The sequence below is a fragment of the Suricata suricatta genome, chromosome 1 (assembly GCF_006229205.1).
Source record: "Suricata suricatta isolate VVHF042 chromosome 1, meerkat_22Aug2017_6uvM2_HiC, whole genome shotgun sequence".
In the NCBI taxonomy this organism is placed as follows: domain Eukaryota; kingdom Metazoa; phylum Chordata; class Mammalia; order Carnivora; family Herpestidae; genus Suricata; species Suricata suricatta.
In genome coordinates, this window is record NC_043700.1 from 181706162 (window position 1) to 181778250 (window position 72089).

The following is a 72089-nucleotide window of genomic DNA, read 5'->3' on the forward strand; positions in this document are numbered from 1 at the left end:
AAACCTATATACAGTAAGCTCTCTGATGTCTTATAAGTTGACTTATTACATTTCATAAGTTGACCTATAACACGCTCCAGGCGTCAGCCAGGCTGCATCTCTTCTGGGGGCTCAAGTAGAGAAGAATCTGCCTCCAGATTCGCTCGTAGTGTTGGCAGAATTCATTTCTTCGTGGCTGTTGGACAGGGAGCTTCATCTTTCTTCTGGGCGTTGGTGGGAGGCCACTGGGCTCCAAGATGTCTCCTGTGGTTCTTTGCCACGTGGCCCCTGTGTGGGCAGCTCACATGTGGCTCCTGGCTTCCCCAGGGCCAGCAGGAGGGGGAGAATCCCTAAAGCAAGTCAGCGAGCAGGATGGAGGCTTACAGAAAGTACAGAGCGGTGGGAAGGACATCCCATGACCTCTGCCAATTCTCCTGGTAGAAACAAGTCCCAGGAGCTGCCATCCCCCAGAGGTCGCAGACACGGGGCGACAGGGGCATTGGGGGTCCCTTTCTGTCTGTCTGCCACACTAGATTAAGCTGCAAATAGGGGTATTGAGCCTAGGAGGGGCCTTGAAGATAAAACAGCCCAGTGCTGCCCCAGACTGAGCTAAACAAACAAAGGAAGGGGGTTCGAAAAACAAAAACAACAAAAAGGAACATCCCTGCGCCCCTCTCCAGAATCGTCGTCTCTCAGAGGTGGGGTCCAGGCCATTGTGGTTGAAAAACAAAACCAAACAATCCAGAGTGATTAAAACGTGACGCAAAAGTACTGATGTTGTCTAAATCCCACCTTTTAGAACCGAGACACTGGGGCTCAGCGTGGCACAGTGACTAACCCCAAATCACACAGGACATCAGAGCACAGCCAAGCCTAGACCTCGGGGATCCTTGATTTCAGTTTGTGCTTTTTCTGTTATACTGTGCTGCCTTCTTAATTTGGAATTGTGAACTAAACTACTTCTTCACAATCTGTGGGGGGAAGAAATCTTCAGAAACAAACTACTTACTTTCCGTGGCGGGTCAGAGCTGGCATTTGTTCCCAGCTCCTGGCCTCGGTGATGTCACAGTGGGAGCTCAAAACTGGCCGTGCTGGAAACAGTCACACCAGGGGAATTGGCAAATGAGGTGAGTCCGGCTTCCCACCACCCCCTCCTTCTTGGGGGGCAGGTCCAGCTTTACCAGCATTCCACTGGCTATTTGACTCTTAAAAGTGCCGAATATATTTTTACAATCGATGTTGTATGATTATGTCCTTTTTTGGCCAAAATGCAAATAGAGTTAAGAACATTAAAGGTATGAGTGATAATGCAGCACGTGTCTTCCGTCTTAGACTGACGCCATATTAAGGACTGTTCAGTGCAGGACGAAATGAACCGTTTTGTTCATTCTTGTCTCCAAAGTTAGTGTGCACTTTTGGCCTCGCAGTACAGTTGTTCATTGATCTTCAGAGCAGAATTCACCTTCCGTTTTTCTCCCATTTCCAGTCACGATTTCTCGCCCCACCATCTTTGTCCTACTGACTCTGTAAGATATGCCATAGATTGAATTCTAGGCGCATCTCTGCACTCCAGATTCCTGACAGAGAAGCATGTGGGGCCCTTTATCTGATCCTCTGGGCACAGTCTTTCTATGTCAGGGAGAAGAAAGCTGGGATGCTGTTTACGGAAAATAAAATCTGTGGGGTTGACAGAGTGAAGTTTTCCACCTTCTTCTGCCCTGAGGGGGCCTTGAGGAAGTGTTTCTGTCAGTTCTGTTTCACAGCTATGAAGTGTCACTTTGAGCTTTGATTTCATGGGATCTCCTGGCCTGAAGCCCCAGGACTGGGCGGAAAGCAGGACTGCGTCTGAAAACAGTTCTGAGGAATTTTCCCTTGATGTGAGAGGTTTGCTCATTCTGTGGCTTGCCGGTGCTTTTGACTCCAAATTGTGAACCACGAAGTTCGTATAGATCTTTCTCCTTCCCCTCCTACTTATTGATCTTCAGCTGCTGTGCTCTTCTCCCTTTGTCTTTGAGGGAAGTCAGTTAGGAGAAAGAGGCAGCATGGCTTAACTGAAAAAGCACAGGTTTGATGTCAGACAGAGCTGCACGGCTCCGCCACTTACCCGGGGCGTGACCCCAGGGCCAGTCTGCTCTCTGAGCCTCAGTCTTGGAAAATGGAGCCGATAATACCTGTTCTTCAAGGTGATTTCTGTTGGGAGGATAAATGAAAATTACATGTAAAAAGATGAGCTCTGGGCCGGGCACACAGCAAGAACAGTGAACGGTAGTTCCCTCTAGTGGATATGTCCTGTAATAGCAGTAGCAAATATTATTACTATTTACAATTTTTATGAATATTCACTACTCTTCAATTTACATGCATTTATTTCATTTCACCTTTGCAACAATTTTCTGTAGTTTAGGAGATTAAATTTAATGTTCTCGATGAAGCTTTTATTGATAATTTAATCTAAGATTATCCTACCTACCCATCATGACATCCCAATGCCTTAATATAGATACATATTTTTTTGCAGCACTTAACATTATACAGAATTATATCATTTTTCTGTTACATACTTCTGTCAGGGTCTATCTGTTGAAATATAAGATTAAATGAGAGAAGCAGCTTTGTTTTGATTTCAGTTGTACCTCCGGTACCTGGCATGTAACAGATAATAAATATTCCTTGAATGAATGGTGGAAGCACTATTAGTATCTTCATTTGGCCCCAGGAGGAAATACAAACTTAGATATGTTCAATGAGTGGTCCTACGTTAGGGAGCGAGTAACAAATGGAAGAAACCTGTGTTGGAATCCATTTTGTTGGGCTCTAGAATCTGTGCACTTGATTATCACCCGACCCGGGCTTGTGTCCCATGGGTGAAGTGTTTAGAGAGAGCCCATGTGTTTCTTGAAGACTTTACTAAGCTGCATTATATACTCAGCACTGTCTTAGGGAATATGAGATAAAAAAAAAAAGAAGCCTAATTCCAAGATCTTTGTTTTGAAAGAGCACCTCACATTCTGGGAAAATAAAGTGTGCCTCATCAAATAGAGAATAGCACAAGAATATACTTGATTAAGTGCTCAGGGGTGAAGAGGAGAGTAAGTGGCCATATGTACTCCCTCAGAGGTCAGACAATAGGCGCTCAGCCAGAGTTGTTTTTGTTTCTAAGCCCTTTTAAGTCATTTATTCATTTATTTAGCAAACATTAAATACCTACTGGTTGCCATTCACTATACATGTTATGCACTTTGAGTATACAGAGACATTAGTGATGGTCCTCCCCTCTTGAGGATCTCATGATTCATGGGAAACACAGACATATGCATCATAAGTATGCTGCAAGGTATTAGGTATAATTATAAAGATTTTCATAGGGCATTGGGTACACCCCAGGTAGAGAGAACAGACAGGGTGGCTAGTAGCCAAGGACCAGCTGATGAAGTGCCATTTTTGCAACGTTAGGGACTTTTGGCTTTGTGCTTAGGTTAGTGCTTTTTTTTTTTTTTAATGTTTATTTATTTTTGAGAGAGCGAGAGCGAGAGAGAGAGAGAGACAGAGAGAGAGAAGATGCGATCAAAGGAGGCGCAGAGAAAGAGGGAGACAGAGGATCCCAAGAGGGATCTGTGCTGACAGATCATGAATTGTGATTCATGAATTGTGAGATCATGACCTGAACTGAAGTCAGACGCTTAACTGACTGAGCCATCCAGGCACCCCGTCTAGGTTAGTGCTTCTTAGGTGGAGGCGATTTTGCACCCCTCTAGGAAACAATGTCTGGAGACGATTTTGATTGATTTAACTCAGGAGATGCTACCAGCATCTAGTAAAACAGGAATGTGGCTGAACTCCTTCATGGAAAGGACAACTGCCCACAACAGAATTTTCTGGTCCAGACATCAGTAGTTGCAGGGTTGAGAAATCCTGCCTTAGAAAGGAAGGTAGGTTGTTGCAGGGCCTTAAATGAGTGAATGGCACATTTTGTGTTAGACAAGCTGCATGGAGGGTAAATTAGAAGGTGGTAAGCCTGGAGACAAGAGGTTAGATTCCTGTAGAAGTACCATGAATGTCTGGACTAGAGTCTTTGTAGTGGGCAGGGAGAAAGGAGTTGGAAGATTTAGTGATTGGATGTGAGTGGTCAGATTTCTGCCTTGTCTGGTCCAGCCATTACCTGCAGTCAACCCAATAATAAGAATAGATATTGGTCAGAAGCAATGAGTAAGTAAGCAGACTTGAGCTACTCATGGGTTATCTAGGCAGAGACATCCATCAGGCACTGAGTACGCAAATTTGAATCTTAGGAAACATGGTTTAGGAGTCATCAGCTTAGAGTAGTGGATGAAAGCTAAAAGTGTATTAGCTCATCCAGGGAGAATGTGTAAAATGAAAACAGCAGCAGGTTCAGAATATTCCTCTCAGAAATATATGCAATAAAGGGGCAAATAGAATGAGAAGAACCCTTGAAAGAAACCAAGGGGCAATATTCTGAGAGGTAGGAGGGTTAGGGAAAGGGGTGTCATGGAAGCTTAGGGACAAGAGAGGGTTGCATGAAGAAACGAATGCTCCAGAGAGTCCAATGTTGCTGACAGTTCCTAAGTGAAGAATTAAAAGCATTTATTGAGTTTGGCAATTCAGAAAACATGGGTGACTTTGAAGAAGGCATTCCATTAATTATATGGTAGCAGAAGACAAATTACAGGGAGTTGAGTAGTGAATGAAAATCATAGAAGTGCAGATAAGAGAGAGTGCTTTCTAGAAGTTTGGCAGTATAGGGAAAGAGAGAAGTATGTAAAGTTAAAGTGCATTGCAGAGAACTTACATCAATTTGGTCATGCCTAACTCCTTGGTTCCTTTTGGTTAATAACAGTAGTCATCAGAATGTTGGTATGTGTGAGGGTGATCACTATTCTCTTACATTCTTATTGCCAGCTTATAATGAAAGCAATGGTTAGACCAGATTCTGACACACTTACAAGTATTTATTCACCAAACATATATTATCCAGCAGGCAAAACAATGCATTCAAATATTCTTAAAGACTCATCAACTCCCAACCTTCTGAACTTCTCAGTGATGACGTTCACTTTGTTGTTGTGTTTAAAATTAAAAAAAATTTAAAATATTTATTTATTTTTGAGAGACAGAGAGACAGAGCGTGAGCAGGGGAAGGGCAAAGAGAGAAGGAGACATAGAATTTGAAGCAGGCTTCAGGCTCCGAGCTGTCAGTACAGAGCCTGATGCAGGGCTCCAACTCACGAACTGCGAGATCATGACCTGAACCAAAGTTGGCCGCTTAACCAACTGAGCCGCCCAGGTGCCCCACCTTCACTTTGATAAAAGGTTCATGTGAGGCTTACTTAGCGGCATTCCAGAGGTACAATTCTTATTAGCAGGGAACCAAAAATTCTCTAACCCAGTGGGTGGACACTGTTAGGAATCAGATCTCTACACCATTTCTAAAAGTAGAGGTTTGTGAGGGTCTTTCTCTCTCTTCTTTTCTAAAAAGGTTTTTATTTATTTATTTATTTTAAGGGCCGGGGAGAGAAAGAACAAGGTGAGGGGTAGAGAGAGAGTAAGAGAGAGAGGGACAGAATCCCAAGCAGGTTCTGTGCTCAGCCCAATGCAGTGAGATGGACAGTGAGAAGCAGTCATGGACAGTGAGATCATGACCTGGGCTGAAATCAGGAGTCGGATATTCAACTGACTGAGCCACTCAGGTGCCCCTGGGAGGGTCATACCCTCTATTCAGGCATGGTTGGTGTACTGGGTTGAATAGTGTCCCCCCCAAATTCAATTCTACTCAGAACCTCAGAGTGTGACCTTATTTGGAAGTGTGCCTTTACATTTTTAAAAATGATTTGTTTATTTTTGAGAGAGAGAGAGAGAGAGAGAGAGAGAGAGAGAGAGAGAGAGAGAGAACACGAGCAAGGGAGTGTCAGAGAGAGGGAGACACAGGATCCATAGACAGGAACAGTGAGAACTGTGAGATTATGACCTGAGCCAAAGTCGGACACTTAACTGACTGAGCCACCCAGGTGCCCCGGAAATGTGCCTTTACATTTACTACTACATTGTAATTAGCTGAAGTCATCCTGGATTAGAGTACTGTGTTCCCTCAGTGACTGTTGTCTTCATAAGAAGGCCACGTGAAGATAGTGAGACACCAGGGAGAAGGATATAAGAGTGGAAGCAGAATCTGCAGTGATGCAACTATAAGACAAGAAACACCAAGGATTGCAGGGAGCCACTAGAAGCTAGGAAGAAGTAAGTAAGAATTCTTCTCTGTGGAGTTTAGAAGGAGCATGTCTCTGCTGCCATCTTGGTTTCTGATTTTTACTCTCCGTAACTGTACTTTGTGGTACTTTGTTATGGCAACCCTAGCAAAGTAATATAGTTCCGAGTGCCTCTAAAATAGTTAAGCCAATTCACATATCTTCTTAAATACCATAAATTTCACCAATGAGGGTCCATTTCTAATATCCATGATGTTAATTACCAAACCACTAATTTCCCCGGTGATAGCTCATTCCTGACCTTCATTATGTTAATTATCAAAGCATCTGGTGTTAACTGAGACAGGGTAATGGAAGTGCTCCTATAGGAGTCTCCTCCGGAGTGTGAGCTGCCTGTTAGCATGCTACTGCATTTTCGCTAAGCACACATGTTGTGCTGCATTTCCATGCTAAAGCTTTCTTTCTATAAAGTTTATTTATTTATTTTGAGAGATACAGACAGAGTGCCAGCAGAGAAAGGGGAGACCAAGACGGAAGGAGAGAATCCCAAGCAGGCTCCATATTGTCAGTGCAGAGCCTGACACGGGGCTCGAACCCATGAAATTATGAGATCAGGATCTAAGCTGAAAAGAACAGTTGGATGTTTAATGAACGGAACCACCCAGGCACGCCTATATACTGAAGCATTTTAAGTTGCAGACACCATTGGCACAGGAAGTCTGTATTCTAGAATGGGCAAGATGTGGGCTTAGAGTGGAAATTTCAGAGGTGGGAAAGACCTGCAAGGCTCAGAAGAAAGTGACAGCAGTAACTGTATTACCCTCCAACCTTTCCAATTAGTGGAATCACCAGGAGTCTCTTCATGTGTCTCTCTCTTTTTCACTTTTGCTAGAAAATCATCTTCTTTTTCCCTTTTCAGTTCAGTTATACATTCTAAAAAATCATAGTTTCAACTGATATGACATAGGGAATTCCTGTTTGCCTGGACCTTTCCCGGATTTAGCATTGGAATTCCCACATCATGGGACCCCCCCCCCCCGCCCCAGTCCCAGGCTCATAGGGACAGTTGGTCACTATTTCCATATTTGCTTGAATAGAATTCCCTGCCTCTTTTCTGTCTTACCTTCCATATTTTAAAATTAACTAATAGGATCTTGTTACTTCCCGTCTCCTGAACCAGGGCAGTTTAGTGGTGTTGGGTCCCAGGGAAGGAGGGGTGGGGAGAGGAGATACCATGTGAGGACATACTGGTAACTAGACAGCATAATTCTGTCCTGTGGCTTGCTGCCACAGATAGGTGACAGGTGACTTCTGAAACTATCCCAAAGTCATAGCAGGAGGAGGCCATTGACTGGTTTCATTAATTTGCTGAATTCCTCAATCTTAGATCTAAGTTAAAGGACACTGGTCAGACATTCTTACAATCTGTAATATAGATGGATTGATCTGTAAATGGATATGTTCCAGGTGAATATAAAAATTTTGCATGTTTTCCCTTGGTAGTTATCCTTTCTTGCCCCTGAATGTAATTTCTTTCCTTTTTAAAAAATGTTTATTTATTTTTGAGAAACAGAGAGAGAGACTGTGAGCAGGGAAGAGGCAGAGAGAGAGGGAGACACAGAATCCAAAGCAGGTTCCAGGCTCTGAGCTGTCAGCACAGAGCAAACATAGGGCTCTAACCTGTGAACTGTGAGATCACAGCCTGAGTGGAAGTTGGCTGCTTAACTGACCGAGCCACCCAGGTGCCCTGGTAATTTCTAATTTGTATTGAACTTAACTACTTGGAAAGCAATTGATGACTAGGCAGTAGGACAAAAGACTTTTGAGCAGCCAAAGAGGGGACACCAATTAAATATAGTAAATTCATGTAACTTAATTGAAGAACGCTTTAGGCCCTCACTCTTTGTCTATAGATTGTTGTTTTACACACAATTCAAAGACGTATGTTATTTTTTTTAGGCTTTCAGAGATGTGGAAGTGGGCAGTGTGGATGCTACTAGAAGGCAGTCCCGTGGGAGGTAGAGGTGCCCCCACTGCCCAAGAGCACAAAAGAGACAGAAAAATTGTTATGCACAGAATGCACAGTGGTTTGGAGGCATATAATGCTACACCACTTGAACCGATCTGAGAGCATCATGGTGGTAACAACAAGGGTGATATTGATCATACAGAAATACAGCCCTAACGAGGAGATTCTCCTTGCGAAGCAAAAGGCCAGAACCTGACAAGCTCACGCTGCGAAGTCTCACGGAGCCAGCTAACTGATCCTCCCCGATGGCACTCTGCCTTTGTGCCTCCTCCCCCGCCAAACTTCAGTGGAATCTCCAAAGGAACTGATGTGAGTATTGGAGAAGATAGGAGAAAACAGGAAAACGATGTAAAACAATCTTTTAAGTAATTTAGGTACAGACTGTGATCTGTAGCAACTAAACTGCAGAGGAGAACAAGAATGGCAGGACAATATTAATGCTTTCCAATTTGGAAAGTAATAATTTGTAGATTTTATGGCATTTGGAAGCAAGGATGCAGCTGTATCACCAAACTTATTTGGGCAGGAGCGTGTGTGACACAATTTGGCCAAGAGCCCTAGGCAAACTACAATAACAGTTTAGAGATATGGATTAAACTGAGGATCTTACTATGTGCAATAATTTTCCCAAAGCTTGATGTCTGATCTGATGGCACTCAACTGGGACTTCAGAAATCCATGGACTTGTTGAGTGGGATGGGCACAGCTCCAGGCTTTGGGGGTTCCTCACCATTTCCCAACCACTGAACCCTTTCATATCTTCATGGTTTTTCCACTTTTGATCTCTCTTCTGTGATATCTTCCTCCACTTTCCATCCGGTAAAATCTTTCTCAACATTAGGATACAGCTCCCATGTCTCTTCTAAGCCTTTCCCAAGTTGGCTTGTAATTTATCTGTTTATATATCTGTCCCTTTCACTAGATCAAGGTCCAATGTTTTTTTTTTTTTTTTTTTTTTTTCAGAAAAGGGGCAGATAGTAAATATTTTAGCCTTTTGGTTTAGCTGGTCTCTGTTGCACCTACTTCACTGTGCATAAGCAGCCGTAGGGAATACATAAATGAGTGGGTGTCATTGTTTTCCAAGAAACCTTTATTTATGGACACTGAAATTTGAGTTTCACATAATTTTCATATATCACAAAATACACTTTTAATTTTTCTTTTCATGTTTGTTTTTGAGAGGAGGGGGCAGAGAGAGGCAGATAGAATCTGAAGCAGGCTCCAGGCTCTGAGCTGTCAGCACAAAGTCAGACGCGCAACTGATTGAGCCATCCAGGCACCCCCTTTTTTAAACTTATTGTTTATTTTTTAAACCACTTAAAATTTAAAAATTATTCTTAACCTGCAGGGCATCCAAAAACAGGCAGCAGAGCAGATTTGGCCAACAGGTTCCAGTTTTCTGTGCCAGTGTTCTATTGCTGTGTAACAAGTACTATAACCTTAGCATCTGAAAACCATATACATGATTTCAATCTATGTGGGTCAGGAGGTTAGGCACGACTTAGCTGGGTCTTCTACTCAGAGTCTTAAAAGGTTACAGTCAATGTTTTGACCAGGCTATGATTTTCATGAGGGGGCTTGACTATTTCTGGGCCCATTTAGATTGTTGGCCAAGTTCATTTCCTGTGGCTGTAGGAAAGGGGTCCCCTATTTTTTCCTGATAGTCAGCTGTAGTTCCTTGCTATGTGGGCTTCTGAACATGGCTCTCCTTCCTGAAACCAGCAAGAAGAGATCTTATACAATGTAACCTAATTATAGAGAGTGACATTCCCCAACACTTTTGCCTATAGTATTGATTAGAAACAAGTCACAGGTCTTGCCTGCACTCAGGCAGGAGATTATACAAGGTTATGAATATCAGAAAGTGGGATCATGGGCAGTATCACCTTAGAGTCTAGCTATTACACCAACCCCTGCACTAGTTGATGAGTTCTGGAGATAGCAGCTGTGGAGGTGACTATGAATCATTTTGATATCCTCAGCCTTTGCCCAAGGTCCAGCACATAATGAGTGCCAGTAAATGTTTATTGAAAGAATGCATGGGTGGTTGCTTACACACAGCCAAAATGGTAGAATGGAATTCTTGTAATTCAAGGTTGTTGATAACACTAAGACGTGTTTGTGAGAAATAGAGTTTTAAGCAGAAAAGCTAAATTTGGCTGACATTCTTGGATTTGGATTTACAGTTAGATCAGTTTCATCAGGTATCAAAAGAACTTTCCATGTGGTGAGTAATTAGTTATTCAAACCACACTCCAGTCAATCAGCATAAAAACATGACCAAAATAAGAGAATTTATTTTAAAGTTCTAAACATGATGCTGGTACAGTGAAAAATTTCCAGAAGCAGTTTTCCAAGACATAACAAAGGTAGCTTCTCTGGTGTTTATTTTCTTAAATAAATGTAGCTAAAAATGAGGTGAATTTTTATTTAAATTTAGGATACATACTTTCAGCAATAATAGGAAGTATGTAAGAGAGAACTAGAATGTGAAGTCATGAGGCCAAAAGAAAAAAAAATTCTACTGTAGTAGGTGTCTATAGAGTGAACTTGACTGTGGGCAAAAGTTTCCAAGCTTCAAAACTTTCCCCAAAGCCACAGTTACTGAGAATTTTTTTAATTGGAACACATGGAATCACAATCTTAACACCTGTTTCATCTGCCAACTTTTATCAAACACCTAAGTCTATTGCCATCTATTGTGATTTCTGTTGCATTATCTAATTACCTATCTATCTCTTCAACTTCTGTTTTATGGTTCACCTGATTATTTCCTTTCCCATTTGGAGAAGGATTTGGGGTGAGAGTTCCTTTTTATGTGGTTTATTTTGCATCCTGAATGGAACAGATGGTTTCTCTAAATGCACATCTGGTCGTGGACTATAAAAGAGCTCAAACTGGGCTCTGCCAATGGAAAGCAAGACTTGGCTTCCCTTTGTCTTTTGGGGAAATATCCTCTTTTACTGTGATTAAGAAAAGTCTTCTTGGGGCACCTGGGGGGCTCAGTCAGTTGGTCGTCCAACTTTGGCTCAGGTTATGGTCTTGCGGTTCAAGAGTTCGAGCCCTCTGTCAGCACAGAGCCTGGAGCCTGCTTAAGATTCTGTGTCTCCCTCTCTCTCTGCCTCTTCCCCGCTCATTCTCTGTCTCTCTCTCCTTCAAAAATAAATAAACATTAAAAAATTAAAAAAAGAAAAATATTTTCTTGATAACTAAGTCATAAAAGTCAGAGCCTAACTGTTTAGATTCAAATAGTCCAATGACTTTTATTAGCTTTTACACGAGTTGCTTTGGGTCACAATGTTGCCAACTTTGCCCTTAGCATCACCTACACAACTCAGTGAGGGAGAATGGACAGTGCCAAGGACGGAGGGTCAGAGATTTGGGTTACAGCTTGGGTTCTGATCTTGACCACTTCATTTCTCTAGGCCTGTCCCCACATCTGTTGAGATGACTGAATAGGTCATCTTTAATGCTTCTTCAAACTCAACCTCTAGAATTCAAGGGTTATCTTCAGAATTTATACAAATATTTGCTGAGTGCCAATAATTTCTAGGTCTGTTTTTGTTCATTTTGGAAAATTAGTGGGTTATTTTTGCCTAAATAAAATGCATATACCACTAAAATTATGACTTTATTAATGCAGTTCACACAGGGAAAATCCCTTTTTTATTATATACCTCTAATTATCTATCTCCTAACCAAACACACCAAAACAGTGTGTATTTAATGAGGTTTTTGGTAAAATAATGTTGCTTGGGGATTTCATTATTATATAATAATAAACCAGATTATCCCATGCTAGGCATACAACTGTGAGTAATGGGCTCACACGGGCTCTTCCTAACTTAAATCCATCCTCCACATGGCTGTTGATGTGAATGAAACATGTAAGATGTTTCACATCACTTTGAAACTCTTCAGTATTGTCCTTGGTTTTATCTATTTACTCAACAATAAGTAATACTCAGGTATTTATTGTGTGTTTATTATATGCCAATCATTGAGATTGACACAGGGATACAAAGTGAACAAGACAGATATGGTGCTTACATTTCTAGTGGAAGCATTCAGGTAATAAATAGGCAAACAGCAAATAAACTAGATTTTTTTTTCAGGTTGCTGTAAGTGCTTGAAAGGAATAGAGCAATATGTGAGATAGTTAATCTTGGTCCAGCTTTACCAATGTGATTGGGACATCTTTTCTGGAAAAAGTGCTGTTTAAACTGACCATTGAGGGGTGCCTGGGTGGCTCAGTGGGTTAAGTGTCCAACTTTGGCTCAGGTCATGATCTCTTGGTTCATGGATTCAAGCCCACTTTGGGTTCTGTGTTGACAGCTCAGAACTTGGAGTCTGCTTCAGATTCTGTGTCTCCTCTCTCTGCCCCTCCTCTGCTCATACTCTGTCTCTCAAAAATGAAAAAACATTATAAATTTTTTTTTAGCTATGAGGCTTATCTAATCCTAATTAACCTAAATCCCCACCCCCAAATATCATCACACTGGGGGTTAGGGTTTCAACATGAATTTAGGGTGGGGGACATAGTTCAGTCCATAGCACTGCCTAACTTTCCCTCATTCAGATTCCCTGGTACTTCCTCAAAAAGACATTTTAGATTCTCCAGAAGGCCAAGGGCTCAGCTACTGTTCTTTCAGACTAAAAGCACCTGGCACACATATGGATCTGCCGATACAGAGTATTATGTTCAAGCCCCTTGTTTACAAGGGCAGGGGCTGTGTTGGATTTGTTACTATGTTTATTTATGTTATTTATTTTTAAAAATTTTTAACGTTTTTATTATTGAGAGACAGAGAGAGACAGAGCATGAGCATGGGAGGGGCAGAAAGAGGGGGAGACACAGAGTCTGAAGCAGGCTCAGGTTCTGAGCTGTCAGCACAGAGTCCAAAGTAGGGCTATGGACTCACAAACTGTGAGATAATGACCTGAGCCGAAGTCTGACGCCTAACCGACTGAGTCACCCAGGCGGCCCTATTACTATATTTCTAGTTTATAGCACACAGTAGGCTTTTAAAGTGCTGGTAGATCTCCAGAAAAAACTAGTTGAGGGCACAAAACCATGGATAGATCGTAATACAGTCTGATCAGTGCATTGGTAGGTTCAAGGTGCACAGAGGAAAGATTATTAAATCTGGCACCCAGGGAGTGGAAAGATAATTTTGGAGGGACTCTGACTGCAGAGCTGGAATTTGGAGGGTGTTTATGAATTGGTCCATAAGAACTGGTGTGCGTTAGTGTATGCGGGCGGGAGGAAGAGAGGGGATGCTGTAATGGGGACAGGAAAGCCATTTTAGTACTTCATGTGGTATTGAAACATAAGATGGGATATGTCACAATCCCTGCCATTGAGAGGTGCCTTTTAATTAGGTAGGTGGGAGTGAACTGAATCAAAAAGCAGGGCTGCTACAGCTAAGTGTGGAATTTTTGCTATTTGCTGATAAGCCAGCCAGCCAGTAATACCACCAGTGATTTGCAACAGAGAAACAAATGTATCTGCAAAATATTCATTCAGTAAAAGAACTCACTCGACGGCTCCCCCTCCCCCGCCTGCGTGAGAAGGCCAAGGAAGGCTTGGGCAGAGAGAGGGAGGATCAGCCAGAGAAGGGAGGATTAAAGAGTAGAATCTATGGGCAGGAAATGCCAATTCTTAGACTTTTTGCCCATTTGTGTCCCATCTGGTAGTAGTACTTCATTGAGAAAATACTGGTGGTAATAACATCCCTGACAAACATTGTCGTAACTGGGCTTGTGGTTTACACCACAGGCCACGCAGAGCACGTCATACATACTGTGGCACATAATCTTCAGAGCACCTAGCTGTATGTGGTGGACACCACCTAGAGAAAATCCTCTTTTCCCCTCTGAGGAATATGAGGCACAGCTAAGGCCAAGAGAATTGTAATTTTATTCACCACTGTTGCTGGCTGGCTTCTGCATCTCTTTCAGGTCTCTGCTCACACCGTGATTCCTCAGAGGAACCTATTGTCACCGCTTAGTCTTAAGTCCTCTCCCCCAGGGTTTCTAGGAACAAGCTTTGTGATAGTCCTTTGTGTTCCTTCTCTATTGTGTTGTGTAACAAACTGAGGCAAACTTGCTTAGAGCAACACCCATTAATTCTCTTCTTTCTGTAGGTCAGAATCAATTGCCCAATAGAGCCTAGTATTTAGTAGGTGCTCAGTAAGCATGTGCTGAATGAATGAATGTCTAGTTCGGGGTAACACTGCTAGTCACCAGGTAGGTCTGTCAGCAAGGCGTCCTATCTTTCCACTACAGCTGTCCCTGCCCATGAGCATAAAAGGAAAAGGATGAAATATTGTGTAGGAAGAAACCATTTTGCTGCTTGATCAAAGTCATTGGAGACTCTGTACCTACAAGATTGTTAAGTTAAAATGTGAACTACTTAGCAGAACTGTGTTACCTGGAGTGTGGGATGTTGACTTTGATATCCATCACTGATGCAATGATTTTTCTTCAGCTTCATTTTCTATTTGTAACCATCATAATTCAAAGAGCTCAAACAGTCCCTTCTAGGATTTGAAAAAAAAAACAATGGAAGGAAAATGCTGTTGTTTTCCCCCTCATATAAATTTTTAGCCTTGAATGATATGAAAGCCAGTTAGGATTTGGTAAAGAAATACCTATCGCGGTCTAGTGGAAAATGTCAGATAGAGTAGACTTGAATGCTAATTTCAACTGTAGCTCTGTGAATTTAGGGAAAGTTCTTAACTGTTCTGGACCTTAATGTGCTCATCTTAAAATTCATCCTACAAGGCAGAGTTGTCGTGAGTTTTAAGGGAGGTTATGTGGGTGAAGCTGCTGATGTTTTCTAGGCTCTAAAAAAATTTTCCTTTCCTTTCTCATTGTAGACTATGGAAGAGCAAAATAACTTAAAAATAATGAGACTGTGAAATGTGCAGAGAGGGCAGGAACTATCACTGCTAGGTCCCAGTCTTGGGGTAAGGAGAAATATGCTCTCCAGCTCTGCCTTCGGAGTGGAGAGGAAAGGATGACCTGAGAAATCCCTACCCTCCAAACTCTGGGAGTGGATTACCACCAAAAGGACAGCAGTCTTCAGTTTAGCCAAATTCTCATTGTTATTCTCCGAGGCATTCCAGAAGCAAGTAGGAAGATCACTCTAGCAGAAACAGACCACAGCAGACTGAACGCGGATGCCCCACTTTTACTACTGCTTCTCTTTTGAACAGCTTGGAGCTGGGTGCCCACATGGCATGATCAAGTTTGAAAGAGGAACTTCTGTTTTTTTCTCCTTGTTTTCTCTTTCTGTTTCAAGAAGGTAATTGAGACTTCACTTTCTCTTGCTTCCAAGGAAAAGCACTTTGAAGTTGACTGAAGGAAGCATGTTATTTTGGCTTTGTTTTCAGTGATCTCACCAGGAATCAGGGGGAGAAGTGAGCATCTTTGGGAGGAGGGAAGCCGAATCTCTAAGAGGAGAGAAGTTGATCCAGGACTAGAAAGGGACAGGGGTTGGTGGTTTTTGTAAACAGGGAGGACCCATGTCTTCACAGTCCCTGGAGGTGGCGGAACCCCCGAGGAGGGAGTCCATGAGGGGCACAAAGGTTAGGTTTGAGGTTCCAGAGCTTACGGGCCCAACCAATATCACGTTCAAATCTGGCATGAGAAGCAGATGCTTTTGGGTTCTTCCCACATCTCCAGACCACATCCCTTCCGTGTGTTCCTGTGGATTTTCAACTTCCAGTATGTACATTTCTTTGCCATAGATATTCCTTAAACGTGCCAGAGAATGAACGCCTCTGGGAGGATCCCTCTTCCAATGACTCCAGTGAGCTGAAGTATGAATGCTTCTAGTCTCTCACCATTTAGAATAACTTCAAAGAACGTATTTTGTGATGGTTTCCATACTTTCCCCATAAGATCAAGCTGCAGTTGCCCAATCATTTAACTGCTGTCTTTCCTTCCCTGCCTCACTTCCTCCCTCCCATATCAGTTGTGCCTGCAACTCCCAAACAAACTACCTGCTCCCTAGTCCTTATCAGCTTCTGGAGAACCCCTAATAAAGCATCAAGGAAACAATGGAGGGCCCCTCCGCTCATGGAACCATGACACGGTCATTGAACACACCAGCAGTGACCAGTGTAGACTGAAGACCAGACAAGTTGTCCTGAATTTTCTGTTGTGACACAGATCTCAGCACCTTCAAGTGTCTCAGGGGTGAGTAGAGCGTAGCCGAGGGAGTAAGGGTCCCACTAAGTGACTGCCAGGAGAAGCCGTGAGAGAGCAAAACGGGTGAAGATGATGGAGTGTGCGGTTGAAAGCCAGCCTTCCTTCTTATCTTTTCTTTCATTGCCTCTGACCTATTTTACAACTTACTAAGTGGCAGAAAACTGGTGCTAGGGAAAGACTGTTGTCTATAGGAATGCAAATTAGTTATGTCTGGTGGGATGCAATTGCTTACTGCTGTGTAGACAGATCTGTTTTGTGTCCATTTGCAAATTCACTTCAGTATTCCTTACGGGCCCAAGTAGGGGTAGTTCCCTGAACTCCTCTAACACGTTCCTGGTTCTCTCATTCTCCACTGTGTCATATAACATTTTTGACACATGTTCATTTTATGTTTGTATGAAAGTCATGATTGTACTTTTCAAAAAAGTGATTGTTTAACATGACTAAGCTGAAAGCTGCCCCCAGCCTGGGGTGCTGGGGGCAGAGTCAGATTTAAGGAGGTCTCTGGCAGGATGCATAGGAGCTTGGTAATACTGGTTGTTGCCGTCCAAGAGGAAAACTCCGTGATTCAGGACTGAGGTACAGGGGAAATTTTTGTTCCTTTTGAATTTGGAATTATTATGTATTCAAATGAATTAAATTGTGAAGAAAAAGCTAAATAATTAAAATGAAGTGGAATTTAAATTAAAATTAAAAAATTAAACTAATAAAAAATCTAACCGAGACCTAAAAAAAATTTATTGTCTCCAGTAGCCCCTCTGGTTCATGGGTGGAGGGAGAGTGGATAAGTCTTTACTTAAGTTGCCATTAAGGTTTCTTTTGTGGAAACTTTTTGGAAGTATTACAAGTGTTGAAAGAAAAGGAGGGGAAAAAAGAGAGAGAGATTAACCCACATATTTAGCCAAGGATAATCTCTGCTGATGTGCACGTGTGTAGCTGATTGAAATTCTCCACAAATTCAGGTGGGCCCCAAACAGTTAGTTTGGTTTTTCTAAATCATTTTTTCATGTTCATTTTTCTAAGAAGTAACACATCAAAATGGTGCCAAATTCAAAAAGCATATAAGTTATAAAGTGGAAAGGAAGGCATTTCAGTAGATAACAGTTCTTTCTTTCAACCAAAATCATGCAATTTTATTTGATTCCTAGTGCTTATTTTAGAATAACCATAATATTCGTCTCCTCACATGGCTAGAAAAAGAGCTGCTCTGGGGAGGTCCACTGGGCCCGTCTTGTATTATCACCCCTCCTGGCCCAGAGGCCTCCCTCATCGGCTGCGTGTGGTGCAGCCTCTTTGCTGAATGTTTATTATTTTACCTTTGCAGGGAACTAAGTGAAGTAGTGACAGTCATGCAGCCCTGGTGAGCTGAGTGGAAAGAAAAAAAAGTTGCTTTAATTTTATTGCAGTTGAAACAATTAACAATAATTTTTTTTTGGTCAAGGTTTAATAGTTGAATAGCTTATGCAGTGTAGGTTTACATCCACGTTCTGACGATAAAAACGAATCTAATCCTAGGTTCAACTAATTACTTGTTGAATGCTTTGGAAATGTAATGTGCTTATATAAATGCTTAACAACTATAGTGTGGTGGTGTTTTGGAGTTTGTTTTCTTATGGGTAAGGATTCCAATTTTCCTTTCGACTGAATGGATAAAATAAAGTAATAACATTGATTTTTATTATGGGATGTTAAGTACAAACTGAAAATGGCAGGACACTTAAACCAAAATGGTGCACGTAGGTTGGATTTTTCCCAATTCTTATTGACACGTAAAGGCAATTGAAGTGTTTACCAGAGTCTGGGCCTTGAGTTTTAATCTAGAATACTCATAATCTACCTTTGTTTCTAAGTTTTTGTTTCTTTTAATCGCCTCTTATAGTTCTTAACTCTGGGTAATGGCATCAGTTTTAAGTGCTTTTGAAAAATAATTTAATCATTGAAACAGCTAAAGTTATACCTGTAGTTGGACTTCATGCATGCACATATATTTATTTAATTTAGCATTTTGTATAAGTCCTCACAGATTCAGAAATCATACCAGACCTAAGTGTCTAAGTCTCCATTTATTTATCTAGAAAATTGAGATACTGGTAGGTGCCTCATAGATTAGCTGAAAGGATGAGATGACATATCTATGTAACATGCTTAGAATATTGCCTGGCAAAAAGTAAGTGCTCCATGAATGTGATTATAATAATCATTATCACTAGTGGTAGGAGTATAATTTTAACTATACTGGTTGAAAGATCAGGGCAATGGAAGACTTTTAGAAGAAGGTGATATGGAAGCTGAATTTTTAAAAAAAGTTTATCTATTTTATACAGAGAATGAGAGTGAGTGGGGAAGGTGTAGAGAGAGGAGGAAGAGAGAATCCCAAGCAGGCTCCCCACTGCCCGCTCAGAGCCTGATGTGGGATCCAAACTCAGAAATCGTGAGATCATGACCTGAGCTGAAATCAAAAGTCAAACACTTAACCAATTGAGCCACCCAGGAGCCCCAGAAGCTGAATTCTGAAGCTGGAGAAAGAGAGAGATGGGATAAATGAAGAGGAAAAAAAGGCATAGAAGGGCAAAAACCAGCAGAAAGTTCCAGTGGCATATGTGGGGAATTGGAGAATGGAAGGCGCAGAGGCAGATAAGACCAAGAATGGGCTCAGCTAATGCACCTGAAATTTATTCTAAAAATAAAAATTTATCCTGAAAACCAAGTCATTAGCAATAAACGAGATAATCAGAAGTAATAAAGCAGGTGCCCAAAGGTATGCTTTCAAGAATTTATATAAAGTACTACCAATATATCAAAACTTTAGAAGCCACCTAAATATTCAGCAATGGAGAAATTTATTAAATAGTTTGTGTCAAGGGCGCCTGGGTGGTTCAGTTGGTTGAGCTTCTGACTCTTGGTTTCTGCTCAGGTCATGATCTCACAGTTTTGTGAGTGCTACCCCACATCAGACTCTGGCCTGGCAACATGGAGTTTGCTTGGGATTCTCTCTCTCCTCTCTCTCTCTGCCCCTCTCCCACTCATGTTGTCTCTATCGCTCTCAAATAAATAAATGAACTTTAATAAAAAGCTGTGTCAACGTTATGATGATGTTTATGTGCTTTATCTGTTAACATGACAAGTTGTGCATATCCTGTTGAGTAAAAAACCACGCAGGCTTTAAAGTAGCTATAGTATTGTTTTAGAAAAATGCCTATGGATAGAAGTGTTGGTATGCTGAGAAGAATCTGGAAGGATAAACACAGAAATGTTATCACTTCGTCGTGGAATTCTGGGTGATTTAGAGTTTTCATGACTTTAATTTTTCTTATCTATTTTTCCCAGTCATTTTATAATGAATATGAATTAATGATTTGATTGAAATAGCAAAAGGGAAGGAAAGTGGTTATATTGTGCTGTACTAATGTTGTTTATAAATTAAGGACAGAACTCTTTTGTATGAGAGAGAACAATTTCATAAGTGGTTCTGGAGAAGGCAGATTGCAGGAAGTGGGAGGCGAGGAAAGAAGAGTCACATAACCGCCTGGAATTGAAGAAATGAAAGGAAACTCCGCAGCATTGAGAGGGAGCTGCGGTTAAGGGAGGATTTTGAGAAGATGAGGCAGAGCCCTGTCCTGTATACATTTATTTTTTCTGGAACCCATTCGCCTTCTCCCTTTTTTTTTATAATGTTTATTTATGTGGACACAGAGTGAGCACACGTGCAGGGGAGGGGAAGAGAAAAGAGGAAGAGAGAGAGAGAATCCCAAGTAGGCAGTAAGCTATTAGCAGGGAGCGCTACACTGGGCTTGAACCCAGGAACCATGAGATCATGACTTGAGCTGAAACAAGTCATGTGCCCAACCTGACTGAGCTACCCAGGCACTCCATCGCCTTCTCCCTTTCTTGCCAAATCTCCCTATCAAGACAGTGCTCCTCAGCTGGTCTGCTGCTGATTTTGCACTTTCTGGAATACTGCCAAATTTTGATCAAAGTGCCAATCCGTGTTTCTTCGATAACTGCATCATGGCTAGGTCAGTCAGGTAGGAGCGGCAATGACATTCTAACCTAAACAAATCCCAGTCCTGTGTTACCTCTGAATTTTTTACACTGACTGCAAACACTAGCCTTGGGTCAAGAGGATGGGTTCTGTTTGTGTCCCTTCTAAGCCTCGTTTTAATATTGGGCAAATCCTGAAACTAACAGGAGCTATGGTTTCAGTTACAGTGAAACGAGTGAGTACAAGTGAAAATGTCTATCATGGAGGGTAGTATGAGGTTTAAAAGCCACAATATATGTGAAGGTGCTGAGGAAACACCAAATCTAACAAAATTTACAGGACCCTGCTACATATTAAGTAATGTTAGGTCATGTGCTACGTGGTAAAATTGAAGTGACCCCCAGGGGCAGTGACCGTATGTGGTCCCCTGGGCCCTGGCTACTGTTGCTAGCCAGAATTTCCCCCTACCATACTATACAACAAGATTGCATGCATAGGGCTTGTGTCTATTTGTGTTTTGAAGTTTAACTCATTGACTTGTCGATACGGGTCACAATTTATAGATCGATTAGACATTGAGTTCCAGGAACTGGTTCAATGAGAGCTCGGGAGTGAATCTTACAGTGATTTTTCAAAAATAGTGAGGGCTTTTTGTATCACTAGCATGTGGTTTTTTTTCATGAGCTAAACGTTTTTTACGTTCACCCTTAAGAAGAGGGTGGTAGCGAATGATGACCTGTGAATTGGTTGTGACCGTTGAAGAGTTAATGCCCATGCAGTGCTTCATATCCTGGAAAATGCCATTCCATTACAACACACGCTTCTGGTCATCACTGTCCTCAGGAAGAGGGAGCCCTTCCTGATGCTTTGGGGAGACAGAAAGCAGGGAACACGTGCCCGACTTAGTGACAGGCAGGGGATATTTTGAAGTGCTTTGAAAGCAAACTTCTAGGCCCTTGTTAGAAAATTAAGAGAAAGCTTATGAATAAGGCTCATTCCACAGTGCACCAGGGTCTTTGGATAACAGCCTTGACTTTTCCAGTGCTTTCACATAATAGTAACTACCACTTATATAAGCACTAACTATATGGCAAATGCCATTCCAAATGCTTTACATATGTTAACCAACTTAATCTTCCCAACAGCCTTCTGACGTAGGACTTTTTGCTTTGCTCTGTTTCAAATAAGCTCACATACCAAATAGTGGACAGAGATGGGCTTGAACCCAGTCAGTCTGGCTCTTGAACCTGAACTCTTAATCATGATGCTGAGTTGTCTTTTAAATTTCATCTTCACAATGGCCCTTGAAATAGTCAAGATAGATTTCATTATTGTCATGCTTTTGGATAAGAAACTCAAGTTTTGGTGAGCCTAAGGGACTCAACTCAATTACAGTCAGTATTCCAGGGCCTGTCAAACCTACAATCAGTATTCCAGGGTCTGCCCTGGACCCTGATTAATTCTTTTGATTGCCAGGAGACAGAAGCAAGTCAGAGAGCTTTACGCATGGAGTTCTAGGCTACACTATTCAGTTATTACCTCTTGTGCGTGGGTTGTAATCTTCCCATGTCAGATGCTTCTGAGCCCCAGTGCTGCTCAATGCAAGGGTGGGGGCTGGTGACTGGGGAGGAACATCAGTGGGGTCTTGCCTGAAGCCTGAAGCCCAGCCCTTGGAGGGACTGGACCTGTGAGAGTAGGGGACATAGCTGCCTCTAAAGGTTTAAAGGTTTTCCCTAGGGGCACCAGGTGGCTCAGCTGGTTGAGTATCCGACTTTTGATTTCAGCCCACATCATGATCCCAGGGTTGGTGGATCAAGCCCTGCATTGGGGTTTGCGTTGACACCATGGAGTCTCTCTCTCTCTCTCTCTCTCTCTCTGTCCTTCTCCCCTGCTTGCACTCTCTCTCTCTAAAATGAAAAAGTAAAAGTAAAGTTTTTTCTTAATATAATAAAGTGTGAGCCTATGTTGGTGTCTGATTGAAACTTACAGGGGCGCCTGGGTGGCTCAGTTGGTTAAGCCTCCGGCTTTGGCTCAGGTCAGATCTCACATTCTTGGGTTCGAGCCCCGCATCGGGCTCTGTGCTGCCAGCTAGCTCAGAGCCTGGAGCCTGATTCCTGTTCTGTGTCTCCTTCTCTCTCTGCCCCTCCCCCTCTCATGCTCTGTCTCTCTGTATCAAAAATAAATAAAAACATTTTAAAAAATTAAAAAAAAAGAAACTTACATTTTGTCTTTCTAAGGATATATGTATGCAAGCCAGATTTCTAAGTAAAGCAGCTTTTTAGCCAGCAAATTTGCAGATGTTATTTGCTTTCCTCTCTCACTGCAGATGTGCAGCATATCTTTTAGGAGGGGACACAGGGCCCTTGGTACTCCCTGCTGTCAAGATCAACAGTACCTTTCTAGCAATTCCCTCTGGGCCTAGAAGGGAAATCACAGTGGTCTTATACCCCATTGTGGGTCTTTGGAGGGTTTTCCATAACAGTCACAAGACTAATAATTAATGGAGTCAGGACTGGTGCCCTAGGCTTCGGACCTCTTGTCTGTTACTTCCAGCACCCCATACTGCCTCTGTTGAACCTTTTTGAAATGCATTTATTTATTTATCTATATATTTATTTATTTGAAAACTTTATCGTTTCACCTTTCACATTTACTTTTTTCTTTTAAGATTTATTTATTTTTGAGAGAGAGAGAGAGAGAGAGATTGAGAGCAAGAGGGGACGGGGCAGAGAGAGAGGGGGGATAGAAGACCCTAAGCAGCTCCAGGCTCTGCATTGCCAGCAGCAACCCTGATGTGGGGCTTGACCTCACAAGCCATGAGATCATGACCTGAGCTGACGTTGGATGCTCAACTGACTGAGTCATCCAGGTGCCCCTTATTTTTGTTTAAGTGGAATGACATTTTTCAAATTGACATGCAGTACAATATTATATTAGTTTCAGGTGTACAACATAGTGATTCAACATTTTATATACATTACAAAGTGATCACCACAATAAATCTAATTTTGAGAGAGAAAACTCTCTCAAAGCCTGAGATGCAGGGGAAGGCATTTTAGATTTCTTTCTAAGTCATCATGACTGTACATTAACTTTGTTTAATCCAAAAGCCTCGTTTCTGGCCCACCGAGCAGACATCGCCACTTGCTTTGTGAATGAGCAGCCTAAAGGAAAAGCATCTTGTCCTTAAGATATCCATGACTGCTCCTACTTCCCTCTGTTCTTTGACATGAAAACTGTGCTTCCTGCTTATATGCTAATCTATGATCTTTTAAACTTTTAAAGGTTTAAAAAAGTATATAACCCTGTGAAAACTGTTCATTCTCTGGAGAACTTTCTTCTGTGTGAAATGTGCGTTTCCTGGGTGGCAGTCCTAACTTGGGTTTAGGAGAATAATACTCTTCTTCTTACTTTTAGAGATTCTAAAAGAACGCTAGTCATCATCTGTCACCATATAAAGTTGTTAAATGCAATTAACCATAGGCTGTAGATTGAATCCATGTGTTTTGTTTATTTTATAGCTGGAAATTTATACCTTTTAATCTCCTTCCCCTACATGACCCATCCTCCTACCCCTGTTTCCTCTGGCATGCTCCAGGTCGTTCTCTGTATTTATTTGTTTTGTTTTGTTTGTTCATTTGTTGTTTTTGAGATTCTATACATAAAGTGAAATCATACAGTATTTGTCTTTTTCCATCTGACCTATTTCACCTACCATAATCCCCTCTAGGTCCATCCATGTTGCTGCAAATGGCAAGATATCATTTTTCTTTATAGCTGAGTAATATTCCATTATATATATACTACCTGGAAAGAAACTGAAGTACAGTTGACCCACAATGTTATGTTAGTTTCAGGTGCACAACATAGTGAGTCAGCATACAACATACAGATCCAGACAACTCTATACATTATGCTGTGCTCACCCGAGTGCGGCTACCCTCTGTCACCATACAACGCTATTACGGTACCATAGACTGTATTCCCTGTGCCGTACCTTTCATGCCTATGACTTGTTCATTCCATAATCTCCCTTCTCCCCTTCACCCATTTTGTCCATCTCCCCATCCCCTGAGAATAATTTTAGTGTAATTGCTGACAGTTCTTCTGTGCCATAGAGTCACTTCAGGTGTTTCTTCAGCTTGTAGCTTTTTGGTGTGTGGATTTGCTACTTTCAACAATTCCTCCCCGCTTCCCCCACCGAGTTTCTTCTGTAAAATAAAACTTAGCTCATGAGGTTACTGTGAGGACTAATGAGTTATTACTTACAAAGCATAGTAAGTGCTCAGCAAATACCAGCTTTTATTATTATTGGGATGGGGAAGGGAACTGGTATCTTTTGAATATCTCCTGACATGGACTGGAGTCAGCATTTGTTATACTGCTGACTAGTCAGAACAGTCTTTTGAAGTTGGTACAACTGATGTTTTTTAATTGGAACTGAGGAATCTGAAGCTTTGTCAGATGATGGATACTTACAAAGGTCATGAAAGGAATCAGAATTTGTTACCTGAAAATATCATTTTTGGCATAAAGATTATTTTAGGATGATTATTTTTAAGAAACAGAAGACACCAGAGAAGCTCTTAAAACTGAGTAGAAGTGATCCTTTTGTAAGAGACATCTACATTTATAAGAAAAATCTCCATCTTTAAAGTGTCTTTCTCTCTGTACCAGGAAGAGAAGGACAACTAAATCTCTAGAAACTTTTATCAATGGGGAAGGCAAGGATTTATTTTTATTTTTATTTTTTAAGTTTATTTATTTTTGAGAGAGAGAAAGAGACAGAGTAAGAGCAGGAGAGGGGCAGAGAGAGAGACACACACAGAATCCAAGAAGCAAGATTCAGGCTCTGAGCTGTCAGCACAGAGCCTGATGTGGGGCTCAGTCCCACAAACCATGAGATCATGACCTGAGCCAAAGTCAGACACTTAACCCACTGAACCACCAAGGCGCCCCAGAAAGCAAGGATTTAAATCTGCCCAACAACCACCTTACCCTTGTTTGCTGTGTATTTCTTGGTAACTATGTGTCCTTCCCCACCGACCCAGAGTCTGCTCTGCCTACTAGAGTTGTGGTTTTCACTCTTCTCTGGCTTCCCTAGATGTACAAAGTTAGAAGGTGGGAACAAGAAGGGTTTTGTGGGTAAACAGATTATGATCCAGTTTTCCAAGACTTAACTTAAAAAAACTAGCTCAAGAGTTTGAAGGCAGATATTAATTCTGAAGGCATGGAAGGCGGTATACACACAATAGGCTATTCAATAAGAAAGACATTGCGCAATTTGGAAATGCTTTTTAAAGGCTCATTTCAGATGGAAAGTGTTTTGAATTATGACGTGTTGAGGTTCGACATCTGAGAAAAGCTGTTATGCGGGAGTGTGAGGGAGGTAAAGATGGTGTGAAACAAAGCAAGAGAGCGGATGGTCTGAGGGGAGATGGCTATAAAATCCCCTCACTTGGGGCTTCACTCTAGATTTTCATTTCCACACCTTCTCTCCTTTCAGGGCTGTGATCATTCTTGGCTGAGAGAGCCCTGTTCTTTGTTGTGGGTCTGTAATAGCATGTGCATGTGAACTTGGCTTGTGGGTGCTGCTCTGAGCGGCGTCCTGAGAAAGTGTTGGATCCACAGAGAAGAGAAGACTAGGTATGGCCACTTCTCCCAAAGCCAGCTCCTGCAGGGTCCATTTGCCTAGTGACCAGTGTCCTTCAGCCCTCTTCCCCACTCTCTCCAAATTAAAAAAATTTTTTTTAATGTTTATTAACTTTTGAAAGAGAGAGAGACAGAGAGAAAGAGAATGAGGGGTGGGGGAGAGGCAGAGAGAGAGGAAGACACAGAATCTGAAGCAGGCTCCAGGCTCTGAGCTGTCAGTACAGAGCCTGACACGGGGCTCAAACTCATGAACTGTGAGATCATGACCTGAGTGGAAGTCGGAGGCTTAGCTGACTGAGCCACCCAAGCGCCCCTTTCCAACTTTTTATTTAAAAAAATTTTTCATTCTCTTCCATTCACATTTTTGTCCTTCACTGTGTCATTTGGGGGAAAGTTGCAGACACTGTGACAGCTTGGGCTAATATTTGGGCAGAGGTGTCCTGAGAACAGAGACAAACAGAACATTGTTAGCATACCTGGTTTTGTTGTTGTAGTTGTTAGTGTTTTTGTCTCCTTTTGAGAGTTTATCATTTTTCAGTCTTTTCAGGATTTAAAAATCAATAAAAATAAATGAAGGTAAATAGATAAGTTTAAATTACAGCCAAATCTGAAGAGTTCCAGAGTAAATGCAAGGGAGCACGACATGCCTAAGAAACTACAAAACAATCCCCTCGTTTATGAAATGCTGTGACTTGGCGAGGAGAGGGCCGATCTGGAAATTCAGGTGCCGTTGGTGTGCTTAGAGCGCAGGTGCGTTTGCCCTCAGCGGAAGGTGAGCGGGAGGCCGAGGGTGGGGGTCAACGGGCAGGCAGTTCCGATTTTATCCCCAAGGCGATGGTAAAAGGAACGTCTTAAATAGGTCATGACATGTTTAAACACGGATTTTGGAAAGACAGTTTCCTATCTCAGACGGATGGATCTGGAGGCTGTGGGAGGGGCCGGAGGGATAGGCAGGCAGCTTCAGAAATAGCAGGAGGGAAGATAACAGAGCCGTGATCCAGGCGCGGGAACAGGCCAGGAAGGACGTTACTGTTGCGAATCAGAGGAAACCAACCATCTGCTTCACGCCCTCTGACCTTCTGGAAAATTACTGAATTGTGTCAAAATTGCAAAAATAAACCCTGGAGTTCTTAACAGTGCCTTTCCCGCATCGTGGGGAGAACTGTTAATGTCGCTTCTTGGCACGCACTTTATTTTCACAGAGACACATTCCTAATGATGAAAATCTCCTGCAGTGATCCAGGAATGTGGAATTCTTCATTTGGTTTGACTTCACTGCGTTATTTAAATCTAATTTTTAGGGGGGAGGGGAGTTTGGGGCTGGCTGAGTCAAGGAGTAAGAATATTATCTGCCAGTGCACAATGCGCTAATAAATTCTGGTGGGATTAGACACTGAGTTTGCAAACCATATATGACAAACGGTACCTCGTGGAGGCCAGCACACCTACAGATTTATTCCATTAAAGTTCAAGTTTTGATTGAATTAGTAAATATGAAAATGCTTCGAAGACCAATGGCATCGTTAAAGATAACATGTATGACAATGAGAAAGAATGATATCTGGCCATTTGTAGGAAAGTGGATGGACCCCGAGGGTGTCATGCTAAGCGAAATAAGTCAGGCGGAGAAGGACAGATACCAATGTTTGCACTCATAGGTCTAACAGGAGAACAGGAGAAACCTAATGGAGGACCAGGGGGAGGGGAAGGGGGAAAGAGAGTTGGAGAGAGAGAGGGATGCAAAACTTGAGAGACTATTGAATACGGAAAACAAACTGAGGGTTGAAGGTTGAAAAGAGGTGGTGGTGATGGAGGAGGGCCCTTGTGGGGAAGAGCACTGGGTGTTGTATGGGAACCAATTTGACAATAAACTACTAAAAAAAATAACATGTATGATTTTGAACCTGAAAATGTGTTATATGTAGGCAAGTGAAGATCCTCCTTCTTTAACGAATGCTGCTGTAAGTTAGCAATTACCACCATTATCAGTGTATTGATTGTGCATAGAAAATGTGGGAAATGTGTTTGCTCATTACATATGCACAGATTCTGTGTTCTGGAGTCTGTACTGTGTGGGGCGCACAGTCTAGAGAGTGGCAAAGTCGGGGTCCTGAGGGGTAAACTTGGCACTTGGGAGAGGCATGTGGCTGAGAGAAGGAAGCTGCCATGCAAGCCTGGGGTAAGAGCTGTCCCCGGGGCAGGGACTCCCCAAGGTCACAGAGTCCACTGCACTCTACCGTGGGGAGTGGGATGTAACAGAGTAGAAGGAAAGTGGGAAAAACTGGGCAGTCAAAAAACAAACTTGCTTCTTTTCAGCAGGATTCATGGTCTACCGTCTCAACTACCAGTTGAGAAGGGGGGCACCGAGAAATTAAAACAGATTAGATATTTATGGGAATTTCCAAAATCAAAGCAGGCATTTTTTTTTTTGCGTTCAAGCCTACAGACGTCATGCATTTGTTCATATTCCATTTCACAGTAATCCCTTGTATTAGTTTCCTAGACTGCTGTAACTAATTACTACAAATATGGTAGTTTGACACAGCAGACGTTCTCACAGTTCTGGAAGCTGTAGGTCCAAAATGAAAGCATTGGCTCTGCTCTCTCTGAAGGGTCTGAGGGAGAATCCCTCCAAGTCTCTTCCTACCTCTGGGAGTTCCCAGCCATCTTTGGCACTCCTTGGCTTTTAGACACATTGCTCTAATCTCTGCGCTGTCACTGTAAGGCCTCTCCCACCTGCCTATCTCTGGGTGTCCTCTCCTCTTCTTATAAAGACACTGTTGGATTTAGGATTTTTACCCCAATCCAGGATGATCTTATCCAGAGATCCTTTAACTGAATTTGCAAAGATCCCATTTCCAAATAAGGTCATATTCACAGAGATGAAGGCTAGCACTTGGACACATCTTTTTGGGGCCACTATTTAACCCACTAGACTTGAGGTGCTAAGAGCAAGAATGAAATACTGTTAATCCATTCAATACATGTGCGAGAGTCTGGGCAAGGATTAAAAAGGGTAGAACAAGACCCAGAAGGTGCCTGTATGTCCCTCACAGTCTAAAAGATAGACCTCAGGCAGAGATGCAGTCAGGCCCCTCCAATCCAGTGTGGCAGAGACTAGGGGAAGATATGAACAAGTTGCTAAGGGAACCCAAGGGAGAGGCCCCCTATCTCAGCCTGGGGTGGGGCGGGGATGGCCTTAAAAGTGTTCCTGGAGGAAGAGCAGACAGAAAAGAGATGAGCAAGGGGAAGGAGGTGAGAGAGGCTTTCCAGGTAGAAGTCTAGCACATTCAGAAGTGCAGATGTAAGTGAGAGACAGAGCATGACACAGTCCAGGAGCTGCAGGTCTGATTGGGAAACAGATCTGAGGTAGGGGTGGTGGGGGAGGGGTCAATGAGGGAAAGACAGGGTCAGGTCAGCCTGGCAGATCACCAACTGGGGTGGAGACATTGCTTTGAGAGCAAATGGGAAACCTATAAAGTGCCTTGGAAACTACAGGGTGTTCTAAAAATGTGGATAACATTACTAGTATTTTTTGGCATGTGTTGGATATTTGTACTTTGTAGAAGAAATTATATTTGCTGGAAATATGTTTCTGGCATGGAGATCTTCAGGGGTTAGGCCCCTGAAGATCTCCACATCCAAATAGCGGGCCAGGGTAGCCCCAGTCCTGGGAGCACTGGGCCCTGGTGGCAGCTGGAATGGTTATGGAGAGAGATGTGAGCTCAAGCTTCGTCTTCCGGTTGGATCGGTGTGGAGGCTGAGGTTGCTGAACTCCAGTGATGAGGTCTTCCATATGCAAACAGGATGGCCGCCATTGTTGACAGTCATGACTGTCCATGCACTGAGCCAGACTTGGACAGCGAGAGTAAATCTTTACTGGATCCTTCTCCCATCTTCCGCACACCCAACCTCCTGTCGCTCACTAAGTTTTGTTAATTTTATCTCTGCTTGTGTCCATGCTTTGCTGCCACAGTGTATTTCAGCTCTCTCATGGGCTTGGTTCTCCCTTCTTAACTGGTCCTCACAAGGCCTGCTGCACTATGGCTCCAGTCTGGCTCCATATAGTAACCAAAGTGGTCTTTCCAGAACATGAATCGAATCCCTGTCTCTTGTGTTTGTGTTCCACCCCATGGTCTCTGGCCTCTCTCTACTCCTACTTCCCAGTGCTTCTTCTGATACATCTTGTGATCCAGACACTCCTGACCTTACCCTGTCCTGGGAGAGAGGCTTGTGTCCCTTTGCAGATATGTGCCTGTTGCCCATTCCACTACCACTGTCAAGGCTCTCCATTCATCTTCAGGACCAGTTCAACTGTCCCCTCCTGCAGGAAGCTGTGCTCCGTCGATGCCATTGTCATCATCTGTGTGCTAGTCACCCCATGGAATGTGTCATCATCACATCTACAGTGTGCTACTGCAACAGTCTATTAATGGTCAGTCTCACCCATTGGACAGTAGGCCCCCAGAGGGCCTGCCACCTTTCCCTTCACCTCATCATCCTGGGCCAAATGTCCGACCGAGTATGATGGCTCAGTGAGCAATAGATGAATAAAGAGTGAATATTCACTGTCTAAACAGAGGCCTGTACAATCCCAACTTCACAGTATACCACATGAGAATGTGCTGGTCTAAAGCACAGTAGGAGAGGCCTCTACTCTCCTGGCATTGTGTTTTTGATGTTAATTTTTCTGTAGCTAGCATATAGAGCTCTGGTGTCCCTTTCAGGAGCCATGAGTCATGTACAGCTATTGAGGCCTTGAAATGTGACCAGTCTGAAACAAAGCTAGTGCTCTAAGTGTAAGATATACCCAAATTTTGTTTGAAGACTTAATGTTTAAGGGAGAATATAAAATATCTTACAAAAACTGTTTATATTGGGTTCATATTCAAATGATAATATTTAGGTACATTGGGTTAAATAAAATGTATTATTGAAATTAACTTCACCTGGTTTTTTTTTGATTTTTAAAATATGGTTGCTAGAAAATTTATTATTTTTTAAATGTTTTTATTTTTGATACAGGGAGACAAAGTATGAGCAGGGCAGGGGCAGAGAGAGAGAGGGAGACACAGAATTTGAAGTAGGCTCCAGACACTGAGCTGTCAGCACAAAGCCTGACGAAGGGCTTGAATTCATGAACCATGAGATGATGACCCGAGCCGAAGTTGGATGTTTAACCTACTGAGCCACCTAGGTGCCCCAAGAAAATTTAAAATTACATATGTGTCTTGGTTTATATTCTGTTGAACATCACCGATCTTCAGCTGGCCCTGATAAGAGCAAAGATTTAAATTGTTACAGTAACATTTTTTTTAACTGGATATAAATGTTTTTGTTCTTTGTAAAGAAGTTTGAAAGTAGAAAGATTGAAAATAGGAATCTTCAGGGGTGCCTGGGTGGCTCACTTGTTTGAATGTCTGACTCTTGATTTTAGCTCAGGTCATAATCCCAGGGTTGTGGGATGGGGCAGGGATGGAGCCTCCTTGTAATTCTCTCTCTCTCTCTCTCTCTCTCTCTCTCTCTCTCTCTCTTTCTCTCTCCTCCCCTTCTCTCTCTATCAAATAAAATTAAAAAAAATAGAAGTCTTTCGTGGTGTCATCTCTGAGAAAAGTAGAGAACACATTTTGGAGAATGTATTCTTCCATTCTCCTTCTATATATAAAATAAAACGAAACCATACTACATATCTTCTTGAGCACTAAGCTTTGTTCACTTATAATTATGTGTAAATATTTTACCATGTTGTAAAATGTTGTCAGAAAAAAAATGATTTTGGTGGGTGCAGAGTATTCTGGTATGGGTTCAGGAAGCCACACATCTCCCCTCTTCTCTGAATTTCTGACCAGTGAAATATACACATATGGATCAATAGCCAATAAGGAATGAAGAACTGTTTTATTAAGGGATGGGAAGCTCCCAAGCACCTTTCTGAGTTTGAATCTTGAGACCTGTATGGTGGCTGTGTATGCGTGTGCGTGTGCGTGTGTGTGTGTGTGTGTGTGTGTGTGTGAGAGAGAGAGAGAGAGACAGAGAGAGACAGACAGACAGAGAGAGAGACACAAATGACCTTCAAAACTTCTTCATACCAGAAGAGAGGATGAAGTACCTACCCTTTGGTCTACAATACAGTAAGGAAGCATAATATTATTCTATGCCCAACAATTCCACATAGTATTAGTTAAAGCTGAAATTTGCACAATTTAAATTTTTTAGAATGTTTATTTTATTTGAGAGAGAGAGAGTGACAGTGCAAGCAGAGGAGGGACAGAGAGAGAAGGAGATGCAGAGTCCAAAGCAGGCTCCAGGCTCTGAGCTGCCAGCCCAATATGGGACTCAAAGTCATGAGCCCTGAGATCATGACCTGAGCCAAAGTCAGATGCTTAGCCAACTGAGCCACCTGTGCCCCATGTCCAAAGGTAGTTTGACTGGTCAGAGTTGTCATGTTGTTCTGGTGGATATTGATTGCCTCTAAGGAGGTAAGTAGGTAAGAGCCATGATCCCCTCCCCCATAGCCTTGCTCCCTACCAGGTGATATGTTACCATGAAATTTCTATGAATTCTGCCTGTGCAAACATTTATTAGAAGCAGGACCACAGCGGTCATAGGTCTGATCTTGTATTCTTGAAGAGGCTCTAGCTCTCTACTCTCTGATACTCTTAGAAGCACCTTGCAAGAAGGGTTTACTGCAGGCAGATGGAGCGATATTCTAACCAGAGGTGGGATTAGCCAGCTTTCCAATTGGTTCAGGGAATAGAATTCTCTGCCAAGTAGGGCAAAATAGTATTACAAAGAGACCAAGCCACGGTATCCCACTAAAGTAGACTGTTGGGCTCCTCACATTTTTATTCTCCATTAATGGTGGAGCAGAGATACCTGGGTGGTATTTTAACCAATCTGCATGTTTGAACACTGTTTATTTCAACAGTGAGAAATTATTTCTCAAATATTCCTTTTGCTAAATGAATGACCTCTGTATTTTAGATTAAGAATTTGATATTTGAAGTGATTGTCATGGAGTTTCTGGAGTTGGAACTTCTAATTAGGATCTTTCAAATGTTAATTAACACTCCTGGGGTGTATATTTCTGATAAGGTTCTTCAGATGTCAACTAACCTACCCTGTGGGGTAGATTGAGACTAATTTAGACACACACACACACACACTCACACGCCCCCATTACACTTCCTATATTGATGTACTTTGAAGTAAATTACAGACATTATAACATGAAAAGTCTGAAAATTTTGGAGGATTGTACAATCCTGAACACACTTTTCAAAGCCTTTAAAATTGAAAAATTGGTCTAGAAACATCATAAGGACAGGTTTATTAATGAGTTTCTTGGTTTTAAACTGGATTTGTTGTCAAAATAAAATAAGCTGAGCTGGAATAGGTTGATGTATGAACTGTTTTTTCTAGTATTTCTTTCCCTAGTTCATTTTGGTCTTAGTTTTGTTTTGTTTTAAGTGTCAGATATTTGGGGGGGGTTAAGTTATTTAAAAAATTACATCCCACAAAATAAAACAAAAACTTCGCACAAAGATGAGTTAATAGTGGTAGGAATATGAAAAATAAAGCCTGTAGGTTCTATTTCCAGATGAATTCACTTTGCTGTTCATGGCTGCTATTGTTCAGACCCTGTGTGTCTTTTTGAAGGCCCACGAGGAGGGCTCACTGCTGTTTGTTTCTGCTAACACAGCTCGATCCAGGATTCCCGGGGTTAGAGTGCGCATATTCTTTTATGAACTGAGTAATTAGCCCATCTGGTTGTATCCTCCGCAAGGTGCTGGGACTGGAGAATTAACCTCAACACTTCTTTCACATGGCTGTCACAGGAGTTGAGAGATAAAGTTATGAAAGTGCTTTGTAAACTGTAAAGAGGTATTTATTTACCATTATTAATATGGCACTAGCTTCATAAACCCTTTTCCCACACAATCTGGCAGCTTGTGAGCATTTTATTAACAGGTGGTATGTGTCTATATAACATATTATGTTTCAGTCAAATAATTAATAAGGTTTATGTTTCAATCAATCAATCAATCAATCAGTAAGTATTGAACACCTGTTAGCAGCCATGGATGTGGTGCAAGCACCAGCTATGGCTTTTGCCCTCAAAACCCATTTATATGGTTGGAGAACAAGGCACATGTGGACACATTTAGAGAACAAGGCAGCATATGCTTAGGTGTCAATTTGCTACTTGGTTTAAAAAATGAGAGAAAGTAAATTCCGGAGGCCAGATTAGCGGGCGACATATTGCAAGGGGTTCATTTTCATTTTAAATATTTTTAGGAAGCTGGAAGATGCTCTATTCTATTTTGCTTTCCCGTTCCTTGGGAGTTAGAAGTGGACATCTGGGATATATTTGGGGCTAGTTCCATTTTTATTTTCTTGAATTTTCTCTGAAATTTTTCCAGGGGCCTGAGAGCCGTGGGGGGTGTATTGTGTCTTTGATTTATGTCTTCTCCTTTGCTTCCTCCAACAAGCCCTTCAGCTCATCTGATTCCCCGTTCAAACAACGATTCCTCAGAACTGAACATCCTGCCTTAATCTGCTACAATCAGCTTCAAACCATTTTCCTCTCTTGTTTGGTGCTTGATGAGGTTTTTGGAGACTGAGCAATAGCTTTTGTTCCCGTTGAAATCTCTATTTATGTCCAGAAAAAGAAAGTGCTCTGTAAGTTGCAGAAAGGTTGGAAAATGTTCTGAATGGGTGTTCACAGGGCAACATGAATGATCTGGGAAGGGGGATGGACATGAATACGAGTGTGTGAGTGTGTGAGTGTGTGTGTGTGTGTGTGTGTGCGCGTGTGCGTGCATGTGTTACAATACGGTGTTGGGAAAGCAGAAATGAGTGTGAAGTTCTGTCTCCTCTTTGGATTCTCATTGTATCCTGTATCAGGTTTCTTAAATTTGTTGTACATGTGATGTGCTCCCAGAACTTCAGACTGAAATATTTACTGATGACACTCAATAAAGATAAACCGTTTGGCTACTAGTGATTTAAAAAAAAATTAATGCTTGTTTATTTTTTTGGGAGGGGGGAGGGGCAGAGAGTGAGAAAGACACACAATCTGAAGCAGGCTCCAGGCTCTGAGCTGTCAGCACAGAACACGATGCTGGGCTCGAACTCACGAACTGTGAGATCATGACCTGAGCCCAAGTCAGATGCTTAACTGACTGAGCCACCCAGGCGCCCCATAAATCTTTTATTATTCTTTTGGTAAAGCAACAATGACACACATGAGAAGTTAGCAGCACGCTACCTAAGCTCATCGGTAGGAGTCTCCTTTTTGGCAGGGACATTGAAATAGAAAAAGTCCCTTCCCATCCCTCTTCTGGTCTCTCTTTCCCACCCACGTTGCTTGCCAGAGGAGGGAGGGAGTATTACTGGGAAGCGGGAGGCAGCTGGCATTGCCTAGTGTGCACACATCTGCCTTTCAAGGTATCCTGCAGCTCTCTTTCTGGGAGTTCTTGGCCAGTGCTAACATTCACTGGTAATACACAAGCCCTGGAGAAGCTGGGCTTTTCCAGACATCTTGGCATTAACATGCACCCTTGATATTGCCCCAGGCCTTTGCCATCACACATCTCAAGTAGCTGTCCATACACTCTTAGCATGACTTTATCAGACCTGATAGTCTTCTCGTTTGTCTGCTTATTTATGATCTGTCCAGCTTCTTGAGAGTCGAGACCTTGTTTCTTGTATCCTGCTTGAATAGGATCTGGCACACAGAGGACGCTCAGTAAATACCAGCTGAATCAATTCCAAGTGTACATGGACCCTGCCTATCAACAAAGGAAGGAAATAAATATTCCAAAATGAACAGGGAATGTGGATTAAACGGGGTTGCTCTGGTTAATAGTAAGGAAATGAGAGGCTGCACTGATATGTTGACAGACATGACTCTGAGGGGTCCTTTAAAGGGTTAACAGTAGCTGGGTCATAAACGTGGACCTCAGATGGACAAGCAGAAGACAGGGCAGAGGTGAGGCGGGTGGAGAGGAAGGCACCAAGATGGAGGAGCAGGGTGGGGACAGAGCAGAAGTAAGGAGGGTGTGACCTCAGAAAATGCATCAGCTGTTTGGGCTTCAGAGTCAATATCTTAAAAAAATATATTTTTTATTTTCAAATTAAACATTGATGCAGCCTCACTGTAAAACTAAAGCAAAATGTAAGTAGAAAAGAAATCAACATGAATCTTACCACTTAGTCATAGTCATAACCACTATAAACTTTCTAGGGGGGAGAACATTTCTATTTTTTCTTCATATACTCACACTTCTCTTACTTTGATTTTAAATATTTGATCACATAATGTGCACCTGTTTTGCACTCTGCTTTTTTCACTAAATACCATTTAAAATGTTTTTTTTTTTCATTTAGTGTCATTAGAAACGCTTCAAAAACATCAGGTTGTAAGGGTTACATAATCTTCCATCTTCTGGTTACATCATAAACCCTATTGTATAATTTGCTTCTGTCTTTTTTTTTTCCGTGGTTGAACATAAGTTAGTGATGATTATCTTTATGTATATATACATTGCTGTCTGCACGGTTTCATGCTTTCCTTCAGGTGGATTGCTAGAAAGGGAATTCCTGGACCAAAGAGTAGGAATCATTCCCAGACCGTGAAGCCTGCAGCCACATTGCTTCTGTGAAGAGTTGGAAAGACTTCCGTGGAGGGTTTTAGAGCTGAGGCCCTTTCTGGAGCAGAGCAGGGTTGACTGGCTCTAGATAGAACCACTTCTGGTAAGATTTGGATCAGAATTTCATGTTCTGTGAATCAGACTAATTTTAGGATTCTCCCACACTGTGTGTGACTTTACCTCTATTCTTCCACAGTAATTTTGGGAGCAGCATTGGGGGAGATTCCAGACCGTCTCCATGGTGCTCAGAGCAAATAGAAGAGGGGATTCTGTCCACGCTTGGGACAGAGATGTCAAGAGGCAGGCAGTGCCCCCTGGGGGTCCCGCTTTTTGATGGCAGGAGGAGACCAAGAGAGACACGTCAAGGGAAAGGTGTCAGGAGGGGGACGAGTAGAAACTTGACCTGGAGTGAAACCTTAGAAATTCTAATTTTTGTTTTAAGGAGAATGGGATTTCCTGGTGTTTGTTACAACAGCACCCATGTTCTCTTTGGTTTGCTTTCTCACTGTCATTTTTGTTTGTTTTATATCCCTGGGGGTTCATTTTGTTCAAAAGCGGGCTCCTCTAAGGACTCTTTCCAGTATCAACATTTTCTGATTCTACAGGCGGATGTTATTATCCCATTTGATGGCTGGGTAAATGGAAGCATGCATAGATAAAGTGATGCAGAGAGCTGCTTTTGCAATAGAGTAGCTGACTGCTCTTGGGCGTGTTAATTAATTTTCCTGAGCTTTGATATTCTCATTTCTAAAATGGGAAGGATAATGCCCACTCCACAGAGCTTATGCAAGTGAGAGCCAAACACAAGGCCCAGGCTTTGGTAATAAGCATCTAACCTACACTTGCCCAATGCTGACATCCCTCTTTTCTCCTCTACTGGCCTCACACTTGCCATGATTCTCTTTAACACACCCTCATCAGCATAGGCATAGAAGAGAAAAAAAGAAATGTGTCCCTCAAGGTAACTTTGGATCTGTTAGAACATGCAGCCTCATTACAGGAATTCTGTAAGAACAATATTTCTTTTATGGCTTTGGGAAAGATTTTCTTCTTCCATCATGGAACTAAAACCTGGCCGCGTAGAATCCCTTAAGGCCATTGCTTGTTCTGCTTCTTCATTTGACCCCAGCATGCTGTGTGACTTTTGGAATCCCTCTTCACCTCTCTGGATCTGTTATTTCTGTAAAATGAGATGGTGGGTGAGGTCAGGTGACATTAACGGTCTTTCAAGCTCTCTCATTTAAATTTTTTATATCTTTTTGAGAGAGAGACAGGCAGAACGTGAACAGGAGAGGGGCAGAGAGAGAGAGGGAGACACAGAATCCGAAGCAGGCTCCAGGCTCTGAGCTGTCAGCACAGAGCCCAATGTGGGGCTCAAACCCACAAACTGCGAGATCATGATCTGAGCTGAAGTCGGATGCCTAACCGACTGAGCCACCTAGACGCCTCATTAAAAAAATTTTTTTAAATCTAGCTCTGAAGTTTTTAAATGCTACACAGATTTGGGAATAAAAAACCTTGAAGTATGTTTCTTTTCCATAGGAAAAAAAAATCCAACAAAACCCAGAAAACTGTTATTTTCAATAGGCCACTTGGGGTCGCTAGAGATCTAAAAGACTGTCTGGGAAAGGAAGGCCTAAACTGGAGAGCTTCAGCTAACAGATTCTGGGGGCGGCTTACGAAATTTTCTTTTTGTCTCTCCCTTTACCTCCAAAATTCACCTGAAGACTTGATCGCATCATTAAGATTGAGTGGACCGCAAGCACGTGCCAGAGACAGTGTTCCCAACTGGACCAAAGCATCCCACCAGAGAAGAACAGACAAAGAAAAGGAAGAAACAGTAATTCTGGAGCTCTACGGTCTCTCGGTTTGGACTCTAATTCAAGCTGCTACATTTCTTGGCCTTGCAATTCCTGGACTTGAAAAGTTAGTTCTACAAAGCAAAACTGCATGGCGTAAAGCATGCCTTAGGTGATGGAGTAAACCTTTGTCTCGAAAATCCTGAAGCCTGGAAACATTCTCACTGAAGAGCTGATGAGTGTCTCCCTTGGCAATTCTCTAGGTGGGCTTTGCTGATGGTCAAACTGGGGGAAGAGCAGACTTGGAGGTCCCTGCAGAAATCAAGGAGGGACCACTGAGCACGAAATAAATGAAATAAAACAAAACTCTAAAAAGCTCCGTGTTTGCCCACACCCGGAACGGGCTCAGCACAGGCCAGACCCCTCTGTGGAAAGTTGGCTGAACCTTGCCCTCTGGGAGCAAGGAAAAGCGTCTCTCCTGCCAGGAATGCTGTGTAAACATCCTTTTCCTACAGGATCCTGTGGCTTGGGGGTCCAGCGGAGCGCCGGGAAAGTATCCTAATGGAGACAGATTTCGAACTCCTGCTGTCTTTTTTCAGATCATAAATTACTGTTAATTCTGTTTATACTCTCCCCCTCTCCTCTCTTAATAGTTTTAGAAAAGTAATTGACGACAAAGTGGAGCCCGCAAAGGGTGTAAGGGAGGCTTTGCTCTGCTGGCTGAGAGGCAGTACTTCCTCATCCTGCACTTTGCTGCAACAAAAGCCATATATTTGTGGATCACAGGTGCCCTTCCTTGCCTCCTGCACACCCCCTCGTGACTTTGCTGTTTGGAGCAGGGCTAGGGCTTTCAGTGCTACTTCACAGGAGAGAGAAGGGTTTGCTTGCTTGCTTTCCGCTCCTCCTCCAAACCTAAGAGGGGTGCACAAGTGCTGTGTGGGCTTTGGGGGTTGGGGAGGAAGCTGCTCAGAAGCAGACCCCGGGATCTGGTGTTTTCTCCTTGCTCAGGCATCATCTTGCTTCAGTGCGCACAGCCCCTGGGGGCATTTGCTGAAGCCCGTTCCAGTGGAAGGGACCCAGCTCGAAATTGGTGGGCTCTGGGTTTCAATCCTAGGTCAGCCTGCTTCTCCTGAGCTGTTGACTTAATCTCTTAAGAGATTAAGACTCTTAAGAGTCTCAGTGTCCCCATTTGTATTTCCCGAGAGGGTGGTGAGAAAAAGTTAGTGCATAAAAAGTGACTGAGGCCTGGTGAGACTTCAGTTTGTGCCAATTCTTTTTTCCCTCTTCACTCTGCTGTCCAAGATGGTAGCCATCAGCCAGCCGAGTGAGGCTTTTGAGCTTTTGAAATATGGTTACCCGCAAATGGTAAGCACCGTAAATGTAAAATACACATCAGGTTTCCAAGACTTCTTCTAAGATAAAGAATTTTAAATATCTTATTAACATTTTTAAACTGATTACATGTTGAAATAATACATTAAATAAATGTTAACTAAATACTTTTTAAAGTTAGTTTCACCTGTTTCTTTTTACTTTTAAAAGATGTGGCTGTTAGAACATTGAAAGTTATACATGTGGCTTGTATTTGTGGCTCGTATTATATTTCCATCAGACTGCCCTGACCTAGTTCCTAATTCCCCCATCTTTCTGTTCATATTCTTCCCTTCGTTCAAGGCCTAGCTCAGGCTTTATTGTTCTCATGAGGCTTTTTGGTTCATCTCTTCCTTCTCTGAAAACTCCTGGAGGTTTTGTCGTTTTAGAGAGAGAGAGAGAGAAGAGAGCAGGCAGGGGAGGGGCAAAGAGAGGAAGACAGAAGATTTGAAGTGAGCTCTGCATTAACATCGGAGAGCCTGATGCTGGGCTTGAACACACGAACCATGAGATCATGACCTGAGCTGAAATCGGACACTTAAGTGACTGAGCCGCCCAGGCACCCCTTCACTGATCTAACTCTTACATTCTGAAAAGTGATAGTAGTGGTCAACACATGTCCTCATCCTGTTCTAAATAGTTGACATATATACTAACTGATTTCACTCTCACAACTATCCTGTGAGGTATTGTCATTACTCTTATTTTACAGATGAGGAAACTGAGGCACAAAAAGATTAAGTAACTCATCCAAGTCACACAGTTAATAAGTGGTGGGAGTGGGATTCAAACCCAGGCACTTCGGTCCCAGAAATCTCTGTGCTCTGAATCGCCAGGCTCAATGGCACCTTCCAAAGCACTCTTCTGCAGTCTTCTCTGTATTACCCTTTTCCCTCCTCCATTATATCATGGCCCCATGTAAATATCTTTGTCATTGCCCTTGTAACCATGATTGGATCCTTGACCTACTTGTTGGTTCTCCTCATGGGCCTGAAATCTCCCCGAAGACCTCTGCGTCTGATGCCTAGCGAGCCCTCTCTAAGGGCCCCGAGGAAGAATGAAGGCGGCTTCAGGTTCCAGGTGACAGATTCTCCAAGGATCTAAAGAGGTGGGACCAAAAGAAGATTTTCCTTTTCTATCCTATCATCCTGTTAATTATGTCATACCATTTATAATAATCTATAACCACCCTGTTGGCTTTTGTTTACCTGATTAAAAAAAGTCTTTCCTCTTCCCAAGAATGAAGGTGAGGAACTTATCTGTCTTGTTCACTGTTCCACTCTACTGCCTGCCATTGAATGTATCTTCACTAAATATTTATCAAGTGCATAAATGAATGAATGAACATTTTGAGTGCCTACTAAGTATACCAGGCACTGTATAAACATCATGGTTCTTGCCTTCACAGGATTTTTAAGTTTATGGTGTGATAGTGGTGATAGGGAACCCAGAGCAAGGGCAATGGCAATAGAGAAGTAGGGAAAGGACAGGATATTTGGAGAAGAAAAGGAAAGAGATTCAGTGTGTAGGATGGGGGACATCCAGAAAGGGTTTCCGCAGGAAGAAATGATTAAAAAGAGACCCAAAGCATAAATGGGAGACAGTCAAGTTGAAGGAGAGGCAAGAGGGGAGTGGTGGGGGAGATGGATGGGGCTCCAAGGAGACGGAGGGAGGTGTGGAACAGGCAGAGTGATTTGGTGATTTACGAATCCACTGGGTACAGAGCCAGGACACCTTGTCTGAGCCCTGCTGCTGCTGTACCTTCTCTTCACAGATTGCCTTCTCCACCTCCCAGCCACTCTTGTCCTCCTTTTCATCCTTGTTTCTTTCTGGCTCCAATAGTAGAGTCCTTTCATCTACCAGCATTTCATCCCTTGTTTGGGAGACTGCCACACTCCCAGCGAATTATGGGATCATCACTCTTTACATTTGCCTCATGATCTGTGCCTTTGTATCTATTTCCGGGGGAGTTATCATCTTGGACCCTCATGGTAACTGGCTGAGTTCTCTCAGTTCTCAGTCTAGACCTAAAACCTGTCTATTATCAGTCCCTTACCTTCATCTTACCACGTGTGTGCCTCTTCTTTGCTCGTCCCTACCCAGATGCTTGATCTGCCAATGAATTTCCGTCTCTCTCTCTATGTCCTTTACTTAAAAGCTCCCACCCCCACCCCAGGCCAAAAGTACCCCATTTGATGAATACTTACAGGGCAGTGGGATGTCATATATATATACTCATGTGTACTGAGAGGCCAAGGATATTTGGTCTTAGATTTTATACTTGGTGTTTCCTTTGTTGTTGGGATCGTCTATTCTGTCTTTAGACAGCTTGAATGTTTAGAATTTCTTCACAGGGAGTTTTGGTGTGTCTACCTATCGAGTCCATCCGTTGGTCCTGGCCCTACGGTTAGGTTTCATGGGCACCAAATAGCAGAGTAGCTGAGGGCACCCGAACCTTGGCTCCGCTGCGCACATTGCTGGCTTGGGGACACCATGCAGGTTATCCAGCTGTCTGTGCCTGTGTTTCTCCTCTGCAAAATGGGCTAAGGATAGTGTGAGAATTTCCTAAATGTTAGTTGTTGTTACATTTTTACTTCTTGTGGTTAGAGTGAGCAAGAGAAGAGTGGGCTTCCAGCAGCCCCATGAAGTACAAGTTGAACTCACACTTTATAAAATGCCGCTTTTGACTCATCTCTCAGAAAAAGGAAAGATATGCTTTTAAGTCAAATGCACACTCCTCCGACCTATTTCTCTAAAGAGATTTGATCGTGTCATTCTGATGGTAAAACTTTAATTTATGTGGCATAGTTTCTTCAAGAAATCACAACTTTCCTCACACTGTTGAAGTATCACAATTATGTTGATAGTTCCAAGAAATAAGTGGTAAAGGTTGTCTTTCTGCAGGGAGGAGGGATACCAGCACGGAGGCATATCCAGATATAGTCCAGGCTTCTGTCTTGATAATGGCCCTGACTGGGAACTTGCCCCTCACCTGTCCGCCATCCCTGACACCCAACAGTGAGACCAACACCACACCCACCAGTATCAAAGGGTTATTCTTTGGGAAACACGAAGTGGAGAGGCAGAGGAAGTGGGGTCATTGCCACCAAGAGATTTTGGGGGGTTTGTAATATCCAAGTCACACAACTCTCTCCCTCTGCCAAGTACCATAATTGGGCTCCCTTGGAAAGACAATAGTCAAGCTGAGATGGGGCACTTAGAAATAAGGAGGTTCTCCTGAAGGGGAAACCTAGGCGCACCCAGGAGCCCAAGAGACAGGGTCCTGCAGCTCCCCAGACTCCTCAACGTATGAAATGGGGCACACCATGAACATTTGATTGAGATCTGAACCCAGGGCTTCTGCACTCTAGCCATTTTGGAATGCAAAAGGGGGAGAAAAAAATAAAGAGGAGGAAATGAGCAGAAAAAGGATGGGATTTGCCTCCCTTTCCCATCTCGAAGACCCAAATTGAAACAAATGAGTTAATTACATGTCCTTTAAACTATATTTACACTTGCTGCCTTCCGAATTTGAGCACTGCAGTCTCCCGAGACCCCTTTGTTACGGAAGGAATCTGAATTCAAGAGGACAGCTGATTTGTGGGGTGTTAGCCGGGGGAAGTGAGGCTGGGCAAACAAACTGGGTGCTGCTATGCCAGTTGTTAAAAAATAATATTCTGATTCCTGTTTCTATTTGGCTGGTGGGCAAAACAGATGCATAATTAAGAACTTCACCTTTGACAGCTTAGCTGTCCTTAATTTTTTTCTTTTAACACCAATAGGAAATTTCCATTTTCATATAGTAACATCAAGATAGCCTGCTCTATTGAATCAACCAGTAGGTTTTGAAAATAAGCATAACAAGCCATATAAAAATAAGAAAATCCACTTTTAGGGTTTTAGATTCATGCCGTTTAATTGTTCGTCTATTTCCATGATAAGGTGAGACTGGTCCTGTGTCACCGGAGGGACTGTATCCTGCTGTTTTTTCCCATCCTCATTTACAATGATTATGTTATCAGGCTAGCCAGGCAAAAGGGTGGAGCAACTATAATTTCAAAGCAGGATTAGGTTGAAATAACGAGGTCACCAAGTTGTGGTTACCAAGGCAACGTCACATCTAAGAATATGGGATGCTTCTAGGAGATGAGGCAAAGCCTGGAGCCTTTTTTCCCCCTCTACACAAAAATCGCTCACTTCCTAGATAAAAATTGCTTATTAAGTGCCTTTAAACACATTTATTCTTCATTTTTAGGAATCAATTTTTAAAAATATGCTTGACTTAAAAGTTTTTATTTTTATTTAACTGATAGTAAATTTCAGAATAGTCAATTGGACCATTGTTTCCCTTTCCCTTTGGGAATTCATATTTACTTTCTTCTTTCAGTTTTTTCCTTTCTCTGCATGTCCCCCCCCCCCCTTTCCCTTTTAATATTGCAGGGAAAAGACTGATACCTTGAACAAAATGAGAAAATTGAAAGTTAGGTGTTCTGGTCAGATTTTGAGATTACAAAATTGTAATAGGTGATGAAAGCTGTAACCTACACCCAGAATATGCATTCCTCCTTCAGAAAAATACTGAGCTCAAGTGAGAAAACCTTGGTCTTCATTGTCTCCTAAAATGTCAATCCGCCTTTAAAATTGTGGACTATGGAGGTAAAGCGACTAAGAGGGAGAAGATCCAGCAGTCGGTGCTTCTGATCAATATCAGCTATCAGTCCCAACAATGCCCACCAATTAACCTCTTTTTCCTCTGAATTCATTTTTGTCCTCTGAGTTTTCAGATAATGGCTTCAAGTTTCTTCATCTTATGAAAAGCAGGCTTATTTTAATATGGGTTCGTGTTTGTGAAGCACGGATTTTACTTAGGTCTTTTCTTAAAAGAACATTTCTGACCCAGCGTGAATCACTGGACATGGCGCTGTGTGATTGGAACCGTCAGATTCCTTCGCGTTACAACACGACTGCTCTTCAGGACATGTTAGCTGTTCACCTTTTGCCCTGGCTTTGCATAAGGAATATGAAGCATGCTTGCAAACAGAACTGTGTTGGTGGGCAATAGTTTCTTCCGCCTGGAAATTCATGTCAAAGGATTCTCACTGCCTTCACTGTTTTCAATTTTGAGCCTGGGGTGATGGAAAGCTTCTGGCTTCCAGAGTCTGCAGGATCTGTGTTTGAAGCTCTGCTGCGTGACCGTGGACAGGTAAAGTCATCTCTCTGATTTTCTTCACAGGGCTGTGTGAGGACTGAATGACATATACCATGGGAACAGCTCTTAGCTCAATGTCTGACATGCAAAATAAACCTCGCGTTTTAAAAACAATAAAGATGCATATGAAATTAATCTGTCTTCCCAGTCTTGCTTCCTTCTTTTCCTTGAATACCTTGGGGATAGTTTTCCCAAAATGCAAATCAGATTATATCATTTCCTTGGTGCAATGGGTTGGATAGTATCCTCCCCAAATTCATGTCCACGTGGAATCTGTGAATGTGGCCTTATTTGGAAATAGGATCTTGGCAGTTGTGATCAAGTTAAGATAAAGTCAATCTGGATCAGGGTGGACCCTAAATTTAATATGAACAGTGTCCTTAGCAGAAGAATTACATTGGGACACAGACTCACAGAGACACAAAGAGGAGAATGCCATGGGATGACAGAAGCAGAAACTGGAGTGACACATCTATATGCAAAGAAACACCAAAGGCTGGCGACCGCCTGACGTTAGGAAGAGGTCCACGGGGAGGTCCTCCTTTTGAATGTTCAGAGGGAGTGTGGCCCTGTGGACACCCGGGGTTCAGACTTTTGGCCTATGGAACTATGACAGAATACATTTCTAGAACTATGAGAGAACTGTTTTCCTTAAGCTGCCCAATTTGTGGTAATTGGTTACAGCAGCCCTGGGAAACGAATACACCCGATTCAGACCTTGTGGTGGTTGTCATCAGAGTGGGGTCTGAGGCCCCATGACCTGCTCGCTGATGAGGTCTGCAGTCTCACTGCTCCTGTCCTTTCTTCCGGTGTCTCATCTCTTCTAGATGTCTTCAGTCTCTCAACGCAGAGCTCTTGCATGCCCCAGAGCCACATCCTCCTAGAGACCATCTGCCCATCTCTTCTTGAACAGCCTTTCTCCCCCTGGTCACCTGGATATAACTCCTGCATATTTTCAGGGTGTCATTAAGGGGTCATCCCAGATGCCTCTACTGGTATAAGCCCTTTCAAGTGCTCCCCAGCACTCATCTACATTTCTCCAGTTATTTTGATGGTAGACGATAAGCTCAGTGAAGTCAAGACATGTCTCTGTTCTTGCTCACCACCGGGTTTCTGCATCCTGACGCGGGGCCTGGGAGAGCACAGGCCAATCAGCACGGATGGAATGACTCAGTGAATGAATGACTGAGTACACAATTGTTTGGCACGCAGTTCAAACTTTTAGTAAGATCTGGTGAGAGGTGGATATGCTGCTGATAGGGTCAAAGATAGATTAGCAGCTAATCTACGATTTGGATTGATTACCATTGATCACAATTGATAAGATTTTGATTGTTTTCATGAAACATAGGTCCAAAGTGTCTCCTCCCAGCCATCTTACTGTCTATTTTTTAACTAAAAACTAATATATGTTCATGGTGAAAAATGAAATAGTTTCAATGAAACAAGTTTTTCTTCCATCTCAAAACCATATCCCACCTGCTTTCCCTAGAAGCAGCAATTGTTATGAGTTTCATAACAATACGAATAATCCAGTAAAAATATTCCAAACATAGAAAACACACACAATGTTTTGCCATTTGCTTTATTCACTTAAAATATGTCTTACAATGAGTTTTGTATTGGCACATATAGTTATATCTCATTCTTTTTTTTATTGGTTGCAATTTATTTAACTGTCTCCCTAATGTTGAAGATTTACATGGTTTCCTGCCTTTTGATATTATAGACAAGACAATAAACCTTCTTGGACATGAATCTTTGTGAGGGTTTAACTGCAGGATCTGTTTCTAAAGGTGGCATTGTTGTGCCTTTGGAAATATTATGTGGTCAGACCCTAACCCAACCACAAATACATTAGGCCAAGGGATCAATGGAGAAAGAGAATAATTTTGATTAGAAAAGCTCTTTAAAGTGTTGATAAGATATAGGTAGAAGATGAAATGGCTATTCAGAAGGTTATTCCAGGTTAAATTTTTAATTAATTAATTAATTAATTAATTTTTTTGTCTTAGAGATGTCTGTTTTTCAAATTTGGGTTAGCAGAGTCCAAAAAAAAGTGATTCATTGAACAATTCTGAAATGATTGTTCTAATCTTTTTTTTCTTTCTTTTTTTTTTTTGCTGTTGTCACCTATATGGTTAATTATGATATAGGCTAGATTTTTAATAACATATAGTGAAAAGAAAAATCAAGGTAGGTTGATAAAAGGATTACAGGCTTAAAATAATTGTGCATTTAAAAAACTAAACACACGCAACATCTTACTTGAATGTCAGAAAGATTTAATCATTGTGAACTTATTATGCTAGTTAGGAGTAGGTATGTTAAGATCCTTTAAAAAACAAGACTTTAACAGAATTGGAAATTTCACACAACCAAGATTCTTGTAAAACACACAACATGATTTTGAAGGCTTGTGATATTTATAAGTCAGGGGATGGGGGGACTTATGATCTAAAAAATCAAGACATATTGCAGTCTTCTTAGAAATACAGGGGGAAAAAGTCCATATAAAAATAGCTAGTTTTAAGCACCAGAAGTGCTTGGAATTTAATTCCACAGTCATTTATTAAGGACTTATGGTGTGTGTAGTTTCAAAGAAAATAAGGGAGATGACTTTTACCCAGAAGGAACTGGAATTTATAATCCAAGGCAACCATTTCTAAAGATGCTGTTGCTTTATTCTTTAGAATCTTCTGCTGAAAAAAAGTGGGAATATAAATTGCTAGAAATAATTTCACCTTAAATGTGTGTTTAACCTTTTATCCAGTAATTCCAGTTTTGAAAATGTGTTCTAAAAGAGACAATCATCTCTCTCTGTCTCTCTCTCTCTTTCTTTATAGAGACAGAGAATGCCAAAGGTTTGTTTTCAGTTGTTGTTTTATTTTCAACCCAGATGTGAACAGCCTTCTCCTTGACTTGCCCCTTGGAGATCAAGGTGAAATTGGGAGATGTTCTGACTGTCGGCCTCCTGCTTCCTGCTTCTTTTCACACAGCTTCTTTTATTACATGTCAATCCAGACATGAAATCCAATCCCTTCATTAGTTCTGGGGAAAAATCCTCAACAAAAACATTATTTGAAAACAAAGGTTCATGGGGACAGGCAGACTTGCAAACTAGTTCTGTTCTCTAGGGTTTATTTGGCCACCTTAGAACCCGGAACCCTTTCACAGCTTGTCTCCAGCCAGTTAAATCATGGCTCTTCTGTTCTCTTGCTTTTACTCTTTCCCTCTAGAACAATAAGAAAATTCATCTCCCTGTTTTAGAAGAGCAGTTAGATAGAACCAGTTGCCATATTCTTCTTAGAATATCAATCTACCCTAAACTTTAAAAATTTATTTATTTTTGGGGCACCTGGGTGGCTCAGTTGGTTGAGTGACCTACTTTGGTTCAGGTCATGATCTCACAGTCCGTGGGTTCCAGCCTGGCATCTGGCTCTGTGCTGACAGCTCAGAGCCTGGAGCCTCCTTTGGATTCTATGTCTTCCCCTCTCTCTGCCCCTCCCATGATATGTTCTGTCTATCTCTGTCTCTCCATGATAAATAAACATTAAAAATTTTGTTTATTTTTATTGGGATATAATTGACACCCAACATTATATTACTTTTAGATGTACAGCATAATGATTCAATATTTGCATATATTGTGAAATGATTACCACAGTAAGTCTAGTTAACATCTATCACCATATACAGTTACAGACTTCCAAACTCTTAACCAGGGATTTTTCCTCAAAGAAAGCTTCCCTCCTAAGAGAAATTTAACACCAGATGTTTGAACATTTTATTTCATTTTTACATCTTCCTATTTTTGCCATAATAGTAAACATTTGAAAATAATCTAAGTGACCAAAAATAAGAGAATGGCTGGATAAATTATAATCATAAATTATATTGGCTATTATACCATCTTAAAATTATGTTTACAAAATTATCTGTTCATTCATTCATTCATTCATTCACTAAGTATTTGCTGAGGGCCTGTTATCACTTGGGAACTGTGCTAGGCATTGGGATACAGTGAGGAAACAGAGGACACAAAATCTCTGTTACCATTTAGCAGGAAGGACAGATATGAAATGAGTATTTTCACATTCACTCATGAAGTACATTTGTAACAAGTGCACCCAGCAGGACTGGGTGCTGGGAAATTTCAAAAGGGGAACCAGAACCGATTTGGAAGACGTAAATTTTGGAGCTCAGATATGAAGCCCTGTTACCTAGGCAAGTGAAGAGGAGCGGTGGTGGGAGAGTTTCAAGCAGAGGGAACAACATGTGTGAAGATCGTGGAGTGTAAAGAAACAGGCTGAGTTTGAAGAGCAGAAAGGGTTAACAAGGCTGATGTATAGAGAACAAAGCAAGGATGATGTGAAACGTACCTGGAATGAAGGCTGGGGTCAGAACATGTAGAACCTTAGGGGCTGTGTTAACAAATTTGGAATTTTGCCTTAAAAATAAGGGGAAGCCGTTGAACATTTTAAGCAGCAGGGTGACATGAGATTTGGGTTTTAAAAGATACTGGCTGCAGGGTAGAACAGATTGTTAGTTTAGGGGTAAATATAATGGGACTCATGAAGGAGTTAATTGAAGGTATTCTATTAGGAGATGATGGTGGTTTAAGCCAAAAGAGATTTTATCTTTTAGGACACTTTTGGCAATGTATGGGGACATTTTTGTCTAAAATTAACTATGGCAGTTTTTGCTTTGATTAATGTTGGCATGGTATATCTTTCTGCACCCCTTTATTTTAACCTGTCTGTGTCTTTATTTAAAGTGGATTTCTTATAGACAACGATAGTTGTGTTTTTAAATCCACTCTTAGAATCTGTGCCTTTCAATTGGTGTATTTAGACCATTCATGTTTAAAGTGAATATTGATATAGATGGGTTGATGTCTACCGTGTTTGACACTGGTTTTTTTTTTTTTTGTTACACTTGTTCTAGAAATAGAAGTTCCAAGAGCACATAATTTATGTTTTTCACTCACTCTGAATACTTGTCAAAGTCCTAAGCATTTCAGAAATTAAGTCATAAGGACCCACTATCACCAATATTTGCTAACTAGATTAATATTTCCCACTCTCTATTGGGCATCAGTATTTGACTTCCCTTTGGCATCTCAAATTCAGTCTGTCCAAACCTGATTCTTCTTGATTAATGATGTCAATTTTCACCCAACCATTCAAGATTAAAATCTTGACATCATTCATTTCTGCTCTCCTCCTTTATTTCTCCTATTGAATTGACCAATATGTCTTACAATTCTAAATCAGAAATGTCTTTCTGATTTGTTTGTTTCTTCCTGTTGTTAATACTTCAAATCAGGCCAGCATCATCTCCTACTTACAAAATTACAAAAGCTTCAATAAATGTTTTCTCCTTTCATGCATCCTCTACATAGCCTCCAGTAATGCAATCTCATTTTATTACTCCCCTTATTTAAAATTTCCATTGGCTTTCCACTTCATCCCCAAGATATCTCCATACTCCTTAGCATGGTAAATAAGACCTTGGAAACCTGTTTTCTACTTTCCTGGTTTCATCTTCTATTTGCACTCCTGTACTGCTTGCTGTTCAGAGACATGGAGTGCACACTCTGCACTTGAATGTCTCAGTACCTTTGTGATGCTGTTTCTTTATACCAGAATACCCTTCCCTTGCTTCTCCAAATGACCAGTTCCTGCTTGTCATTTATAATCCAAGTCAAATGACACCTTTTCATGGAGGCTTCCATGACTTCTGTATAGAGGTTTGGATCACTTTTTTCATGTCATATAGCACTTCTCACTTATCTGAGAGGAAAACTCAGTATACTTAATTACTTGCTTCCAGATCTTCCTTCCCCCATTAAGCTGTGTGCTGTCTCCTTATTCTTTTAGGGAGGTACTTATCCCAGTGCCTTTATATAGGTCTTATATACAATTCTTTTTGTCCTTATTGGTGATGGATTAAGATATTCTTTTGGTTTGATATTATTGATGAGAAGAAAGAAAAAATCTTCACACTGTGGATTTCTCTTGAGGCTTTCTAGTCACTGGTCATATTTCAGAGCCATGGAAAAGAGAATTCAGTTCTTCAATGCATTCCTCTGCTCTCAGAAACAGAATCAGACCTGTGTCCCCCACCAACAAGCCCAAGACTGAAAAAGGCTTGACTGGAGTGTACCAGCTAGCTACACCCCCAGAATGACAGGGGCTTCAGACAGCAGTCGGAAATCTTTGGTGTGCAATTTCCATGTACCTCTTGTAATCTTCTTTGGTATAAGAAATAAGGTGGTCACAAAGGAAATAATATGTTCTGGGCTTCTCCCTCCGTAGTTTTTTAATTCTCTCTTAAATTAGGGTTTCCTGTAGTTATTTGATCACCTACCTCTTAGTAAAAAAAGTTCATTTTACATATAATACATATCTCAAGACTTGCCAAGTGTTGACTATGCATGGCTTGGATAATTTAGATGTGCAATGATATCTCAGTTGAAAAACAAACACACGCACAAACATACACACAGACTAAAAAATTATTTCACTTGGATGTGCCTAGTTTAGAATTTCTTGGGCTGTTAAGTGAGAACAGTTCATCACCTAGACTAATGACTGAACTTCTGTGTTCATTCATTATAATTTTCAAATCAGTTTACACATGAATATAACACTGATGATCCAAATTCCATTGCCCAAATCAGACGTGTAGTCATGGCCCAAGTGCAGTTGGGAATTTACTGGGAAATGTTGGCTTTGCCTCTTCTGTATACATTACTGTCCCTTGCTCCTCTAATCAAATTGATTTTCCCTCATGATGAATCTTTCCCTTGTTCTTACTCAGAATCTTGTTGATGGAACATGGAGTTATAAGGAAAAACACATTATACATTTCATGTGGGAAAAAGGCAGACTGGGGTATGATTTTTTTTAACCATGTGAAGTTTCATTAAATATACAACTGTTTTGGATAGAATTTTAAGATAGAAAAGGTGCTGAACTTTGCGATTGAGCCTCCAACATCTCTGGTGGTTATCTGTCCTAAAGTCAGCTGAGTCCTCTGTCTTTCTTCCTCTTCTGCCATTTCCTCCTCACTTGTTCAGTTTTTCCAGGGCTTGTGTCTCGGCTCAGCTCCAGAAGCAAGGTGGATCGAGTGGAGGACATAAACCTAGGGACCAGCACTTTCAGCAAAGTGTCAGCAAGAAATACACTATCAATAGCTTTCAAAAATATACCAGTAATATGCTATATAAATATATTCTTTATAGTCATGTCTATAGTAGGAAAACAAAGTCTTATTTAGTAAGAAGATATTTTATTAGTTTCTCTAGACCTAATTAAAAAAAAAAACAATCAGCAGTGTATCTGAGGAAAATGGAAAAATTTTGCATTAATGGCTAGTCTCTGGGTACTTTAAATAATTCCAAAAATAAGTGTAGACCCTTTCATTATGAACTTTTGTGACATGACATTATTATGTTACTGCAAAATAGATTAAAAACAGCACCTAATTTCTGTTCAGCCACAATTAGAGGTGAGGTTCCAGCCTGGTTCATTAATCTTTCGGATAAGAAATAAACTTGTTTTTCCTAAACTGTTAGGAGATTGATACTCTCGCTTCGGTGGCGTTTTGTTTATTTGGCATGTAAACTGTCTGGGCTTGTGGGCACTGTACTTGATTTGTCACCTCAGGATAAGATAATTTGGGATCTTTCACATTTCCAAATCATGTCGTGCCTAAGCAGTTGAACCAGCTGACAAATGAGATGTGCCTGCAGAGTGGCTCCGGGGGTTGGGGATGGGGGCTCTGGGCGGGGGCTGACGAGTGTGAGCAGCATGTTGGTTTATTAACAGACACATTTGATTCCAGAGGTTAATGTTTTTGTGCACAAGACAGATTACACAGCACACAATCTGCATCCCAAAAGGAGACACAGAGCTGCAGCACGTGGGTCGGGCCACCATCAGCTTGGTCTCTGAGCTGTTGTAGCTGCAAGGTTCCTTCATGAGAAGTGGCCTGGTCATGGTTCTTGGAAGACCAGGCTCCTGGTTTCCTGCAGTTGACTCTTTCTAACTGTTGTGATTTTTTTTTTTAATTTCTCTGTTGCTTATGCAAGTTCAACTTTTGTTTTGTTTTGTTTTGTTTTGTTGGCTAAGAATTTGGGAGCACTGGTGGCCTGTGCTACCTGTTGTGTGGTCACTAACCCAGCATTAAGTCCCATCATTGTGTCAGTTTATGAGCAATTGTATGTCAGATAATAATAGTAAGAGTAACTGCCGTTCATTGAGTGGTTGTCTTATGCCAGGCACTGTTTCAAAGTTCCTCATGAATTAACTTATTTCATCCTCACATCAGGGTGAGGTACTCTTGCCAGTTTATAGAGGAGGAAACTTGCCCAAGGTCATTACTAGAGAGGAAACCTCAACAGGTGTCCTCTCAACTCAAATAAAGGCAGCTGCAGAATGGCCTGGGGTGTTGGCGTTACCTTGAATTGTGGTTATGTGGCACTCACCCAGGTAAGGATAACATCACTCAAGGGTCACTTGGATTTCTTCATTTGTTCTACTGGGTCCTAGAGTCTGGCATTCAACATGATCACCTGTTGAGAGAGCCTCCTTTGACTGCACAAGAAATGGTTCCTTGACACAGAGCAGAAAGGAGTGTGCTCTGAATTGAGGTTTTCATACCAGTGGTTGAGTTCTTCATCTTTTTCTCTGCAATGGCTCCAAACATCCTCACTTACTGAATTCCGTAGCTCTGGATTCCTCTGATAGCTACTACACAGGTCCGTGTGGTGAGAGAGTAATGATATCCCTCCCTTTCCCTTTTCCCTCCTGCCCTTCTCCTCCTCCCCTTTCTTCTCCTTCTTCAGGATACTTTGTGTTAAAGAATGAGTCATCTCTGAATTAGGTTCATGGACCGAATTTCTGCATGTGCATGTGTGTAAGGGGCCTTTCCACACAACACCAAGCACTTCTTGGATACCAGCCGGGTGTCCTACGATGCAGCTCAGTTCTGACACTGCCTACCCAGAGACAGCATCAGATCCCACAGGTTAAGGGTTCAGTCCTACAAGACTGCCCCCAGCCCCCTGCCAACTTCAGATGCCAATTACAAGCCAAGGTTCTTACCTGTGCTTCTGACCCGTTGCTGCAGTTTGGAGTTCCCCAGGACCTCCTTTTTTGTACTTCAGACACTAGTCGTAAGCCCAAGTTGTAACCTGTACTTCTGCTGACTGGCTGTAAGTCAGAAGTTCCCATGACCATCTCCTCAGTTTCAGTTAATTTTGCCAGAGCAGCTCACAGAACTCAAAAAAACATTTTACTTACTAAATCACTGGTTTATTACAGAAGAATGTAATGCAAGAAGAGCTAGTTGGAAGGGCTGTGTGCATAAGGCAGGGTATGGGGCAAGGGCATGGAGCTCCTATGTCCTCTCTGAGTGTGCCACTCTTTCCACATCTTCATGTGTTCACCAACCTGGATGTTCTCTGAATCTGTCCTCTTGGGTTTTTATGGAGGCTCTACTGTAGACTAACTGGTGATTAAATTAATGGCAATTGGCGATTGATTCAAAGTCCAAGTCTTCTCCAGCAGAGATCAGGAGTGAGGGATGAAGGATGGGACTGAAAATTCCAACCTTTTAATCACATGGTTGGCTCCCCTGGCAATCAGGGTGGGGTCCAGAAGTCATCTTATTAACATACAAGAGACACCTTTATCATATTCCACATAGAGCAAATTCCCAGAGTTTTAGGAACTGTGACTCTATGGAACTGTGGACAGAGATGAAATACATATGACAAATGTACTTTGGTCACCTGAATGACCACATGTATGTTTTTCTTATGAATCACAATGTTGTAGCCTCTGAACAGTGTCTTATGGATTTTGCCCTTCACTTGGTCTGTGCTTTTTCCTGTGAAGCCAGGAGTCCACCAATGCTTTACCTGAGGGAAGATGGCTGCCAACTTGATTACCATCTGAGGAAGATTGCTACCTGCCCCCAAGTTGCTGAATCTAGGATATATTATTCTCTGTTATAAAGAAACATCTCCCTGTCCCTATTTATTTCCCTTCCTCCCTCAAGTTATCTTCAGCAACCCTAAAGTTTTGCTATTAACCATTTTCTGTCTGTGCTGTGTGGGTGACCCCATAGGAGAGCAAAGCTAGTACAATTTCTTGATTCTGAGGTGCATGTCCCCCCACAACGTAATATCTCTGAAATTGGGTGGTACCTTCCAAAGCACACAAGGTTTAAATAGTAGCATTCTCCCCCCCTCTTAGAGATACATAAACTAGTATTGTATAATTGATTCTTAGATTGACACTTGATTCAATGAAATGCAATATTATGCATTTGAGGACCCGGGAAAAAAATCTTTTTTCTAATAAGTATTTGTCAAATACCTGCTAGATGCCAGGCTTTTGCCAAATGTTGGGAATATATACATGAAGAAGGCATGGCTCTTCTGCCAAAGGAGAGCATAGCCTCCAATTTGAGAAAAGTTTAAGAAGTGAGGGCTGGAATGCATTAATACATCCAAAAGGGCCTGTGAAGTCTGAAACAATTGATCAGTATAAGGTACTATTATGATTTCCTGAGTTTTATAATATTAAAAATGTCTTCAGAATTACAGTCAGGACTATCACTCTTGAAGGCTGTCAGTGCACTTCCTTGAAGGACACATTTTTCTGACAGGAACCTGACAGAAGTCAATGTGTCCTCAGAGCTTTTACTCTTAGAGTTTCTCTCAGCCTAACGAGGAATCCTTTATCTTAATTAGGTTTAAATATATCTTCTTTTGACCCTAATCAACCTCTAGTGGAGAGCTGTGAATTTCTTAGACTATTTTTTGGTCCTCTTTTGATTGGCTTTTCTTAGCATTTCCTTCAAAAATGCATAAGTGGTAGAGAGAGAGAAAAAAACAAACTTGCAGGGAACGTGCCTTGTGTTAGCCGTTCTCCTCAGTGTCCTAGGTTCTTGCTACTCTCAAGTGCAGTCCAGGGACCAGCAGCTTCAGCAACACCTGGGAGCCTTTTGAAATGCTGTATCTCAGGCCCTGCCCTGGACCTACTGAAGAGGAAGCTGCATTTGAACAAGAATCCCAAGGAAATCCACATACACATTTAAGTTTGAATATCACAACCCTCCGTCATTGTCATGTTGAATTTGAAGAGCTGACTGATGATGGGGATTTTGCTATTCCAGTTTTGGGCTGAAGACACAGACGCTTGGAAAGGTTAAGTAACTTATTTAATATACAAGGTTGAAAAGTAGAGGAGACAGGATTCATATTCTAGTCTTTTCAGACCCACACTATGCCTTTCTACACTGATTCTTCTGTGTCCCCAAATGTCAATGAACAGCAAATGAAATATTATTATCTCTACCTTTTTATAAGTTTTGCACACCCCTAGACATAACAAAGAGCTTACTAAACTCAAAGAGTAAAGATAAGCATTTATATCCTGATGATTGCCTCAAAACATCTCATGTGCTCAAAGGTCCAGAGGGCTCAGAATTATTCCAGAAACTGGGCTGGGATGAAGAATATCAGTTAGGTGGACAAGACCTAATTAAAACGGTGATTGTCAAAACAGCTATGCTTAGAGCTTTGAACTTCATGTTCTGCCCTTTGGATTGTGGGAGGTGTAAGGAGGATAGAAAGGCCTGCAGGGGAAGGGGGAGGAGGCCAGGACAAGCGACATTTCCCTGTGGGCTGACTAGCTGGCGAGGGCACTGGGAAGTGTTGTGATGGAGAAAAGGGAAAATTTAGTGTTAGTACAATGTTATTTATTATTAATCTACAGTCTTAATTCTAATTTCACCTACTGTCCCAAAAATTCTTCATGTGGCATTTTTAAATTTTTAAAAAATGTTTTATTTATTTTTGAGAGACAGAGAGACAGCGTGATCAAGGGAGGGTCAGCGAGAGAGGGAGATACAGAATCCGAAGCAGGCTCCAGGCTCTGAGCTAGCTGTCAGCCCAGAGCCTGAGGCGGGTCCCGAACCCATGGACCATGAGATCATGACCTGAGCCAAAGCTGGACGCTCAACCAACTGAGCCACCCAGGTGCTCCCATGTGGCATTTTTAAGATTCCAATCAAGAGCTACACAATTCATGCATTACATTAGGTTTCTGTGTCTCTTTCGTCTGCTTTCACATGCAACATATCCTCAGTTTTTTCTGCTTTTCTGGGCATTTACATTTTTGAAGAGCACAGGCCCCTTGTTAGGTGGAGCACACATCAATTTTTGTTTGTCTGATGTTTCCTCATGATTTGATTGAGGATATCCATTTTTGGCAGGAATGCCATAGTAGTGATGCTGGGTCCTTCTCAATGCAGCAGTTTCTTTCCAAATACTGATCCCCATGAAGAGGAGTGAGGCCTCCTTAGAGAAAGTCTGATTCTGATTCTAATTTTTTTAATGTTTTTAATTTATTTTTGAGAGAGAGAGAGAGACAGCTCAAGTAGGGGAAGGTCAGAGAGGGAGGGAGACACAGAATCTGAAGACAAGCTCCAAGCTCTGAGCTAGCTGTCAGCACAGAGCCCGTCGCAGGGCTCCAACCCACCAACCGGGAGATCATGACCTGAGCCGAAGCTGGACACTCAACCAACTGAGCCACCCAGGTGCCCTGAGAAAGTCTGATTCTAGAGAAGATTCAGGTGAGCCTGGAGCAACTGTTGCCCAGAAAAGCAAGGAAATGCTTAAAAGGTTTCAGGAGCCAGCTCAGAAAGCTATCTGGTCAAATATGGGACAGGTGATCCTTAAAAGACAAGGATAGTGATGAATTGGTCACCTATTGAATGATGTCAATATCAATAATCAATGGGAGAATGTTTCCTTACAGTAAAATCCCAACGGATATATAGAGAAAGAAACAAGGAAGAAATTATGTATTGCAACTCATAGATATAGAAGAAGGAAATAAATGCCAACTATGAAAAATGGAGAAGTTAGAAAACCACCATTCTGCAACCATGACAGTGATTGTTGTTTCAGAGGAGGCTAAAATCATGGTGTAAAAAGTTGAATGAGGAGCAGATAATTACATAATTTCAAAGTATCTCCCCACATTGTTTATTCTAACCAAATATATATTATTTTTTTTATTAGAAATGACTTTAACACTAAAATGTGCTAGTTAAAAATGAGTATTTCAAGCCTGCCATGCCAGACTCATCAAATCAGAATGCCTGGGATTAGATCCAGATCTAGAGAATCAGTTTTATTATTATTATTATAATTATTTTAGGTGGGCTTCACACTCCGCACAGAGCCCAACAGGAGGCCTGAATTCAGGGTGCTGAGACCAGGACCTGCACTGAGATCAAGAATTGGACACTTAACCGACTGAGCCACCCAGGCACCCCCAGGAGTCAGCTTTTTAATAAGCCCATTTAAATGTTGTCACCACTGACTTAGGGCTTCCGATCTCTGGGTTGATGGGAACTCCACTCTGTCCTTTTACTCTCATGGCTGGCAGGGTGATGACAGGTAGCAGAATCATCTATCTCATTTCCTTTTGATTCTGATTTTGGTCTGATCATTTCAGACCAGAGTGAAATGCTCTTTATTGACCAGGAGCCCTTGTGCCCACTGCAAAGCATCTTCTTCCTTTTTCTGCCAATCTAGCAACAAAGAATTCACATTACTAAACATACAGGGCTCTACTTGTTATCCATATGGTTATCCATATGTTATCCATATGGAACAAAGCCATATGACCTGCCTTATTAAAGTGGGGGACAAATCAACTGGCATTTTGTTGTTTTCTTTGGAAATTTATGTTAAAGGCGAGCAAAAATTCAAAGGCGACAACACATTGCAGCCTATCGTCCCCACTGCATATACAGCAAATAAAAGTATTGTAGACTTTAAAAATGTATATACATCAGCAGAGAAATGAAAAGCAAGGCAGCCTATTTCAAGGAAGCTACTGGGAGTGATCAAATTGACCTGTTGCAACTCAAACTTCCAGGTTTATAGAAGTCCCTGTAATGACCATATTTTTGCTAATATCAAGTTGGCAATGTATCATTAGACCATGGATTTTATTTTTCTGATCCATGAATTTGTTTAAATGAAAGGTTTGCAAAGGTTGATACATACAATCCCATTTACCCGATTGCTATTTATTGAAAAGAATGAAATGGAAACTCACCTCAGAAAATCTGGGAATAGAGTCACTGCAGGTGGAAACTACATTTTGCGCAAAACAAGACAACGAAGGTAGGAAAGGATGGTACCTGCTCCTGCTGCTGGTGCAAACAGATGCTGAGTACTCTGGGTGTGTTTAATGCAAGCACTTTTAAAGCTTCTTGCTGTGCAAACTCTCAAGTTACTACACAGGACAGGACTGCTAAGCCTCATTAAATCCTTTTGCTGATAGATATTTTGGCACTTACTCACCAAGTGGCCTGTGTGTGTGCAGTTTAAGAGGTCCTTATTTTTTGAAAATACAACTCTCATTGATTAATCTTTATATAGCTATCATTTCTTGAGCACCTGCCATAGGCCATGTACCATGCTGAGTCCTATTCCCCACACTAATTTAATTCAAATAGTAAGCCTGGAAGGTAAGCATTACTGTCCCTGTACATGACAAAGGCACTGAGCTCCCCAAGGTTAAGTAACTTGCTCAGCTTGTCAGTTAGTAGAATCAGATCTGAACCCATGTCTCTGACTTCCAAACCCATAGTGTCTGGGCCTCTCTAGTGTACTTACGAGGCACTTGCAAGAGTGATGAGTTCCAGTCATGCTTTCCACCTCTCTCTATTCTGGGTTGCTGCTAGTTTGCCTTTTCACTCTATGAGCAGGACTTTATTTTCTGGTCCCTGGACTAGGTCAGCCACACTTCTTCCCTGTTACATTCCCATGGCCCATTTATTTTCTTTATTGTGAAAAAGAAACATCACACCTTTTTGTACTACACATTTAATGTTTCTATTCCCCAGTAGACTGTAAGCTCCATGAGGGCAGGAACTGTGTCTCTGTTGGTCACAACTATATCTAGCATATCTCATGGCACATGGTGGGTGCCCAGGGAGTATTGAAAATACAAGTCAGTGAGTGTTGTACTAAAATCATCACTGAGTTCCTGTCTTAGAGTCTTTTCTCTTTAGGATCTGAGATTGCACCCTTATATTTATTACAACTTTCCTTCTCTTTACCTTCTTGTCTTATCAGAATATGTAGCAAGTGGAGGAGCCAAGGCCCAGATGTAAGTCTTTCTTATTTCAGTGTTCACAGCCTTTCCTTTACCCTATACCGTGTTTAAAAGTGGAAAGGAGGCTTCTGGCTGTGGATCCTATCAGACCACCGGCTGGTTCTTCTTTTGTTTCTTATTTTCTATCCCTAACACTAAATTTTAACTGGCTGAAGCATCAGAGCCAGAAAGCACCACCCTTGAATGTCCTGCTTGCTCAGCTGAAAGCAGCAGCTGTTCCAATAAGCAATTTGAGGTTCGGCACCTGAGATCAGCTCCTTCTTTTAAGCAAGACTTGCAAGCTCAACAGAATGTAGGAAAGCATGAAAAAGTTTCCTAGCTGTTTCTCTGAATGCAGCAAGGAAAGCTGCACAGGTTGAGGAAGGATATTTGCATTCTGGGCAAGGAGAACTGGCTCCTACGTGTACAATTTCAGCTGAGCTTCTTTTGATGGGATCCTGGGAATCATGAATGATTTGATCATCAAATTATGAAGGAAAAGACCGTCTACAAGATGGTTTTGTTATTATCGCTATTGTCGGTCCCAAGTGGTGTACTGATAAATGTGGGTTTCCCTTAGCAAAGCCTTTCAGCAAAGACATGTGGTATTTGCCAATTTCTGTAGTGTAAATATTCCATTGTGGCTATTTCAAGCTAGCAACATGATGTCATTAAATGCATAATAGAGAGGTACAGTAGACAACCTGTTCCCATTAACTGCCCTGAGTTGACCTAGCACACCACTGTCTGTCCTAATCCCATGAGCTCCTACTTGGAAACAGAGTGGTGGTTTAGGGCCTGAGCCCACCATGGGAGACAACTGTGGGTGGTGAGGCAAAGGGCCAAGCTAGTGCTTGAAGCAGACAGACAAGGCCCATGACCCAGAGAGGACACAGGCAAACATCCCATCTTGTGGGCAGGATGTGGGGGTGTACAGAGAGTGAAGGTGAGGGTCTCAAACCCAAAAGTTTTGCAGCAGAGGCTGCAATGGAAACATTAACGACACCAGTGACAGCTGGTTGGCCTTAGTCATGTTACTGAAAGTCACCATGCTTCAGTTTCTTTAGCTATAAAATAGGGATATATAATAATAGTTCTTATCTTAAAGAGTTTTTGCTGGATGTTGGATTATTATAGTAGATGTAAAGTGCTTAGCATCATGCCTGGCACAGAGCAAGGGCTCAATACATAGTTGCTATCACAGGTAGGTGGGCGTGCATGGCAGCAGGTGGGGCTTCCAGAGAAATGGCCTCAAATATGAGGTATTTGCTGCTTATTTTCATGGGCTGGTAGTAGGTCTGTGGGGTTAGCTGTCCTAAAGGGTTAGGCCAGAGGTGAATTGCTCAGCTTAACTCTTGGTGAGAAAAAGAATTTTAAAAAACCTTCTTTAAAAATATTATTTTTAATGTTTATTTTTAAGAGAGAGAGTGCAAGTGGGGGAAGGACAGAGAGAGAGAAAGATACAGAATTTGAAGTAGGCTCAAGGCTCAGAGCTGTCAGCACAGAGCCCATGCGGGAACAGAATTCACAGACTGTGAGATCATGACCTGAGCCGAGGTCGGTTGAAGTTGGAGCCAAAGTCTCACTGAGCCACCCAGGATCCCCAAAATCCTCTTTGATAATTGGTGATATATATATATATATATATATATATATATATTTGTCTGTTTTCTAAACTGTTAAAAGAAAAAGTCTCATTCTCCTCTTTGTGGCAAGTTGTGCAAAAAATACTTACATTGAATTTTGGCTCATAAAAAAACCCAAGAGTGCATTCTCACATTGAAATCCTGTCAAAGAAGAGATCAGAAGCTCTCTGTATAGAGAGGGGGAAGAGGTGAGAGAATTACTGTTACTGGAACATGTGCTTCCCGGTGGGGAAGGGAGGAAATATGTGGACGTGGATGGAGCGTGTTACAGAGCCCTTACCGCGCGTGCCAGTTCTTCATGAGAATGCTGTCCTCTCTGTTCTGTTGTTGTTGCTATTTTTGTTGTGAAATTCCAATAGATTGCTTTGGTTGCACATGAAGTACCCATGGCCACCAGTCTTTCTGATTTGCCAAAGTCTGTAAACTTGAGAAAAACACTGATAATGTATTGTGCCTTTTCTAAGAAGTACATTATGTCCTCCTAACAGGCCTGGACTTTGACTTCAGCTCTCAGTCTGCAACCAGCAGCAAAAGTGATCTTCACATGTATGTTGGAATGCCTTGGGAATTGAACCAAACTCTATGGCGGACCAGGGACCGGACATATCACCTCGACCAGTCTGATTCCAACATCAGCTCCGGGCTCCACCTTGCTCCTGCACTGTTAGTTCTGCTGCTTCCACTTTTTTGCCTTTTGCACATGACCTTCCCTTGGCCTGGGATGAGCTTGCCCTCTCTTCCCAGAGATGGCTCCTTCTCTCACTACCCGTTGCTTCCTCAACCTTCCCAGGTGGCAATTTCTAAAGCAGATTTCATCCCTATTTGTCTCTCTCTCAGTTTCTTTTTTTTGCTTCTCTAACTGGCATTGGAACAAGCTATATTTGGTAAGATAAGATGAGGAAATAACTTTATTTTTCACCTACCACAGCTTCAAACCTGCTTGGGGAGGATTTGCCAAGGATGATATCACAAGCAAATCCCATGGCTTTTATGGTGAATTTTGAGTATTAAGATCATCTTGTTTTTAGATATGAAATAGTCCAGTAATCAATTTAATGCCAAAACTTCAGTTCCGTGTCCAGTTTAAGGTGTCTTCCATTCTTTTAGGCTGAAGTTTGCCTTAAGGTTTTGTTGAACAGTGTACAGAGGCCAGAAGAAAAAGTGGTCAGGGTCTTAATCTTCCACTTTTCACCTTTTTCTATTCCCTACTGGACTTCCACTACCATTTTCAGAGTAAGACTAGAACGGAATGACAGGCAAAAGAAAATCTTTTTAGGTAGCTGGTACCATTTTTAGTTCTTCCTTGACACTCAAGTGTCGGCGGTCAAAGTGGGTAGGCAGCTGTTGTTTCTTCCTTGGGACAAGACTCCACTGGTGGCCTCCCTCCTGCCATTCTTACCCCAGAGGATGTTCTTGGCTCCCCTCCCAGGAATTCCCATCCCTTCAGTCCCTTCTCAGTGGTTTCTCTGGTAGCACCACCTCTGTCTGCTAGGGTGGGCACTCCTCAGGGCAGTCTTCTCAAGATGACTTGGACCAGGAGGCTTTCCATGGTGCCCACTCTGCCTACCAGAAGCATTAGACACCTTGTCCAGTGGCACGCCAGAAGTATAGGCCGCCCACAAGGCAGCCTCTCCTTTTGCACTTTTTCTTTGGTCTCTGTGCACTGGGATACTTGAGAGCCGCCCCCCCCCCCCACTCTGTCATCATGCTGTTTTGATACCAAGGCAGTGCTGGAGACCAGAGAGCTCCCTCACCACCTACCTTTAGTCTACTCCTTAATCTCTAGGGTTCCCTCATGTACTCAGTTTGGGGGAAACAGGTGGACTCGGGGTCACAGGACCAAAGACTGGTTTTAGCTGACTCTTAGGAAATCCTGAATGGCTGGTCTATACCTGTATACTCTTCATTGGAATTTGCTGGGGGAGTGGAGTGGGTTTTCTTTATCATCCATTGTCCACAGTTTGGCGCTTTGGCTGAAATCCTGAGAAAACACCAATAATTCTATCTGATATTTTATCATATTCTAGATAATTATTTTATTTATTTATTTTTGTCAGGGGCTCAGCCGAAGGAAGGAGTGCTGAGCTGCCAGGTATATGGGCAGCTGATTAAACCGTCAAAGAACCAAACTGAGAGCAACAGTGGAGCCTTACAATGGCATCTGCAAGAGGCCAAGCCAGAGCAGGAGCTGTTCCCCTTATTCCACTCTCCCCATGGCATGGCATCCTAGTGGGGGGTTGGCTGAATTAGCACTGATGTGGAGGCTGTCTGTTTCTGGAGGGAGCCCTTAACAAAAGGTTATTGCAGTTTTATGGATGCTGATGGAAGGAGAGGGGGCTGAGGGAAAGGGCAAGGAGTAGAAAACTACTGGGTACTGAGTCAGAGTAGAAAAACCTGTCTTCAAGGTTTTCCCTTTTCTCCCCCCATGAGGAAGACGTGGCAGAGGTACCTGCAGACCTTGGATAAGGAGACCTAAGAAAGAAGATGTGTAGCTAGGAAAGCAACTATACAGAGTATGCCAAGTGGCCAGAGTCCTTGACTGCATTTCCTTTCAGAGACTGCCCTGTGGCATTGGCTGTAGCCAGGCAGGTGTGGGAAAGACAGCTTTCCTCCATGAGGCCTGTCAGGCAAGGCCATTGAATTCACCTGTGGTTGGTTCTGAAAAATCACACATACGTTTTTAGCCAAGAGCCAAACTCAATTTTATTTATATAGTTATTATCCTTCTTCTCTAGAATGATACTTGTTTCCCTAGTGCAAAACACAGTGACTGGCACACGGTAGGTATTGATAAGTACTGGATGAGTAAGTGGAGGAATGCAGGGTCTGCGGGCTACAGAGAGAAGAACTCTGGTGGCCTTCTGGGAGCGACATCTGTCGAAGTCACAATGCCTCACCGGGCAGCCCACTCTTAACCTCCAAGATTCACCAATTATTATTAGAGGAAAGGAAGGTGGCAGTAATTGGGGCCCCAGGAAGTGGGGGGGCTTTAAAGGTGAGGCATGGTTGGAGTTACTGGGTCTGTTATGGATGCATTTTGGAGAGGGGGAACTCGGAAAACGCCATTTGGCTCATAAACTTGACGTCAGACTCGCCCACACTTACTGGAGCCATCTGTCTCGATATCTCCCACTTCCCCAGCGAACACTTACAGCATGCAAATATCTGCTGGCAGCGCGCCTCTCCCCACCAGCACCAAACAGGGAGGGAAGCGGGAAGGTGGTATTTCGGGACCCAAATCCTGAATCTCATTTAGTCCACTCCTTTTTCTGGCGTGGACATTTCATTTCCTTGGGCTGTAGATCAGTGCTTGTATTTTTTCCCCCTCTAAATCATTTTTACTCTCTTTCATCCCCTGTCACTGCTTCATGCTTCTACTGGATTTTAAGCTTCTGTTTATTGAATGGGGATGAGCATATATTCGGGTTTGTACAAATGCACAAAGAAAAGAGATTTTCAAATCCATGACAGTCATCATTGTGTTCTAGGAATCTTTGATCCACACAACCTATGAATCCTAACCCTCTCATCCTTGACTGTGGGGGTGGCTAGTGCTCCTTGTTTCTTAAGCATTTAGCCATTTGAAAAGAAACTAAGTAGAATCACAGAATCATAGAATCCTGGCTTCAGAGAAGAACTTTTATTTATTTATTTATTTTTTAAAAATTTTAATGATTTTTATTTATTTTTGGGAGACAGAGAGAGATAGCATGAGCAGGGGAGGGGCAGAGAGAGAGGAAAACACAGAATCTGAAGCAGGCTCCAGGCTCTGAGCTAGCGTTCAGCATAGAGCCTGATGCGGGACTAGAACCCATGAACCATGAAATCACAACCTGAAGCCGGATGCTCAAACAACTGAGCCACCCAGGCGCCCCAAGAAGAACTTTCAAAGTCTACTACATGTTAAAGGCAAAAGTTATCTCTTGGGTAGAAAAGAAGATGCCTTGGTAGGCCTTTCAGTTGAAGAAGACAAGCCCCCTTCTATGGCTTTCCCCCCAACCTAGGCAGGCATTGGATGTATAAGGATGAGGTCAGTAGATACAGGAATACACTTGTATAGTAAAATAGGGCAGCATTTTGAATATGCAATTGCAAACAATTTGTCTAAGGACAGGTACTTCTACTCTTTGTACCAGAGGCTCGAGGTATTTCTGACCATCCCATAATGCACAGGACTGGGCCCAATGGCGAAGAATTTATCCAGCCCCAAACTCCTCAAAGAACAGGTCTCTTATCATCTGTATCATGTTCCTTCTTTGTAAACCTGTACTAAAGAACTTTGAAAAGAACATTCAGTCCTGTGTATCTATATTCAACTGAAATTATTTAATATTTTGGTTCCTAGTGATTGTAACTCTTCAGTTCTACAGTGATGAACTAGTTCATTTTAGACCCATGGTTTGGGCTGAGAACTAGAAAAGCAAACAAATACTTGTAAGAAGGTCCTGGAGTAGCTCTCAGGGAGGGGGAAAATGGGTCCAGGGTCTGTGACAGGAGGGCCAGGAGAGGAAAGTGCCCTTTTGAGAGCAGCTTTCTCCCTCATCCCCAAGGGACAACAAAGGGGCAGAGGAGGGGGCTTTGACAATCTTAGGGGCCAGGGCTTTTGGTGGGGATCCTATAGGGCTACATCCTAAGACAATGGCTCTCAAAGGGAGCACTTTTGCTCCTTCAGGGGACATTAGATGATGTTTGGAGACATTTCTGGTTGTCACCACTGAGAGAATGCTACTAGCTTCTAGTGGGTAGAATTCCACAACAAAGAATGATCTGGTCTAAAATGTCAATAGTGCTGAGGTTGGGAAGCCCAAAAAAGAAACCCTTACTAAGAACAAAGAAGAACTAGAAACAAACCAGTCCTCATAAGGACCGAAGACTGAAGCACAGCTGAACCTCTGAGAACCTCTGGTTGGATTTTCAGCCCAGGTTCCTGATGGAAGCCAACATGAATCCTCCCTGGAGGACAATGTTACCCCAAGCTTCAAAATGCACCAATAACTGAACAGAAGGTGTGTGGGGGGCGGAGACAGGGGCTAACGTAAAAGGGGTTTATGTTCCTGGCATTGTCCACTGTTGAAATGTTCATTTAGTGAGATTTCAGTAAGCTAGGGATTTGTGAGGTAGTTAGAGTAATCCCTGAAAGAATGATGCTATGTATACTAGAAATTATATGCATAAGATATAGATTATAAGTTATGTACACAATATATAAATATATTTTAAGTATATATAAATTGTATACATAAAAATATATTTAATAAATAAGGAAATTGAGAACTTAAAATATCCAAAAAAGAGTCAGGAATTCAAAAGAAATAGAAAAAAATAATAAAAGGTAAGATCAAGCCCAACGCTATCAGTAGTATTTTAAGTAATATCTACTATTCCCAGTAGAATGTGAAGATAATCAAACACAGTGAAGGAAATAAAAGACTGCGATGTTTTTCAAGCTTCCTGACTCTGAACAGCAAATTGTCACAGAAGAATGATATTTATAATGGCTAACGTCATACTGAATAATTTCTGCTTAAACGCTTTACATGTCATCTAGCCCTCGAGGTTGGTTCTATTATTTTCATCTTTTTATAGTAGAGGAAACTGTGGCACACTTGCTCAGTGTCACATGGCTAGTATGTGGCAGAATGAGGATTTAAATCAGGCTCTCTGGACTCATGTTCTTATCAATGCTGCTAAATCGATTGAAATGTTAGTTAGGACTATCCTGTATTTTATGGCATTTCTGGGAGAGTTTCAACTGATGGTGTTTTGTCCCACAAGTAATTAAATGGTATTTTTCATAGCATATCCCCTTATTATTTTGTTCAGATAACATGACACCTCTTATCATCTCTCTCTATTTTTTTTAACACAGTAATATTGCATGTATTTTTCTCACAAGTCCACAGGCCACCTGAGTAGTCCTGCTGCTATGGGAGGGGCTTAGTTGATCTTGGCTGGACTCATTCCTTGGATCTGCAGTCACAGGAAGTATAGCCATGGCGTCAGAATATGTCTTGTCTGACTCATGTAGTTCTCCAGTCGAACAGACAAACCTAACCATGTTCTTGTAGAGCAGTCTGGGATTCAAAAGAGTGAGGAGAAGCACTCAAGGCCATGGGCCCAGGCCATGGGCACATCTTCATTTCTTTTTTGTTTTGTTTTGTTTTGTTTATTATTTATTTTGAGAGAGAGATAGAGCATGCATGGGTGGAGGGACAGAGAGAGAGGGAGAGAGACAAACCCAAGCAGGCTCCACGCTGTCAGTGTAGAGCCTGACACAGGGCTTGAACTCACCCACCCAGGCATCTCCATCTTAATTTCTGCTGCATTTTATTGGCCAAAGCAAGTTTCAAGGCCAGCCTAGCTTCAAGCATGGGGAGTTAGATTCTCGCTCCTTAGAAGAGGTTCTAAAATGTCATATTGCCAGGAGCATGTTCACATGAAGGTGTGAAAAATCAAGATTTTTAGGGCCACCAATTTACTATATCAGCATCCTAGCATAAGAGATTGGTTCTTTGACTAAATCAAAGGAACTCGGGGAACAGCAATGTGGTATCCAGGGTGGACAGCAATTCTCACTAAGTGGTAGAAGAGCAGTTGGCAGATTTTTCTCTGTATCCCAGTCCCTAAGCTCTTTTTTTGGCCACATTTTCATAAAGGGTTCTTTGGTTGCAAACAGCAGAAATGGATTCTTCTTGCCTGAAGCAAAATGTAAATTTGCTGAAAGGGCACAGGGTCATGCCCTTCTAGTCCTAGCATTGACTAGAAGTTTGGAGAAGCGGGCATTTCTGGAGGGGTTTGGGGTATAGAAGTGACAAGAACAACAGAAACATTCTTATTTGGAAATTGCACTGCAATGAGTGAAGGTTCAACCATTTTCATTTTTTTTCACCTTAGTTACGGTTCAAATTTCAGCAAGGCAGCATCTGATTGGCCTAACTTGGGTCAGATTCCCTCCTCATGGTTAGGAGCACACAGGACATTCCAAGTGACATTCCCGCCAAGTATAGTCAGAGGAAAAGTAATACCCAAAAGATATGGCACAGTTATCAAAGGAAGGCAAAACAGATGTTAGGCAGCTAAAAATAGCATCTATTTACTATATCCTTTTAAAAAGAATTGCAAGTAGCTGTACTGTGATAACTTTTCAGGAAAGAAATCTAAAAAGAGAAGAGTATGTATGTAGGGACAAAAGGACTGGGAAGAATTATAAAAAGATATGAATAACTTTCTGTGAGTTGTGGGGCTAGGATTAGTTCTTCTTTTCTTTTTTTTTTTTTTTTTTTTGTTCCCCTAAAGTGTGTATTTGTTACTTAAAAATTCTTTAAGTTTATTTATTTATTTATTTTGAGAGAGGGAGAGCACACGGGAGCAGCAGAGAGAGAGAGAGAGAGAGAGAGAGAGGGAGAGAGAGGGAGAGAGAGGGAGAGAGAGAGTATCCTAAACAGACTCTACACTGTCATAGTACGGAGCCCAATGCGGGACTTGAATGTACAAACTGTGAGATCAATGACCTCAGCCGAAATCAAGAGTCAGTGGCTTAACCAACTAAGCCACCCAGGTGCCCCTTATTACTTTTTAAATAAAAAATAAACTTTATTTTTTTAAGATATATGGAATGAGGAAGGGGAGTCCCTTTTGATGGTCTGAGAACATAATCGCTAGCTACTCTATCTTAATAACAGGACCATGTGTTTTTCCACAACCAACTTATACATTAAACTTTAAACAGAGACAAAAAAAGACCAAAAAAGGGGGAAAAAAAAGCCCAAAATCTCAACATCAAAAGAGCACCCAGTTTGGAAAAGACTGCATGAGGGCTGGGTGCAGAAGGAAGCGATTTCCCTGCGTTTTCTGTCTAAACAGTCCTTTTGCACTTTGATATTTGTTTTGCCAATAAGGTGTTTCATTATTCCTCTTACCCAAAGAGCCTGCACTGTTATGAGATGCTGTTGAAGCCTCTGGTTTGCCCTGAACACATCTTAGTGAATGGGACCTCTGGGGAGAGAGGGTCCTTTCTCAGGACTGGAAAAAAGGAAAAAAAAACCAAACACAGCCTTTGCCCTGCAGGTATGTTAGAACACACTCTTTCCTAATCAGAGGGTCACTCACCTCTGCGCTGTGTTGGGGAGAATCATCATCTAATTCCAAGCCTAAGGCTGGGTCATCAGACACACCACCTTCTCCCAGCCTGTCTCCTAGCTTCTTGCACCAGTTTGAGTGATCCAATTTCTCTGCTCCCTCGGACTGGCTGAGAAGGAAGTTATGAGCTCTCTCCATCATTTGCCTCTCTCCTAGGCCCTTTCTCCTTGGCCGTTTTCCCATTTGGGGTCTTTTTTCTCTTCCTCTCACTGTTTCCCCTCTCTCCACAACCTCTATATCTCTGGAGGAGTTCTGTCTGTGCCTCTGGGCCTTTCTCTTTCTATTTAGCGCTCAGAACTCATTCTGGGATTCTATTTTAGTCCATCCATCTCTCCAACCGATCAGGGTTGAAACCAGAAGTGCAATCAGTCCAAGCCGCTGGAGGCATCAGCTGTGGTTCTGCCCCATGTTGCTTTCTTTGTGGGCTATTTTCTGTTTCCCATCATGCTTTAGGAGAACTGCTTGTCAGAGCCGGGATTGTGCTTTTTCCCCTCCTGCCAGCGGGCCCTGCCTCCAAAACCCAGATTAGAAAAGATGGGACATTAAAAAAAAAAAAAAAAGAATTCTGCGCTATCTTGGCATTTCCTTTCCCAATGGCAGATTTCTTATGTTTTGATAATTCCAGAGTGAGAACACAAATTGTTAAGTGGGCTGTGGGAGGGAGGGTTCTAGTCAGAGATAAAGCTTTCTCCTTTGGGCCTCTTCTTGTGCTCTGAATCCCGTTCCTGGCTCTTCTCTCTCAGTACTGATGTGGTGCATGGACACCACCACCTTCCACCTCCAGCCAGGGGGGTTCCTGGAGGCCAGGGACTCTGTCTCCCAGGCTTTCATGCCCAGTAGGTGGTCAGCTCCTATTTGGATTAAAGAAATTTTTCTCCTCCTGGAGATTTGTCTTTAAACTCAGCCACCCATCAAATTTGTCCTGATATCCTAGGTGGTTCCAACTGATTCCAGCAGAGAAGACAATGATGGGGGCAGGGATGGAAGAAGAGGTGCAGACTAGAAGGTGGAGGGCAGTGCAGGGCCCCCGAGGTCAGGGCCTGCGTTAACGCTGCTGAAGCAGAAAGAGTAAAGGAGTCCCTTGGTCCATTCATCCCAGAGGACCTGATCTATTCCTTCAAATCTCACCACATTCAGGGACAATAAAAAAGATAATAATGATGTTAATAGTAGCTCATAATTGATGCTAATACCACCTCTTCTAAAGGCTTTATATTTACTTACTCCTTTTGGTCCTCACCACAGTCCTAAGATGTGTGTTCTGTTCTTGCCATCCCCATTGTACACACGAGGCAACAGAGGCTGAGAATGGTGCCCATGATCACACGGCTGGTGAGTGTAGGATGGAAATCATGAGTCTAGGTGGGTGCTCCACAGCTTGGTCTTGTACCCATTATACCCATGGTGATTCCCAAGTATTTATCTCCACGACCAGCTTGTCTCCTGAGGTTCCACTGACTGGAGCCTTCCTGGGATGACTACCAACCTAGATCCTTGGTCCTTTCTTTGTGCTCCCCATGGTCATCTAGGACCTCCCAGAGATGAAATTAAAGAAGGCCTGGGTAGCTGACAGGAAGGAAAGCAGGAAAGGCCCCACGCGTGAGCTTGTTTCTTCTCCTCCCCACCTCCCCCAGCAGCACTTCATTCCAACCAACCTGGGACCTGAGGACTCTGTGAATTTCCTTGCGCTTCTGTCTCCTGTGCCCTCACTCCCTCCGTTACCGTGACTTGCTCCTCATTCTCAAGCAGGCTCCACGCTCAGCCTGGAGCCCAATGCGGGGCTCGAACTCACTACCCTAAGATCATGACCTGAGCCGAAATCATGAGTTGGATGCTCAGCCGACTGAGCCACCCAGGCATCCCACTCCTCTGGCTTCTTAATGCTGTTCACATCCTTCTCCAGCAGGGACAACCACTGCCCAACTTTCTGTTCCTTTCTGCACTCTCTGGGCCCACTGCGGCAGTGTCCTTGTGGGTATCTCCACCAACTACA

General features: G+C 42.2%; 1 long non-coding RNA gene across 3 annotated transcripts; it reads left to right on the top strand.

Annotated features, from left to right (window-relative positions):
- Positions 1–3716: 3716 nt before the first annotated feature.
- On the top strand, positions 3717–39078 carry LOC115285944. 3 transcript variants are annotated; one of them, XR_003905765.1, is made up of 4 exons: positions 3717–3908; positions 6106–6231; positions 8160–8538; positions 38463–39078. It is a non-coding gene; the product is annotated as an uncharacterized LOC115285944 (long non-coding RNA). The 3 variants fall into 3 exon arrangements; XR_003905763.1 differs by lacking the exon at positions 38463–39078 and adding an exon at positions 15111–15483; XR_003905766.1 differs by lacking the exons at positions 6106–6231; positions 38463–39078 and adding an exon at positions 15111–15483.
- The last annotated feature ends 33011 nt before the right edge of the window (positions 39079–72089 follow it).